Source organism: Xiphophorus hellerii, chromosome 22 (assembly GCF_003331165.1).
Source record: "Xiphophorus hellerii strain 12219 chromosome 22, Xiphophorus_hellerii-4.1, whole genome shotgun sequence".
NCBI classification, from domain to species: domain Eukaryota; kingdom Metazoa; phylum Chordata; class Actinopteri; order Cyprinodontiformes; family Poeciliidae; genus Xiphophorus; species Xiphophorus hellerii.
The window spans coordinates 1,938,559-2,010,406 of NC_045693.1; the positions used below are offsets into that span (position 1 = coordinate 1,938,559).

Here is a 71,848-nt window from a genome sequence, read left to right on the forward strand (position 1 = left end):
ACAGCGAGGACCCAACCAGGTTCTGAGAAGATGGCCTCAGCCGGCATCGGCAGGAATGTGTTTTTCATACGACGGTCCCTGCCTGCTTTTGATTCTGCTCAGTGTGAACACAACCAGGACCGGAGTACAACACGGCTAACGGCGGCCGAACCGTCCCGGGTCCTGAAGGGCTGAAGGACGTTTCCATGTAAAAGTCAGAGATCTCAAATTGGACTGGCAGAAACTTGACCCAAGTCCAAAAACAACTGTGGAGGTCTCTCTGAGACAAAGAGCTGAGACGTTTGATTACAATCAGGTTTAGAGAAGAACCGAATCTGAAATACCCTGCAGGTAACCAGCAGGTGAGTTCGTTCACAGCAGGAGAAGCTGCACAGGTAAGCAGGACGCTGAACGGAAATTTGAGGGAATCATCAGAAGTATATGTTGATGCTGAACTGGTTTCTTGATTAACCTGGAAATTGTCTTCCTATGCAACTCTGCTTGACTCTCAGTTCCCTTCGCTGCTCCGGTCCAAGTTTGTCCAACTGAGCTTTCCTCTCCAGTTGAATCTGAACAGAGTGAATCAGCAGACAGGAGGAGAAGTTCTGATTGATGACATTGAGGTTCAGGTTCTAGTTTACCAATAGCAGCGCAGGAAGCAAACAAAGCCCTTCAGTCAGTGTTGGTCATCCTTCCAAATACTGAGCAATTAAAGGAGGAAAGCTGAAGACATTTTTTGCTCTTTTATCAAAGTGATAGTTCACAGTGAGCCTGGAGGTGGAGCTTTACAAACTTTAGTGATTGGGAAAAATCAGAATCAGTCATTTCAGACTTCCACAGAATTCATGCCTTCCCAACAGCCGAGGGTCCAGAACCAGAGGGTCCAGAACCATTGGGTCCAGAACCAGAGCGTTCAGAACCAGAGGGTCCAGAACCAGAGGGTCCAGAACCACACGGTCCAGAACCAGAGGGTTCAGAACCACACGGTCCAGAACCATTGGGTCCAGAACCAGAGGGTCCACTGGATGAAACAAGGAGTCGGTTTTACCAGGATAAGTCAATTTCTTCTCATCTGAGGGGAACCATTCGGGTTTTCTTTCAGACACTGGATAAGTGGTGAAACGTCTTCAGAACTTGGACTGACCTGTGATACTAGAACAGATGATCTTGGAATACAGCTAATTAGAAAAGGGACAAAAACATTTTAAACTGTAAATTGTTCAGTTGATCTTCTCAGATCTTCACTAAGATCCTGGATTGTTGATCAGTCTAATGGCTTCTTCTTCTTTGGTGGCCCTGGTTCCTACAACCTACATGGAAAAACCTGATGAATGACAGAGGATCAAAGCGAGTCACAGAACCTGCTGGTGTACGAGTGGCGCTGCGCGCCGGGCTTGTGAGGTTCTTCCTCTGTGGATGAAATAAAAGCCGGTCTTGTTTGGCAGTGAAAAAAGGCTAATAGGGCTGACCCGCCGCTCACCCCACAGCAGAAGAAACAGAGTGGGAAAGAAAAACAGAGGGAGGAGGAGTGTATTCTTCTTGTGCACAAACGGGACGGGTGGACGAGGGAACGGGGCAGCACCGGGTGACGGATTAGTCCACGATGTGCGTCTCCGAACAATGAATGGATGGACGGGTCGGTGGATGGAGCCGCTGCTGAGAACAACATGTTGCAGATTGATGAGGAGAACAGAGAGACTCATGAAGTTTCTCAAATAAAAACAATTTGAGCTTTTATTTCAGATGGATAAACGTTGGAAAAAACAACTGAAGTGGTTCAGAATCTGAGCAGAAAAACTTTTTACATCCAAATAACAGACTCAGAGGGCAAGAGAAGCATGCCTCCATCTTGATGCTGATTTGATCTCTTTTAGGGGCTAAAGAACCAGAGAACTGCTATCAAAACCATCCAAGTGGATCCAAATCCTGATTTAATCTCTGTAGACGGATTCAGGATTCACTGACCACCTTCAAAGTCCAGCTGGGATCATTTTATCTGAGTTTGTTTGAAACGTTTCCGGTCCAAAATGATACGTTGAAGTGGTACCTTCTATGGAAACTCCATCAATGACTCAGTGTAAGGTCTGGGTCAGGAGAACCTTCTATGAGTAACAACACAAAAGAATCTACACCAAAGTTAATGGCACCAACAGCTGAAACTACGTTCACCATAAAACGGCACAAATTGAAATGATGAAAATAAATGTGATTAATGGAAACACGGCAGTTTTGTAAAAGTCGTTCTTCAATAAATGACGTGTTTTTTTAGTGGAACTGAAATTGGTTTAGTTTAAAAATCTGCAAAAGAAATTTTTTTTCCCGCATCACACGAGTTGTGATGAACAACCAGACGATGATGAAGATGACAGAAAATGAATGAATGAACAAACTGATTCACATGTGATTTAAATAGCTTTTCATGTGCAATGGAAACACAGCAATTGTGAAATTGTGTTTTTTCTTCATTAGTGGAAACGCAGCTAACGACCCCAACCAGGAAACGAAACATCTGTGTGAGAGAGGCAGAGAGCAGAATAGTAGTTTTGATGATGATGCTAAAGAAACAGATACGGAGTAAATCCTGTAAAAAACACGGCTGAATAAATCTAATAAAAACCTGCAGAAATATCAGCAGGAGAAAGTTTCTCCATGTGAAGCTGAGGACGAAGAGCAGATTTCCTTCCAGACGGTTCAGATCCGACTTCAGACCCAGAGGCTTCCAGCAGCTGTTGTCTGTTTGTTGTAGTTCTCGTTAACTCATCACGTCCCTGATTGGAGCCTGAGAGACTCGAACTCGTTGAGCTGCTGGATGTCAAAGAAGGAAGTGAAATGCTGCTGATGATCACTGATGTGTTGTGGAAACAAGCTGCAGCTCATCACGAAGCTGCAGCAGCACCAAACTCCTCAGCGCTGTCATCGCTCTGAGACAGAGGGACAGACGGGACAGGGGGACAGACGAGAGTCCTGCAGACGGAGCGGAGACACAACAGGAGAGAGACAAACTGAGAGAACCGGTGCTGCTGCAACCAAAGAAGAAAAAACAATTCACTTGTTCTTTCAGGATTTCAGAAATCTTTGACCAAATAGTTGCAATTTAAAATGATTGTTTGATTTGAATGATTTTCCTTTCCTACAGAACCACAGTCTGGTTCTTTATGAACAAACCTACATCCTACAAAAAACAACAAATCGTTTCTGCTTACAATCAAAGCAAGTCGTTCCACCATCAGGACCGTTCTGGATCAAAGGTCAGAGATTATTGTGAGATTCATCCTCTTTATGCAACAAACTGGAGCAGGAACTGAAGCTGCTGGACAAAAGCAAACAGTGAAGAAATGCACAGAAAACTGAGAAAAAAAACTCATTTAGATTTTGAAAAGCAGTGAGTGGTTTCAGCTCTGATGTCCAAACAGCTTCTGGAGAATTTACCTGCTGTGGTCCAACAACCAAACCCTTTGAGCAACTTGTTCCCCTCCTGGCCTGTGGGGGCGCTGTACCAAGAACCACTGAAGGAAACGACACAAAAACCTCTGAAGACACCGAGCGCAGCTTCCTTCTTCACCAAATGGAAACTGAAATGGAAACCTTAAACACTGTAGGATTTCTCTTTCGTCTTTGGTAAAAAAACAAAAACACGAGTCATTTCTCCTGCTAGCGCTAAGCTCCAGCTTTTGTTTTCATTGTATTTACCCAGAATGCCCTGTGTTGTAGTCCACTTCCTGCTTTTGAAGCAGTCTCCGGTCCACTTGGTATTCACATATGGATTCTAACAGAACCAGAGTTCACTTCAACCAAGCTGAACTAGAGTTTTCTTACTTGCTTCATCAGAGTTTTACACTTCATGAACTGAACCGGACTGTTAGGCAAACGGACTGGATTTGGATTAAAGCGGACTGAACTGGGCTGGAGGGAAAGATTAAAGGTCTATATGCTGTCAGGTAAACCACATAAAGGTGAAACTTCATTGAACACACACCCACACACACACACACACACACACACACACACACACACACGCCCACACACACACACACACACACACACACACACACACAGCCAGTTGGTGGCTACCAGCAAGGCTTACTGGTGCGGAACAGAGGACCAGTAAGGAGGTCTGAGATGCTAACTGATGGACTCTGGCAGGACGGAGGGGCCTGGATCTGTGTGTGTGTTGTCAGGCGGCGCTGCGTGAGCTTTGACCTCTCACACACTTCATGAGTTCATTAATGAAGCTCAGAGCTTCTGACCTGAGATCAGCCGCCGGGTCGAGACCAGCTCCTGGTTTCACTCTGATCCGTCTTGATGAAGCAGGTTGGCTGCTGCCATCATCACAGGTTTAACTTTGGTTTGGACCCAAAGACCAGAACCGTTCAGATCTAACAGGGTTTTCGTTGTGGTACCAGCAGAAACATTTGTTTCTTCAGAACCGTCATTCGAGCTGGATGTTGGACTGCTCCGCTTTTCTGAACGGATTCAGTTCACATTCAACTTCCTGCACCAGAAATACTCCAAATTCGGTTGCTTCAAATCAGGTTGAAGCTGTGGGAAAACCTAGAGCAGTTTGGATGTTGGCTCAGGGTTCTGTAAAATAATCTTTTATAACTTATTAAAAAAAACAAAACATGTTTTTTTACACATTTGTTAAAACTCTCACAATGTCTCGACAGTTTGAGAAAAGATCGATCTCCCTGAGCTACTACTGCCATTTGATGACATGCATCGCTCCTGACCAAAAACAACCAATCAGAGCCAGGAGGAGGGACTTAGCACTGTCAATAAACCTCATGTACTCACTGCTAAATGTGCTAAGGGTAAGAGAAACAACTTAGTGTTACAGGAAAACCATTTATCCACCGTCAATCATGGCCATGGTCGCTTGCCTTAGCATTCATGGCAGGCTCTGCTAGCTGCAGTGTAGCAATGACGGTGACAGGTCTTATCCTGCCACTCAGAGAGTGATTGACAGCGATAAGACCCTCCTCCTGGCTCTGATTGGTTCTTTCTAGTTAGCACTGGGAGAAGGCAGGGAAACTTGATTTTTTTCACAGATTTTCTGCCTCATAAACTCACAACATGGTGACAACAAACATGTAAAAAAATTATTTTTCATAGTGCATCTTTATAGCAGCTCTCAGGTGAGCCCCACCTGGCTGATGTGTGGCCCTTAAAGCGGCTCTCAGGTCGGAGCGTTTCCTCATTCCGTTGTGGTTCCGGGTCAGCCGCCTCCCAGTCTCCTGGTGACAGCTTTTGTCAGCTTTTGTCAGCTTTTGTCAGCTTAGCATTAATGTTTTGTATTAAAAAGGACTTAGCGGCATGCCGAGTCTTTCAGTCTGCAGAGCCATGGACACCGGCGCTGCGCCCCGCTGACTTCCACCCGCCTGGTGGCTGCAGGAACACCAGGATGAAGCTGCATGTGGAGAGGAAACTTTAGGGGTTTCTGCACTAATAAAATGTAATTTTCTACATTGCATAATGAAAAGAGAGGACAGATTTGCTCAGTGTGAACAGAATGAGTTAATAAATCAGTCAGGATGGAAGCATTGATCTAATCTGGTATTGATCTGATCTGATTGGACTGAATGATGTTGCATGAAGTCCTGACAGGTCAGGAATGTTCCACGTTGAAGGAATGAGCTTCAGGGGAGAGAAGCCGTCTGCAGCGAACGCCACAGATACAAGAAATAAATCTGTTTGTTGCTCAATAACTCCACTAATGACTGATGGCGGCTGCAGATATTAAACATATTAAACAATCCCTTTATCATCCCTCGAGCCCGAGGCAGATTCAGCACACAGTTTACAGAATCTGGAAAAAAAACGACACCAGAGATTAACGATGATCATTTCTTCTAAAGGCAGAGAGAAGCCAGGAGACAGAACAATCTCACACACTGAGGACAATTCAAAGAGAAAAACTAAACTAACAGACTGTTTCTGGACTGTGGGAGCTTGAATACCAAGGAGAGCAAATAATCTCCATTCAAAAAGACCTACAGGATGGGATTTGAACCCACAACCTTGTTGCTGAAAGGCAGCAGTGCTGTCAACTGTTTCACTGTACAGCAAAACCAAACAGTGTTCATCACATTCTCGGAAAACTGCAACGATTTTCTCTAGAAACCAAAATAAAGCTGTAAATAACATTTCCAGGGTTTATTGGAAACAAAAAGCTCAGAAAGTTGAAACAGGATCTGAACCTTTGATTCACTTTAACAATTCAAATTTTTAAGTTAAAAAAAAAATCTTTTTCTCTTGAAAATGAGATCCAGATCTCAACAGGGTTTACCTGGTTAAATAAAGGAAAAAAAAATAAAATAAACTGTTTTTAACTCATATTTTATTATCTTATTTAATTGAGTTAAATCTCTTGTTTTCTTGCTGTGTTTGTAATTTTTTGTTTGCTTTATAGAAACTCTTGGATCTCAAATAAAAGTGAAATAAATCCAAATATGTCTACTTCCAGATATTTTCCAGAAATATTCCAAAGAAAATGCAGTTTGAAAAACTTAAATATTTAACGGAGCAAAGAAGGCTGTAGATGCTAGCTTCTGTGGCTGAGACGGTTTCCACTGGACGTGTTAAATCATATGAAGGTATATTTGGTGTTTGAACTGTTGAAGTGTTTCTGTGGACGGTGACAGCTGGTTGGAAACGTGGGAACATGTGGGAACATGTGGGAACATGTGGGACGTTCCTCCTGGTGTCCATCAGGACCGAACCTTCGATCCGGACTGCAGGCCGTTGGGTCGTTCCCTCCTCTTCCTCAAACCTAAAATCTGTGCAGAAAGACGTTTTCCACAGTTTTTTAGCTTTACAGTAAAGTTTGATCTCTGATTGGAAGATGAGTTCAAGCATAAAGCAGGAAGAAGCAGCAGTTTGGTTTCTCTGAGAGGAGTCCAGAATCCTCCATGCCGTTTCTGCTTCCCTCAGTTTGCTCTGAAAGCTGCTTCTTGTCGCCACATCAGATCTGCGGACGCATGTTTGTGTCGGCGCTGATCTGTCAGCGGCGGACTTCTGTCCCCGGAGTCCTCGGGGATTTGATCCCAGGTCTGTTGACTGACCAGCAGGTCTCAGGCTTAAATCCTGCCGTGACCTCTGACCCCGACACTAATTGCATCTCGCCCGAGTGCTGACGGCTAGAACGCACCCCGGGGTGAGCAGAGAGAGTCGCCTTGAACCTTTAAGCCTGGACGGAGGGACGGAGGTGTTTCCTGGAGAATTCGGCTTTAATCCCACAGATAAATAAAGATGTCAGGAGCTGGAGGGGCGGCGCACCGTGGGGGGCCTGGGGTTTAACTCCCTCACTTATCATGAAGTTTTTCTCAAAAACTGAATTTCTGTGACCTATCGCCAATTCTGTGAGCAGTGAAACTGATGTTAGCTCATTTATCTGTGTAAACAAACAATAATTTGTGTTGCTGAGCTTTTATATCATATTTAATCACTGAATTCAAGTCTGAAACAAACTCTGCTTAATAAAATCATACTAATAATACAAGTCCGAATTTTCTGAAATTAAAGTCAGAATTAGAAAAATAAAGTAATGCGACAATGAAGCCATAATATGACTTTATTCTTGTAAAATTAATTTTTTAAACCTTCGTATTATTTTTTAAAGACTCCAGGATTTAAGAAAAACATAATATGTAGTTAAGCAAACAAATATGTTCACTTTTCATATTTCAGGTCCGACTTCTACATTTTTTGAGCCACTATGTGACGTGATCTCTTCCCAGTAAACTCACTCCACCACAGCTGCTGTGAAACTGGGAATGCTGGTGGAGCTGAGCAGAGCCACACGGCTCTGCAGGGCGTGACGGCAACAAGCTGGAACTGAGGCTCATCGGGAAACGATCCCAGGTGCTGGTGTCTGTTTTGACAGTGAGAAAAGCTTTTCAGATTTCTGTGGCTCAGAAAACCAACACAGACAGGCTGCGAACAGGGAGACGGCTCAGGGCGTGCAAAAATATAAATATCAATACTGGATTATTCCAGCACCACTTTCCTCTGCGACGACAGACGGAGCGCTCCGGTGACGAGGTCACGACCTCACAGAACCCAACCTGTTGGTTCATTCAGCGCCGACATTCACCGTTAAAACGTCTCTGCTCTGTGTGACCAGAGATTATACATCACTAACTACCTGTACAGGTGAGCAGACTCAGAGCAACACGGAGAGGTTTGGTGACGCATGTTTGAGATGTGATGGATGAAAAATTAAAACTAAATAAATAACCAGTGAAACCAGTAGAACAACAGAGCAGTTGCCATCAGGAGTCACTTCTTTTTCAGCAGCAACAGTTGTTTAAAGTCATACCAGATCAACTTAACTGGATTTATATACAGACTTTGACTAGGCCACTCTTAGAAAGCTTTGTTTTTTATCCATCAGATGTTACTTTTGTCCAGTAATTAAGAACATTTTCATTTAAAAGATGCTTTTTATTTATTCAGATTAACTTTGTATGATATGAAGATTTGTGTAAAGATCAGATACATTCACGTAGAATAAGAAACTGAAAGATCTGCTGGGATAAATCATAAATGTATTGTTTTTATGATTTCGTCAATAAAAATGGAAGGAAAAGGATAAAATGACAGACAAGCAGAACCAGCATAACGGGCCATAGCACTGGTCAGACTGGGATGGTTTCTGCTCCATCCTGATCCGTTGATGAATCTTAAAACATCCTGATGTTTATGTGTCAGAATTGAATCCTTGCTCAACAAGCTCTAACACAAAGGGAGGGAATCATTTACAAAGTTTGCAAAACTTAGAGATAAAATCTCTAAGTTAAAACGGCATGAAGAGACACAGACGTGTATTTCTGTGTGTTTGTTTGAGTTTCAGGTAACTGAAAGATTGACTCAGCTCATGTTTGTGGTTCATGTTTGACATTCAGAAACATTTCTGTTTACTAAACAGGTCAAGTTATTCGTCTGCAGTTGCTAGCAGGTAGCAACAGATCTGCAGCATTTGTTTCAACCACGGCGCAGAAATCGCTCACATTCTTCAGCCGTGACAAGGAAATCCTTCAGATCAGCTCCACCCTGATGGAGCCTGTTTGGACACAAATGCTACAGAAAACCTGGAGATGCTGAGACGACAACATGATGCTTGATTCAGAAGAACGCTGAAGAGAAACAGATCAACCTCACAGCTCACTTACTGCTGTCATCAGGTAAATACCAAACTCTGCAGGGATCCTCCGGCTTTTTCTGCTAACTTCTGATTACATGTGGTCTGTCTGGAACCAGAACCTGGAACCAGAACCTGGAACCAGAACCATCACATGACCCACCAGGAGGCCTGCAGGAACTCTGGAGTCATAAGAAATCTGCAAAGCATCGGGATTTCATTTAAATCAGTACATGTGGAAGTGGCAGCATCATGACCCAACAGAGAACAAACACACACCAAACCTTTCATGTTTGTATTTGGAAATAGAAACATTTATCATAACAACATAAGATTTAATGTGTTACAACGTTTCATGCAATTAATGCCAGATTTTTTATATACAAAAGTTCAGAGCGGAACCTTTGTGTTCAGGTGTTTCTGGTACAGCAGTAAATCTGATGCACAACCAACATCCGCTAACAACAGCGATGGACGACGAAGCTGCTTCTCTCAGCCCACTGACGGTTGAGTTCTGCTTTAAAAAACAATCTGATTGGACGCTGACTGTTGTGTTCAAGTTGTGCTAACAGCAGTTAGCGTATCAGTGAAACTATTCAAACCTAAAGTAGCCTCTCAATGCTAACATGTAGCGGCTAATGCTAATGTCAGCGTCCGCTGTCTACATTTCTAAAGAAGCTCTGGGCAGCTTAATGGAGAACAACACGTTGCTCCAATCTGATGGTTGAATAACAGATTAAAAACTATAAATATCTTTGCTGTTTAGCTCACATGTCTATTTATTTGGTAATTTAGCAGAAAAGTTGCTTCCATTGCACCAATAAGCACAACTTTGTTTTGGTTTTTCACATAAAATTTTAGTAAAATCCGTTAGAGTTTGAGCTCTGAACGTCTTTTCATTGGGTTATTCTCCTGGTTCTTTCTGTTCTTCTGGAGGAACCGATCCGTCTACACGGGTCCAGTTGGTGTGGTTCTGCTTCACCACAGGCTCAACCTAAACCAGTTGGTTTTATCTGCAGCCCAGTTCAGACAGCAGGCCTCCATTACTGCCATCAGCTCACTAACGGCTCTGCCACTGATAACAAACACATCTAATCCTGATGCTAATGAGAAAATAAAAAAGCTGGAAGCATTAAAACCCGGTTTCCCCCCACAGAACGAACGATGACCGGGTCAACATTTACATTCTGTCTCATTAAGCTGAAGCAGATTAGATTAGTGAGAGTGTTTACAGGATTAACCCCAAACTGCATAATTAGGATTGTGTAGCTGAAACCTGTGGATGACGGTTCCTCCTCTTCCAGCTCTTTGCTTTAAATTGATCTGTTTTGGAGTCGATTCATGTGGAAATGTTGAAATGTTATAAATCTAAAGAAAACAGTGAAAAAATTCACGTTTTGTTTATTGAGTCTCTGGAAATTATAATTCTTCTGATTCCTTTTGAATTGACGGTTGGAAAAACTCAGTAAAGTTAAATCATTGAATTGAACTGTTTCTGTTGGTTTTGGGTTTATGCTGAAATGTTTGGTAAAACCCAACAGGAGCGTCTTGGATGCATCGCTGTTGTTAGCGGATGTTGCTTGAGTCATGAAACGGTGAAGGTGGCGAGACAAACGCTGTAGACCCAGGTTGAGATGATTGATGGTTGTTTTAATGATAAATACTGATCCACAGTCCAGACAAAACCTAGTAGTTCACTGCCAGGCAGCACGACTGAGCAGAAAGCCAGGGCTCAACGTCGGTAGCACTGGAGCAACGAAGGACTAGGTAATCACAGCTAGACAGACTTGAGGCAAACAAACGACTGCGTAGACAAGGACCCGACAGAGACACAGAGACACAGAGACACACACGAGGTAATCAGAGAATGAGACACACCTGGGAACTAATCGAGGGAGACGGGACAACAGGGAAACTCAGAGACACAGAAACTCGAAATAAATACACAGAAAAACACAGAACATGACAGCTTGTGCGTCAGAATTACCGGCGTACCGGAAATACGTGAATACAAAGGTTCCGGTTAAAACCTTTGTATGTAAAAAAAAAGTGTTTAGTTGTGTTAAAAAGTTTAATGCATAATTAATTACCTGAAATGAACGCGTTAAAGTCTTGAGGGTTAACTAACTCACGCCTTCGCCTCAGTGAGCTTGAGGTGAAGCTCAGTGAGGTGAAGCTCATTGAGGTGAAGCTCATTGAGGTGACAGACATTTTGCTTCTTTACATGCTTGCAAAACCTAGCGAGTAGCTAGCGTTTAATTTTTTCATCATGTGTTAGTTATTGGGATGTAAACTTTTTAAAATCAAAGCAAACGTCATTCCAGGGAGGGAGGGTGAATCTAATCTGCCTGGTTGACTGGCAGGATGCTGCCTGCGTTTCCTAATGAACGACTTCACCATCATGAACGAGAATGAACTTGAGGTGAAGGCGTTAGCTTGTAGCATCATTCTGATGGATAAACTGTTTATGGCAGAGTTAGCTTTGGTTGAGTCGAGGTGAAGAACTGGTGCAGACGTCCTCCACCTTAAATCAGCAGCTGGGTGCTGGAAAAGCTCCAGTTGGGTCTTCAGGCAGGACGATGGAACCAAACTCTGAGTTTTTGGTGTTTTTGAGTAATTTTGCTCTCCTTGACTCTGTTTGTTTTCCAGGTTCTCTCCTTCCTGGACCCTCCAGGTCTAGAAGCTGAGCAGCAGGAGCCGCTGACCTTGGCTGACCCCGGCTGACCGGTTAACCGGCTGGCGGGCCCCGGCGGCGTCCAGCAGCACGGCTGACTGGAGGCCTGAACCCGCCACACCGCTGGGCTCCTAATCCTGTTACGGAGGAAAGAGACAATTACTCTGCTGCTCCACGGTTCAGCGCTCAGATCCGCTTCCAGCAGAGCAAAAGAAAAAACCTTTATCTCCACCAGGGAACAGACAAACATCACCTCAAACCTTCCAGGCTCCACAAACACCCAAAAAGTCACGCAGACCTCGACTTGTGGACACAAATCTCCTTGGAGACGGCCGGGTGGAGCCTGGAGACACAAACGCTGCTAATCACCACTTGTCCTGAGTGAGTTTGGCTTCCTAAGCTGCATGGTTCTCCGTGATCCCTGGCTCACCTCGTCTGGGCTCTTCAAAGGTGCGCTCCTCTGTGGGCGTTCGCCACGTTGAGCCAGGCGTGCAAGGCGTCGCCGCCCCACTTGTTCGTGTCTGTCAGGACAGCGGCTGAGTGTGTGTTTGTGTTGAGCAGCAGTGGAGCGTAGTCAGGCGTGGGTTTGCCTCTTTATTCCAGCATGTCTGCAGGTTACCTCTGCTGATGCCTCTCCTCCTGCTTTTATGTGCCAGACTTATTTTCTTGTTATTTCTGGGAAGCTTTGATCAGTTACATTCACGCTTTAATCACTTTTCTCTTCACGGTGTCAGAGCACATCCTCCAGTCGGGTCAAACCGCTGCAGAGAGAAAAGGAAGACAGCATGTTCTCACCTTTGTTCTGAATTTTCCCTCTAATTTGCCGCTGAATTAAGTCTGATGTTGTCGTCTCTAAAGGAGCGCTCCTTAAAAACATGTTTGTCTGTTTCACCGTCTGTGGGTGGAGATTCCTCCAGACGCTATTGTGAGAAAAATGAGGCCTTCAACGTATTTGGATCAGAATATGAAGGGAGTTGATGAATGGTTCTTAGCTGTTTTCACAAGAGGTCACACAAGATCCTCCTAGATTTTTGTCTGTCACAGAAAATCCTGATAAACGACATTGAAACCAGAATTTCTGGGGTCTCTAAAGTGGAGCAGTTTGGAGCTCGCCACAGGTAGCAGCCATTGTTCCAGCAATGGTTTTTGGAAGTATTGCATCAGAAAAGGTTGAGGGAAACGACAAAATTTAAAATAACTTCCTCGGTTTGGTTTTTTAGAGAGAGTTCATGTGCTAAAGAGGAGATGGACATTTACCAAATCAGTTCCGATATAGTGAATGCTCCTGTCCACGGTGGGCCTGTGCCTTACCAGAGGAACAAAACTCTCAGTTTTGTTTGTTTCTTTTTTACCAGGTTCTGTCCAGATTGGTTCATTTCCTCTTTGTGTCATTCACTGTACGTCTTTGCTATCAGGTTCTGCACAATGTGTCTCTTTTCCAGGATCCTAAACTTAAGGTGTTTTCCCACCTGATGGTCCGGTAGACTTGGTTCAAATTGGGATCAAAGTTGCATCATCTGCTCCAGCTCCAGCTGCTGTGGTTCTTTCTTGCTGCTCTGAGTCAAACCAACCTGTTCCCCTCCTGGCCTGTGAGGGCGCTGCACCGAAGCCACTGGAGACACTGAGCGCAACTTCCTTCTTCACCAAATGGAAACTAAAATGGAGGCGTCAGATTTTAGAGGTTGGCGGATTTCTCTTTCGTCTTTGGCTAAAAATCACAAGTCATTTGTCCTGCTAGTACCAGACTCACATGTTTGTTTTTATTGTATTAACCCAGAATGCCTTGCACCGTAGTCCATTTCCTGCCTTGGGAGCGGTCTGCTTGGTGTTCATATGTTCATTCAAACAGCACCAGAGTTCACTTCAACCAAACCCAGATCGAGGTTTGCAAACAGACTGGAGTTTGATTAAAATGAACTAAACAGGTCTGGTGGGAACGAACTCTAAGAGTTAACCAGAGTTTTGCTTTCAAACTGAGACCAAATGAATCTGCAGCATGTTTCTGATTAATAGTCTCTCTCCAGTGCCCCCTGGTGGTTGTAGTTTCTCCTGCAGCGTTTGTTCAGCCAGCTGGTCCAGCTTTCACATGAAACCTGTGGTTTAATACAGCAGGAAGTGATGCTTTGTCAGGCTGCGGTGTTGCAGAGCGAGGCTGGGTGGACCGGCCCCCTGCTGGGCTTTGTCCCAGTGATTGACAGCTGCAGGAGCCCAGCTGGTGTTGAAGGGCCGGCTGTGGGGGACCCGCTCCTGTCTGGACCTTTTGGCGCTGACGGGACGTCAATCAAAACTCAGACCGAAGCTTCCTTCTGATTCAAACTTTCTCAACATTAAATGAATGTGGCTGCAGAAGAACGTCTCCATAGCGGCTCGATGCTAATCAAATTAGCAGCTAGAAGTCATATTTCTCATTCGGATCGCGCCGGTTCTCCCCGAGCGGCCCATTAATCACGCTGAGTGACAGGCCGGCCCACGGTGAAACATTTTACCTTCTTCCCTCCCTCCTCTCTCTCTGTCTTTGAGAAGTTTTTATTTTCTCAAGCTCCAGCAGCGCCCTCCTCACCCCGCCGCAGCAGAAGAAAAGAAACGAGAGAAAGACAGAAGCTCAGGGGGAAGGAAGGAATGCATTGAGGCGGCGCGCCGTTGACCCCTCCACAGCATCTTTGGGCCTTTCAGAGGCCGCATGTGTCAGCAGAGCCGCTGCGACGACGCTGCACAAACCGCAGCGCTGCTTGTTTTTCTTCCTCTCACCTGAACTGAGTGCTGACCCGCTCTGCTGTCTGTTGAGTGAGGTCCATGACCCCATCAGAACCGCCGACCCCCCCAGGAGGATCTCAAGCTGAAGGAGCACTGGTGCAGGTTTTCTCCCTGGGAACCAGCCAGTTTCTGTTTTTGCTGCTTCATCTTTGGTGTTTTAAGTATCTATAAAGACATGAGATCAAACTCTTGAGTCTGACTTGAGGATTTATCCTCTTATGGCTTTTGCAGGAAGTTTCAGAGATCCGACCATCTGGACCTCAGCCAAGAAGGGAGCTAGATGCTGCCTGTGCAAGAAAATGTTGCCACCAAAAGAAAAAGTTCACAATCTTAATATTTCATTGGAACTCATTTAACTTTGATCATAGCATTTGCTGTGGCATTGCTTTGATAAGATTTTCTTTGATGAAGTGTCCGACCTCTGAGCGGCGTCTCCAGAACACCCCAAAGGTTCTTTGTGGGGTTCAGGTCCGGACTCTGAGGCCTCCTGACCCAGTTTCACAATCTGACTCAGATGAATCATTGCGTTGTCATCCTGGAATATCTCTGTGTCATCGGCAAAGAAACAATCCATTGCAGGAATCATCTCATCATTCAGCTGACCTCAGGAACTTGTTGAACTTTGACCTGTCCCCACAGACTGATACAGTAGACAATGGGAATGATGGGTGCATCACTTCATCTGCCTCTCTTCTTACCCTGAACGCCCGTCTCTCTGGAAGAGGGTAAATCTGGACTCATCGGATCACATGACCTCCTTCCATTCCTCCAGACTCCCATCTTTATCCTGCCTTGCTGAATAAAAAGCCTTTTTGTCCTGTCAGCCTCACTGATCAGTGGTTTTCTCATGGCTACAGCTGTTCAGTCCCAAACCCTTCAGTTCCTCTCATATTGGAAATGCTCCTACTTTCACTATTAAACACAACCAGCACTTCTACTGTTGTTTTTCTTCTATTTGATATCACAGTCATTCATTTCTTCCCCAAAGACGACAGTTCCTCTTTATGCTTCCTGTTTTTAATAACATGTTGGTCAGTTCTCAACCATACTTTAGTCTCGATGGCAATAATCTGACCCTTCTTAAGCAGACTGACATCTTTTCCACGACCACAGGATGTGTCTTTAAGAAACAAGGAGCTGCTTGTTGCATCACTTGGTGTTAAATAACTTGTTGCAGCTTTAAGACGTTGTAACTCTGCAATAGGAAGCTAATTTTCTGGAGATGGAAACTGTGAACATGCATAGAATAGTTTTTAGATGGAGAATAAATCAATCTAGACTCCAATAATGAGTCCATTGCTTTGCATTGTTGAGGTGAAGAATCATCTGATCCCTTAAGGCTTTGCTTGGTTTCGGTTCTTATTCAGATTATCTAATGACTAATGCTGGTGTGGACGGACCTAAACCTAAAGCTCGACTCCAGGAGCCATCGGATCTGATGACGACCTCATCGGATCTGATGACGACCTCATCGGATCTGATGACGACCTCATCGGACCTCATCAGATCCGATGAGGTCTGATGAGCGGTTAAACCCGGCAGATGGGTTGGATCCTGGTGGGAGGGATGGACTAAGACCTGGACTCCTGATGCTGATCGCTGTGGAAGGAAGACAAGTTTCATCTGACGGCAGCAGAATCCTTTGAGCAGGAGGTCAGGAGGAGTTTTCTTTCTGGCTTGACCTCTGACCTTTGTCTCCTCAGACAGCAGAGCCCACATGAGGCTGTGAACAAACAGAAACGGCAGATCAGCGATGTTGTTGTCTGGGACCTGAACCGACGATCTGCTGCTTTCTTTGTCCGGATCCTTCAGATGTTTCTCTCCTTTGTTTTCGCCAAACAAAGTTTGGACCTGAAAGTGTCGATCTTTGGCCCGTTTCCTGCCGCGTTCTGCCACACAGACCCGTTGGTCCTAATCAGGTTAAGTGTCTGAGAGTCCCAACACCTAATGCGTCTTTTAACTTCCTCTGACAGACGATTCATCAAGCCGCCTGGTAATCTGGTTAGAGCCGAGCCCGAGGCGAGGCGGAGCCGCCGACGCTCCAGAACGGCGGACCGTAATGGAGGCTTTTATCCCGACACATTCTGGTCCCGGAGCGGCTCCAGCCCAACTACAGGAGCCCCAGAGGGACTCAATTATGAAGCTGCTGTTCTGCACCGTTACCTCCATTAAACCGGGTCCGACTGCGTCTTCAGGCCGAGACGTTTCCCGTAAACCCAGAGCTACGGAGGAGTTTTGGTCTTTTTCCAACATTTCTTCAGTTCGTTAAAGTTTCTGCTCATTCCCACCACAGCAGTTCTATCAGGACTTTGATTAGGCCATCTTTTTCTCTGACTGGTTTGGGTCTGTTGATTTTATAGTCACTATTTAAACTTTTATTTTTGTAATCTGGACTCATCAGGTTTTTTGATTTTATCATTTTTATGATGAAAACATTAAATAACCTTTTTATCTGTTTTATGTTTCCTCGTTGATTCGAGCTTGGTGATTTATTTTGCTGCTTGTTGATCACAGATAAACACAGTGATAGTAATTTCATTAGTGAAAAACAGTTGTGTGCAACTAATGGTTACAATAAAATATCAGAATTTATTCAGATTTTTCCGTTTGTACTCCAGTGCCATTTTAAATGATATCTGTATATATTGTGTATCGTGTAGCAAACAAATAGGATTTTCATCAGATCTCCCAGCTGTAACTGCAAGACATTTTAAATATGCAAAATAAAACACAAAAACCAAAAGCAATAAATAAAACGGATATAAAAAATAACTTTCAAGCAAAACCATAATTTAAATGATTATAACGTCTCTTTATGCCAAATTTCCCTTCAGATAATATAATCAGAATATAAATTATTGAGCTCATTTTAAATGATCAGGGGATTAAGTGATTCATTTCTTGTGGTGACAGGATTATGTGTTGGTTGGATTTGTTGGTTTTATGGAGAAGGTTTAGTTTCTTCTAACCTTCCTGTTGTTGTTGTTCATCTTTCAGTAAATTTTAAATTCTGACCTGATTGAAAAAGTTTTTTGTAAAAGCAGTTGATTTGAATTTTGTGTTTAATTTAACTTTGCGTCTTAAGAAATACCTTTATGTCTTTTTGTTCCCATAATAAAGTTGATGTGGACTTCAGGATGTTTAAATAAAGAAATGACCTTTAACCTTTAACCTGCTACCTGAGGCCTGCAGAACCTGCTATGGATCTATTTCTGATCATTTCTCTGACGTTGGGCTCAATCTGCTGGAATATTAGCATCAGTTGAAATGTTTCCTCTGTGCAGAATGATGGACTTCAGGTAGTTAAAAATGACCTTATGACCTTTCCCAGGTTGTTGCTTTTCTCACCAGTCCTCCATGTTTTTTACGCCTGACTCGGATGAATGACTCGTTGGGACTCAGCAGAACTTGGTGACCCAGTGAATGAATGATAGATTCATTTGATTAAAGTTTCTTGAATCTGAAAACTTGAGGACTGAAGCTGGACTCTCCACTCTGAGGTCCTTGCTGATGTGATTCTGCTCTGGCGTTGTGATGATGATGATGATGATGATGGACGAACCACCAGATCTCTGGACCTCTCAGCTTCTTCAGTACATCAGGAGTCTTTCAGGCTCTTCCTTTCTCATTAAATCGGTTTTGTTCTGCTGGCCAAACTTCCTCCTTTCTCAGTGATGCCGGCCCTCCCTCTCCCAGCAGGCCGTCTCTCCTCTCTTTGTCCTCGCCGTTTCCCTGCAGCTCATCGGTTTGTGTGGGTCCCAGCTGACGCCGCCTCATACAGTTAATCCAACTATCCAGTTAATGTATTGATAATGCATCAGGCGGCTCCGCATGGAGGCTGTTTGAGGATTAAATCTCCTCTGCTGGAGGAGCATCGGGCAGAAAGCAGGATTCACGCTCTGCAGCGTTTAATGGCTTCTCTGTTATCGATCCGTCGGGTTCCGACCCATCAGCTGATCCTGTTGGTTTGTATCAAACACCTGGAATTTGGATTATTTAGGAAAATATTTGTTACTTTTTTTAGAGCCAGGATTTTAATTTTAGCTTGTTAAACATTTTAATTCAATTAGTTGCATTTTATTTCACCAGCTGGAACTTTTGTATTTGCGTGTTTCTGGTACAGCAGTAAATCTGACACACAAACAGCACCGATAAATAACAAAGACGCTTCTCTCAGCCCACTGGGTTAATGAGGCTGAAGTCAAATTTATTAGCAAAACATTTTGTGCATATGTGGAAGTAAAATTGACCTGTTTGTTAAAATCAAATCTTTCTACTGAATAAAATTGACTTAAACTTCGTCAAGTGGAAATTACAAAAATCTTCCTTGTGTAAAAATGTTCCCAGCTTTTTTTAAGTAAATGGTTCTTAATTTTTTTTCAGTTCCTTTTAACTGTAGAGGTGAATCTATAAACTGATTTACACATCATGAAAAATGTAAATAGAGGAAAAAAAACATGAATCATTGGACTGCGATTCCTGCCTGCAGGAGGATGTTTCTGCAAAAGCAAGCTGCAGGTATGCAGGATGACGCATCGACGACTGCAGAGGTGTTGGACCGCCTGCAGGGGCTCAGCCAGGTGTGTGTGTGTGTGTGGGTGTGTGGGTGTGTGTGTGTGTGTGTGTCAGGGGCAGCAGGTAAAGGTGAAGCCGGCTGAGCAGAGGTGTTCTGTTACATTCAAACACACCTTTCAGGTGTTTCTGCACTAGACCAAAATCACAGCTTCAGATCAGCTTCTGGTTGGTGAAGCTGCACTGTAAAAACACAAAATCTTACCAAGTATTTTAGTTTTTAGTGTAAATATTTTATTGCTCTTGAAATAAGTCAAAGCTGACTTACAAGTAACTTATGACCAAGATAGGAGCTTGTTTTAAGTTAAATAATCTTTAATATTGATTTAAAAAGCATTAGTTCCACTGGCTGATTATTATAACAGTCTTGCAGTAAATCAAATCTGTCTTCTGTTACTTTATCACGGCTCATTCCTGCAGGAGGAGGAGGATGTAAAAAGTGATGAGTCATTATGACGACTCCACAAATCAAAGTGGAGAAAAGGAATCTGATTTTTATGGTGCTGGGTGGAAAACTCCAGAGTTTCAGTTCATTTCTGCTCATTTATGAATATTTTTAGACACCTGTGCACTGATCATGATTCTAATCTGAAACCTGCAAAATCTACAAACTGGACGGACAGATTAGAGAAAACATCTGCAGATCTTCATTTGAGTGGCTTAAAAGATTCACCGATATTACCAGCTTGTCCTTTTAACAAACTGGAATAAAAAATAAAAATAAAATTAATGTTTTAATATTTTGTGTTCACTAAAGAAATGCTGATATTGACTTTCAGGCAATAAAATGTTTATTTTGTTTTTGTTTTTTGCATTTTTAATGTATTTTGCTATTAGTTACATGAAAAATCTGCAGAATGTGAAATTTATTTTTATCTGCTGCTTTTTATAACCAGTTACTGAAACAATCATTAGCTGCAGCCATAAAATTAACTGTAATATTTTCAGTTTAGATGTTTAGACCAGATCATTTTGGTCTGGATGAGTGTGTGATGTTGGTATGTGTGTCCAGGCTGGGGGTGGATGACTCTCAGCTGGTTTCCTACTGCATGATGAATGGATGAATGGATGAATGGATGAGGGAGGAGGACCCACTGCAGAGCCGCTCACTTCATTAACCCCATTAAGGTCCAACAAGCCGAGTTATTTACAGTAAGATAATCTGAGCAGCAGAGGAGGAAACGGGAGGATTCAGCAGACACAATGGAAAACTCACCTACAGAAGCTAACGCTAATGCTAACGCTAAGGTTCTGTTTATGTTCTGATAGAAGCAACATTTCTGCACAAACTTACATCTTGAGTTGTTTCTCTCATGTCTTCATTCTCACCGAGTTTAAATCTGGAAATTAAAAACTGATTTGTTAAAGATCGATGGAACCTGGTGGGATGAAGTTCTGTGAAACCAGTCAAAGGGTTTCAGACCAGAAACTGGATCAGAACCGGGCCGAGCTCACGTTGCTCCGGGACGTTGCTGGTTTCATCCAGAGAGTAAAAGTCTGACACACGTGGAGTTTTCTATATGCTACTGGGACTTTAACTGGAGCAGAGAAAACCAGCAACAGTCATAAATCTTTTCAGAAAATAATGATGAATATGTAAAAAAAACACCAGCCTGGTAAGTACGGTGGAGGATCAGTGATGCTGGGGGCCTGTCTGTCTTCCAGAAACAGTTGAAACTAAAATCCAGGGGATTCTGTCAGGAATATAAAACCCAAAACATCAAGAAATGAAATCAGAAACGGTTCAACAAAAAAACAAAATGCTTTCAGGCTCAGTTGAAAATTTTAAAATTTGAGAATTTTTAAACATGAAAAGTCAATGTTTTTTTTTTTTTCTAGAAAGTTTTTGAGATCAGTCCTAAAATGTTTTGGGTTTATTGGTGAAATCTACTCGTCCTGTAGCTTTGGTCTCTTTGGGTCGGTACCTTTGCTGCCATGGCGTTCCCACCCAAACCTGACTGCAGAGGTAAACTCTCGCCGTGTGGTTGAGTTAAGACGTCACCTCGGCTCCTGACCTCCGGCCGTACGGATCCTCTGGCCGACCAGAACCGCCGTAGCCTCAGGACGCTCCTGGGCCACCGGGACAGGTGGTCTGACTGCAGGGCTGGACGGACTCTTCCCTCACATAAAAGACACTTCCTCCCTCCTTTGTTGAGTCCGTCATCAGAGCGAACAAAGACGCGCTCTCAGGTAATAGAGCGGTCATTTCCCTCTGCCAGGTATGTCAGCCCTCGGGCCACAGCTGGGTTCTGGTGACACCGCCGGCGCTTGGTGGCGGCTGGACGTCGTCACAAAGGAAGACAAAGAGGACAAACCACACAGGAAGTGGTTCTGTCACACATCTGACCTGCAGCGTTTATGGTTATTGGACTACAAGGACTTTTTAGGTTGTTCTGGTTCTGGTTCTGACCCGGTTGGTGTGAGTGCAGCGTCGGACCGGCTGCCTCCCAGAGAACAGGCTTCACTTTTAAAGGCTTGAGTGGAGCAGAACAGTAGCGCCTTTCCCAGCCGGGGTCGCGACCCCCTCGCCTCGGCCCGAACCCGATACCCTGCCCTGCCGGCTCGGCGGAGCGCTCCGCCTGAAAGATAAGGAAGTGGACCACCGGTAGTCTTGGAGTTTCCCCTCACCCCCCGGTGAAGCCCTGGGGGTCAAACCCTGAACGCCTCCGCCAGCCTTCACACCCACACAGATCTGTGTCGCTGCGATTCCACCACAAACTGCATCAACATCCTGCTAATGTCGAAACAAATCTATTTCACAATCAGTGTTTCTGTTAAAGGATCAAGTAAAATGTATTTTTCTAAGGTTTACATCATGTTCTAATTTTGTTCCCTCATCAAAAACAGTGTTTGTGTTGCTTTCATTCTTTCATGCATATTTGGGAAATCCTTTAATCTCCATGGCAACCATTCAGCTGCAAAACGCCTGGGTGGACCTAGCCCCGCCTCCAAGGCGCAGCTCCTCCTCTGAGCTGTTTCCAAGGTTCTGGGAATCCACCTGACAGAGCAGCCCTCCCACTCAGCTCCTTCAGACTAGCTAGTAGCAATTAGCAAACAGCTAACTGCTGAGCTTCTTCTGACGTTAAAGGGTTAATAGAGGACGACTTCCTGAAGACGGCGTTTTAGAAAGAGCAGGAGGTTTTAAAAAGATAGAAGCTCCAATTTCAAGAAATAAAATTTCTACTAAGTCATATTTGATATATATAGCATTTTTATAACAACATAGTTACAACTTTTTATAACTTTAAAAAAGAAACACAACTAAATTCACATGAAAATAAATTTGTTCAAATGATAAGTTAACATGCTGCACCATCATCCTCCAACTACTTCCTGTCGTCTTCTTTGTGCTAAAAGCTTAAAGCTAAAGTTTAATCAGTAATACTTTTGTAACAAATTTATGTCAGATCATGATTTCTTGGTTAATGTCAAGTTGTCATAACAAAGACATTTTGAATAATGTCAACTTTGTATTAAAAGTGTCATGATTTATAAAGCGGTTATAAATATTCAGGAAGACTTCCTCATGTTCATGAGTCCAGGTGTTATGTCACGTTTATGACGATCTTATTCACAACCCGTCAAATTAAGTGTTACCAAATATTTCAGTTCACTTAAAAAAAAGACAAAACTAACTTAGAAGTAACTTTTCAGCAAGAAACAGCAGCTTGTTTTAAGTCAAACTTCCTTAACATTGATCCATTGGCAGATTATTTCACTTATAGGAAAACTGAAATAATCTGACAATTCAAATGGTAATTTTTCATCAGTATTAAGGAAGAATTGACTTAAACTTCTGTTTCTTGCTGAAAAGTTACTTGTAAGTTCGTTTTATTTTCAAGTGATCGAAGATCTCAGCAGCAGAAACTAGACAAACTCTATAGGACTTTGTGTTTGTTATGGTGTAACTTTTATCATGTCTGTTAATATTGTGTCTGTTTTTATGTTAATTTATGTAAGGTGACTTTGAATGCCAAGAAAGGCTCCTATAAATAAGATGTATTATTATTATGAATAAAATCTAATGTTTGTGTCTCCACCTCGTCATCGCCTGTCTCCTCCTCCGCCCTCATCCGTCTTCCTTCGCCTCCAGCGACGGGTGAAACTTTCCCTCCTGCTGCTTGTTGCCGTGTCGGTTTCCAGGAAGGAAGGTGTGAAATATCCGCTGCACAGAGACGGCCGCGCTCCTGACTGGCAACAGGAAGTCCAAAAGGAAACATCTTTAGTGACGGTTCTGCTGACAGACGGCAGCCTGTGAAGGTTCAGTCCAGTTCAGAAGAGCCAGGAGAACTTTCTGAAGAGAATAAAGAGCTAGCATGAAGCTAATGACAGCAACGACTTTATGATTCCTCAATCTGGAAAAACAGGTAAACACAAATACACTGAGAAAAATCAACTGAACCTACAGCTGATGGGAGAATCATCAACTCTGTCAGTCATTCCATCCATTAGGGTCAAAGGTTAACACTGAGCCAGGAGAACTTTCTGCTGTTTAACGCAGACACTCAATCTGTCACCACGACGACGAGTTCATCGTTTCAGTTCAAGACGTCAATTAATGCTGCAAGAATCAGAGCTGAACGATTGAAAGGAGACAACGTCCAAAGAAAATCTTCAGAACAAGTGTAGAACGGCGTGTGTGTGTGTGTGGGTGTGTGGGTGTGTGCGTGTGTGTGTGGGTGTGTGTGTGTGTGTGTCAGGTAGCATGAGGTGAAGCTGCAGCAGTGTAGCAGCTGTCAGACTCTCTTGGCATCAAACCTGAGGACACAGCTCTGACCCCAAGAGGAATTCACTTTGTCTAATTACACAAATTCACAGTCTAACACACACACACACACACACACACACCAACACACCCACACACACACCCACACACACCCACACACACACCTGAGATCAGCACACACTCCGGTTCGTTCCTGCACGTCCTCTCAGACGCAGATCAAAGCGAGGCCTTCAGACTGTCAGAGCAGCGCCGCCTCAGGCTGACAGCAGCTCATCCTGTGTTTACATTACAGCACTTTCTACTCTGCAAACACACACACCAACACACACTTCAGCAGCTGATCTGCAGCCTGATAAGATGGCTGCCGTCCTCACACACCTGAAGCGTGTGTTTCATCAGTGTGAGGTGGATCTGGTTGGGTTCTGTGGGTTTTTGTCTCAGATGTTTGGTTTAGCATCTGATGGAAATGGGTCGGAGGATTCCTCGGCGTGCCGCTGCACGCCTTCTTCTGTCTGCGTCGCTCCTCATATCAATAACACACACATCTCCACATGGACGAGGCCACGCCCCGTTTACAACCAGAGGAGCCTCCAGCTCTAATTCTTCATGCTCAGGTTTTATCAGATTTTTCTTTGTTCTGTTGTGAAGGAGTCGCTGATTTAGCTGCATGTCATAAAACATTTTACAGCTTCGCCTTCCTACACAATCCTGCTCAGTTCTCATCTCCTTCAGTTCTCCATCTGGGATTTCTCCCATTGAGCTCAATTTCTCTGGTGGAATTTCAACCGATCCAATCAGCGAACAGAAGGAGGAGTTTAGAACAAAGACCAGTTTACAAATAAATATGATCAGGTTGCATTTAATATCAATATGTTTTAGAAATCAGAAACCATAATGCTTAAGTCCCTCCTTCCTACATCAGCAACACTTAGATTAGTCAAACCTGGGCTGAATTATTCCACACAGAATCCAGATATTTAAAATCACTGCATATAAAAGTTTGATGCTTTAAATCAAAGATTTCACTGATTTGTTTGATGCCAAATTTTAAGTTACATTTTTATTGGTATGTTTGGAAAAAGTACAGAATTGGGTATTTTATGTCAGTAATGCTTTGATGCCGTGATCCTCCACTTATATCCACTCCTTTATCACTCAAGTAAATAAAAATATGTTAAACTTCAAAAGACTGTAGAGACGCATCCTGGATTAAATTCACCTTCTATGCAGATGATCTTCTTCTTTGTTTTTATCCCAGAAGTTTGATGAAAGTTTTCAGAGGAAATCTGATCCTCTGAGATCAGGTTGGTCAAAACATCAAGACGGGTTTAAACCCAGGCCCGTTCTTTTATTTTGAAGGAATCTGAAGGGATTTATTTGGGTTTGAGTCCATCTCCCTGGTGACGGAGGCTGAAACCGGAGCTCCGATCGGCCCGAGGCGCCGCAGGACGGACGTCTCTGTTACATAAGCTTTTAAAAGCTCCGGATCCGGATTAGCTGAAGTGTTTGAGCAGAACCCCCCATGGAGCGGTGCGGTGTGGATGGGAAAGAAAAGCTTCTGAGCAGATCTCTTCTCCTGGTTGATCCCCTAATCTGAGCCCTTTGGATCCCAGCTGATCACAGATCGAAGCTCTGATGCTTCCAGGGTTGATCCTGGAAATGTGTCAGATATGAAGAACAAACATCTGCATCTTTTTTTATCATAAAAAGGATAAGAAACGATCAAATAAAAGTAGCGTTTAGCTTCGGTTCGTTGACTTCCTGTTAGAAGCAGAACTGGTGTTGGATCTTGTTCCTCTCCACTGTCGCCCTGTGCTTGTTGAGGAGCAGCGACCAGCTGCTTTCTCCTTCTGAACTCAGAAGCTTTTTTTCTGGTTTGGTTCCACTTATAATCAAACTCAACTGAACCCGGAGGTTCGTTTTTTCGGGTCAGTCTGACTGCAGGAGTTCCAGCTTCGGTTCAGAACCAGACTAACGATGGATCCTGGAAACGATCTGCAGAAACGAGCTTCTTCTGACCTTAGAGGTAAAACTGATGAACTCTGTGGATCGACTGACCTTCTGGAAAAAACCTCGCGATCCAAGTGGAGATCAGAACCTGGATCTGTTGATGAGATTCCCTGGGATGGAAAATCCATCTGGGAAAACAGAAACAAAAACTTTCAACGAAACGTTTTGGGTTCAAAGAATGAAAATGTTTCAGAAAGTCTGAGCAGGAAGTGATGCTTCTACTGACGCCCTGCTTCAACATTCATGTAATAATAAATAACCCACTGATGGATGGATGGATGGATGGATGGATGAGTCACAAGTTAATAAAATGCTGGCAGCAGATTTTGGCTCCTTATGAAATGAGTTGATATGTTTGGATCGATCAGAACATCATCAGAGTCTGAATCACCTGATAGCATGAAGTCTGAGATGATTCCTTAAAAAACTCTCCCTGCTGATGATGATGATGATGATGAAGGATGGGCACTGAGGAAGAGGAGGAGGAGGAAGAGCAGGGGGAGGGGCAGGATGAGGCCGAGGAAGGTTTTTCTCTAAACGTCACAATAAACGAGATGGATTTTATTTTCATTTTGTGAATAATTTCCAAGCGGAGCAGCTGAAGGTTTGATGAAAGAGCAAAACTTTAATAATGACAATTAAAAAGAAAACAATAATCTCAACATTTTTATTCATGGTGGAAATGAAAACCGTCATTAAAACGATTCTGCAGCCAAACAAACGCGTTTATTTTAATGACTTTCTAAGAAATTAATATTTATTTTCCAGGACAGAAGAGAAAATTAGGAAAACGGATCATTTCAAAAATGTTTCTCAGGATAAACAAATAAAAAATAAAAGGTGAAAATAGAAAGAAAGCAGATAAAGATTATTTAACCAGTTTAAACGTTATATGTTGATTAAATGAAATACAAAAGAATTAAACGAATCTTTTGCTCATTTTGATTTAATTAATAAATTAGACAAAATATAAAAATAAACATTATGTTGTTCATGTGAATATATATAAAATAAATCAATATGTGATAAAAACACCATCTTTGAAATCTTTAAATCTCAAACCGTTTCAGTTCCGGTCTGATGCTCAAAAATCCTAATAATTAAAATAAATTATTACATATAAGAAATATGGAGCCATCTCCAGAGATATTCAGTTCATGTTAAAAACTGATGTGAAAGTTTTGGATGAAACCTGAGATGTTTGAGTGGCGGGAAAAAAATATGTTTATTACCGAGTTCAAGCAGGACGGACGGGAAAAAAACGGCTTATTGTTAATAATAAAAACTAAAATATATGTAATAATAATAAATATATATGTATAGTTTGTCATCTTGCGCTGCATGCAGGAATTTAATCATTTAAACTAAAAGGAAACGAATGAAAATATGAATTAAGTCTCACATTTACTATAAAAATATTTTAATAACCAATTTTAAAAGATCAGTTTGAATCGGAGCTGAGCAGCAGCGGCGGCTCTGGTTTCATTGGCTGCAGAGGAACTTAACATCAGAGCCTTATTATTATTATAATGACCATTATTATTATTATTTGAATTATTATCACAATGTGGAGATCGACAGTTTAATGTAGAAAACATTAAACAGTTTATTGTGATTTCAGAATAAACTTTGGATAAAAAAAGATCCAGATGATTTTTCTGGATTAAAATGTTCGATTCTATAAAATTATAAAATAAATGAATTTATACTCAAAAAGTAAGAAATTATTTTAAGGTTCAGCAAACTTTGCGCGGTGGGCTATCTACCACTGCGCAGTCCGCAGCGTTGCGCCGAACTGAAGCCGCAGAGCAAACTGAGAGCTGATCTGCGCTGATTGGTTACCTGAGCCTCTCGCGCGCACACGCACGCTGCGGATCTGCTCCTGTTTTCCCTCCTCTCTCTCTCTCTCTCTGAATGAACAGCCTGTTTAACATTCCTAGCAACGTCAGCAGCTGAAGGTGGACCGCTGCGCTGCGCCGCGACGCTGCGCCTATAAAGCCGCTGCAGCGCCGCGGCTGCAGGAACCTCCAGGCTGGAGCCGCAGCAGGAGAACCAGAGGATCTGAGGAGGATCTGAGGAGGATCTGGGTCTGCGGAGGAAACGCGTGTTGGAGGTAAGCTCTTTGGATCAGAACCCGACCCCAGCCAGAACTCTTTAGGACTTAATAGGAGCTTGTCTGAGGTGGCTCCCAGCCAGCAGCAGTCGCAGCTTTTAAAGCGGATTTATTGGCGCTGCTCCATAAACCCGGGCCGGTCCGCCCGGGCCCGGGGGCGGGGGCGGCCGAGCCCCCAAACTGTACCTATAAAGGCGCGCAGCGTTACGGACAAGCCGGCGCAGGCAGAGCCGTAAAAGTGTTTGGAATAGCTGACAGCTCCTGATGGAGGGTCGGTCCATCACAGGTGGGTGTTTTTATCAGAAAGATTCCTCTGTAATGGACCTGCAGCAGAACCAAACTGAGGATTTAATGACATTTTCTCGGAATAATTTCCTCTCCTGTCGGCTGAGCGGGAAACTTTCAGCAACATGTGCAGCTTGATTTCAGACAAAGTTTAAATCAACTTTTTCTTTCGTTTTTTATTTTTCCCTCATTAAATTTCTGATCTGATTCTGTTTCCTTCCAGCTCCAGTCTGACTGCGGACACAAAGCCGCTCCGAACCGCCGCCGGACTCCGTCTCTCCGCGCTGCCGCAGGTGGATGCTGGGAAGTGGACCCGCTCGGAGGAGATGTTCCCCCTGGCCCAGTTCGGGGCCCTGTCGGCCCTGGCCACCGCGCTCACCTCGGTGCTGTCGGCGCTGCTGCTGCTGGTTCTGACCCGGCAGCTGTGGAGCCTCCGCTGGAGCCTGACCCAGGACCCGGACAGCAGCCTGCCGCTGCCGCGGGGCTCCATGGGCTGGCCGCTGGTCGGAGAGACCTTCCACTGGCTCTTCCAGGTCAGAACCTCCTTCACTAAGCCCAGAACCGGGCGTCGAACCTCAGCCTTTATTTAAACATCATTCGAGCCGCTGGAAGCTGCTTGTCCAGGTTTTCTCTGCAACATGTGCGGACTTGACTTCAGTCTCTGGGGCAGCAAGAACTGGAAGTTTTCGGTTCGGTTCGGTTCGGTTCTTCTCTCTCTCCATCTCTCCATCCCTCCTTCCGTTCTGCGCAGAAAATGAAACCGATCCAGTCTCACTTTACGCGTCACTCTCATATTTCCAGTTTTTTCTCCCTTCATTAAATTTCTCCTGAATTTCCAGCTGCACCAAAGCGAAGCGCTGACAAGTTTCACTTGTTTTTCTGTCACTTCGGTTCTTTTCTCACTTTAATGCCGATGAACTGAAAGATCCGGAGTCTGAGGAGAATCCTAGATTTTATTTAATGCATTAATCCAGCAGTAGAAACAAAGATAATTGTCAAAAATTTAATGCATCCATCAATATCAGTTTTTTAATTCATGCGTTAAAGCTTGATGTGAAAATCTGGGAACATTTAGTTTCCATGGAGATTCGTTTATTCTTGGCCTTCAAACAAACAAAAAATACTTCAAAAAGTCTGAAAATAAAAATTACAATCCAAGACTTTCCAACCAGTCAGAGGAATAATTAAAGATCTGGACCTGAGATCGAAGAGGCTGGAAGGAAAAAAACAGAGACATTTTGGGGTCACCAGGTCTCCATGGCAACCAGCTGGTTAGAAAACATGTCAGGAAAAATTATTTTCCCTCCTACTGTCTCAAATGTAACATGTGGAGCTGATTAAACAGAACAGGGTCTCTGGTCAGACGGGTTATTTTAGGGTTTGTAATAAGTGATGCAGACATGTCTGAACACGGCGGAGGATCTGTGAGGCTGTGGGCCTTCAGAGGTGCAACAAAACCTCTGAAACCAGAACGTTTTCATTCAAGATCAGCAGAAAACCTGTAAGCTGAGCTGAAGAGTCCAGAGCTTCAGGATAAGAGGAGCAGAGAGGAAGATCTGGCAAGGAGAGGAAGAGAGAGGAGCTTAAACACTGAGGGAGCAAATGGCAAAAACACAAAGTACTGAGAAATACTGAGAAATACCTGGTCCAGTTTCTAGAGCAAATATTCCAGTAACTTTTCAGCAAGAAATAAAAGTTTGTTTTACGCCAATAATTTATTATTGTTGATTAAAAACGTTCTAGTTCCACTGACAGATTATTTTACTTAGAACATTTAAAAAACACAAAACTAAACTAGACAAAACACTCAGTAAGGTTTATTTTTCTGCAGCTGGAGGGGAGCAGGCAGAAGCAACCAAAGAAGTAAAAATCAGCTGGGATGGGGAGCCAAAGGTCAGCTGAGGGAAGAGGAAAGGAAACCTGAACAGTTTACTCTAACAAACCCAAAACACAAACGATGGCAACAACTCAACAAAACGGAAAATAACTGAAGCTAAAAGTCCAAACACAAACAAGATCAATTCTTTTTTAGTTTTCTGAGGTATTTTTCCTTTGTCCTGTTTCCCACTGCAGGGCTCCAACTTCCACATCTCTCGGCGGGAACGCCATGGCAACGTGTTTAAGACCCACCTGCTGGGGAAGCCCCTCATCCGGGTGACGGGCGCCGAAAACATCCGCAAGATCCTGCTGGGGGAGCACAACCTGGTGTGCACCCAGTGGCCCCAGAGCACGCGCATCATCCTGGGGCCAAACACACTCGTCAACTCTGTGGGAGACATCCACCGGAGGAAGAGGAAGGTGAGGCATCGGCGCAGGGCCGGACCTACGGGCAGCCTGGGGGGCAACTTTATATCCTTATTATCATACTTATGATAAATAAGCTAATTTTTTGTATTTAGCCTTTTAATTAAATATTATTAACCAAAAAATTATTCCAAAGACAGCGAGTTCAGTGAGTCAGTCGGACAGACGGGTAGATATGCAAAAAACTATTGTACTCCAGTAAAAATAGAAATACGTTGACATATTTCTACTGAAAGGAAAAAGTAGCCTAAGTTACTGAAGAGAAAAGTAAGTATTAGAAATAGAAGATTTAGAAATAATGTCAAACTGAGAAAAGCAGAAATCTGGTATTTTAAAGCCTAAAATCTGGAGCCGGATAATAAATCAATAATATATACCACAGTAAGTACATGAAACAATATGAACAGATAATACGTCTGATAGAATATTAAAATATTTCACTGAACCGCACTGCATTGTGGGGGATGTAGGCAGAGGAAAGACTAAACCTCTCGTTGTCAGCTATGCTAAGTTGGTGACATCAACTGACTCACTCACTCTTCGGTTACCTAGCAACAACCTGCTGGGGAACAAGCAGCTCCAAGTTCCCCCAACTTTGGTTACCTAGCAACAGCCTACTTATTAACTTACGCAGCAGCAGTTTAAGGTTTCAACATTTTGACTCAGAACTGCTTAAAAACAGAAAAACGACGTGAAGTAAAAACTTTGGATAAAACAGGAAACGTCATGTTTGAGATATTTAAACAAAAATCTAATCGATAATTATCAATATTGACTGATTATATTGTGATGTGTTTTTTAGCCATATTGCTCATACACACATTACACACATTACAAAATATCCAGCTGAACTTTGACCCCTCTCGGTGTTTAGATCCTGGCCAAGGTGTTCAGCCGGGGGGCGCTGGAGTCCTACCTGCCGCGTCTGCAGGACGTCATCAAGGCGGAGATCGCCAAGTGGGTCTCTGAGCCGGGGTCCATCGACGTGTACGGCGCAGCCAAGTCGCTGACGTTCCGCATCGCCGTGCGGGTTCTGCTGGGCCTGCAGATGGAGGAGGAGCGGATCGTCTACCTGGCCAAGACCTTCGAGCAGCTCATGAACAACCTGTTCTCGCTCCCCATCGACACGCCGTTCAGCGGCCTGCGCAAGGTACCGAACCTCGGCCGCACCCCGACGTTCCTGGGAACCGGGCGGGTTCTGATGGATTTCTCTCTGCAGGGCATCAAGGCCAGAGAAATCCTTCACGCCAACATGGCGAAAATCATCGAGGAGAAGATGGAGCGGCAGCAGCTGGACGACGACTACCAGGACGCCTTCGACCTCATGCTGTCCGGTGCCAAGGAGCAAGGCCAGGAGCTCAGCATCCAGGAGCTCAAGGTACCAGGAAGATCAGGCTGGACTGCGGCGCAAGAGGAGACGTGGAGTTTAACCAGGTTTAAGGCTGAGCTTCATCTGGAGGGTTCAGAGGGAAGGGAACCTGGTTAACTAACTCACCAATTAGGAAGTAAAGCCGAGGAAAAATGGAGGAAACTCACACCTGTTGCCGTGGTGATGTACTGATTGTGGCAGGATCTGCAGGATAATTGGTGTAGCGCTCTGGATCAGCTTGGTTGTGGTTTAGTAGTAGGAGATGACAGACGACTGATCTGATCTGTGTGGACGCAGCCTCAGAAACTGAGATTCCTCAGTCATGATGATTTAAACTCCAAATTCAATCCTTTTCTTCCAGGAAACGGCCGTGGAGCTGATCTTCGCTGCCCACTCCACCACAGCCAGCGCCTCCACCTCCCTGGTTCTGCAGCTGCTGCGCCACCCGGCCGTGGTGGACAAGGCCAGAGAGGAGCTGGAGGCCGAGGGTCTGGGATTTCAGCCGGAGCGGAGCTGCGACCCGGCCGGCGGCGAGGTGGAGAACGAGCCGGAGACCGCAGAGACGGAGACGACCCGCCTGCTGAGCGGTCGGCCGGACGGCGGCTCTCCTCGGCCTCATGTCCCATACCTGAGTCTGGAGAAGCTCAGCCAGCTCCGCTACATCGACTGTGTGGTGAAGGAGGTGCTCCGCTTCCTGCCGCCGGTCTCCGGGGGATACCGGACCGCCCTGCGGACCTTCGAACTAGACGTAAGTCAGTTCAGTGGAAGGATCTCCAGATTCTTCTTTCTGGATCCATTTAGAACCAACAGTTAGCAACCCTCTATAAGAAAAACACTCAGTTTAATGTTCATTAAGCTTCAAAACAGACAAAGTCCAAAGAAACGGTTTGAAGATTTGATGAAAGACTTTCAGGAAGTCAGGAGAGCTGCTGACTGAGATCATTAAAACCATATCAGGAAGAATCAGGAGGAAAACGTAAAGACATGAGGAAGGTTGGCATCCTGGCAAAAACTGACCTGAATCTTCCTTTTCCTCTGACTCAAAGATCAAGAATCTGTCTTTGCAGAACCGGATCCGTTTACTGCAGGACTGATCTCAGATGTGATTTCTAGATAACTGTTACTCGTCTTTAAACCTTCTGCACCGATGCAAGGCTTCGTTTCACCCACATCCACAGAGACACCAAGCTCTGCTCTGATTCCTCTCTGACCTGCAGTCGTTTCCACTTAAAGAGACGAAAATGAAGAAAAGACTAAATTATTCCCCATTTTAAATGTTGTTTTAATTTATGAGTTAAATTATTTTTTTCCACAAGTCTTTTTAAACTCCATTGTTTTCCAATGCAAACATTTAGGGTAGCTAAAGCTTTGAGATCCAAATTTTCTTCTTAGTTGTACAATTAGATAAAAAAATGAAATTAATTCCTCTCATATAAATCTGCCACTTTATTTTGGTTGCATTACAATTTTATTCAGATGTGAAGAATAAATCTGCCTCAGTCTAATTTTTCCAACCAATCAATCAATTTTCCTTTTTTTCTCTTAAAGCGAGCTCTCATAGAAATCCTAGTTCTAGACTGAATCTTGCCTTTTGTTGCTCCACCTGCTGAGTTTTTCATGCAGGATTAGAGATTAGATTAGATTAGAGTCCTCCTCAGTCCTTACATCCCCTCTCCTTGACCTCAACATGCCCCCAATTTTCTGCCCCATTGCCAAAAGGATAATTGTCATTTCTGCACCTTTTCCTGCAGTAATAAAGCCGAGAGGCTGAGAAGCAGCTGAGCTGCTGAAATCTCAGAGATTTGGCTGAGAAATCTCCGATCTGAAGGCGCGGCTCTGGTTAGAGAGGATAATAAAGGTTCATTCTGCTGTTCAGTGTCGGATAATTAAAGAAACCAAACGAAACTAAACCTTCAATGGAAGCAGCAAAGCATATTATTATTATTATTTTAATGCAGCTCTGTGTGACAGACTGAGAATAATCCACTTCTTATCACATTTCACATAAAAAATTCTTGTTTTCTGCTTTTAAGTCAAATTCTTGTTATGTTATTAGCTTTGAATTTGTCTCCAAACTGGAAAAGGTGGTTGAATTTTCAACATAAAGAACTTCAGACCCAGTTAGATTTACCTCTGGGTCACCAGAAGGTTCTGACTGGTTTACAGTTTCTCACTGGTTCTCTCACTGGTTCTCTCACTGGTTCTCTCACTGGCTGCGTTTCCATTACAAACGTGTGAAAAACTCTCATGATTCTGCTAATGTCGTAAAAACACAGTTTCACAAACACGGTGCTTCCATTAAATATGAAACAATTAAAATATTATGTGAATAAGTTTGTTTACATGGTGAGTCATTAACAACATGCTGCATCATAAACTACTTCCTGTCTTCTTCATGGTTTCTGCCAGTGGTAACAGCTGGTTGTTGATCATGTGACTCATGACTAAAAAAAGTGTTTCCATCTCTTTTTTAGGAAATAAAATAATTTTGCTATGACCAAAAATATTACGTCATCCTAACAGAAAAACTTTTAATCAAAAAACAAGAGTTTTTTTAAGTTGGCGTGTTTATATAATATGTAACATTTCATGAACCTTTTGAAAGTAGAGATGTGTGGTTCCAGGTTAGAGCAACAAAAAGCTAAATTCCCCCTACAGTCCCTGAACAGGTTGATGTAATCCTGATTTAATAGATCATGAATTGGTGAAAAGCCTCTATAATGGTTAATAAAGGCAGCAAATCAAACTACAAACCAACAAACAATCATTAAATAATTCCTTTCCCTTCATCAATAATGAGATCAAATCTGGTTTAAAAACCATATTTCACCCTCAGACCTGCACAAGTCCATAAAGATCAGCCCTGATTTTCCTCTTTGCAGATTTAAATGGTTCTGTTAACCAATGATGGTCCTCAGAGATCCAGAAAAACAAGAACTGATTAAATGAAGAAGTTCATCTTTCAAATCTCAGTTTGTTCCAAAAGGTCCAAAACTCCCAGAACACAGACCCAACACGTTTAGTCTCTGTTTTAACGGCTGGTTCTGTTTCTACCACAGGGTTACCAGATCCCTAAAGGCTGGAGTGTGATGTACAGCATCCGGGACACCCATGAGACGGCGGCGGTCTTCCAGAGTCCGGAGCAGTTCGATCCGGAGCGGTTCGGCCCAGAGCGGGACGAGTGGCGCTCGTCTCGGTTCAGCTACGTTCCGTTCGGCGGCGGCGTGCGCAGCTGCGTCGGGAAGGAACTGGCGCACATCATCCTGAAGACTCTGGCCGTGGAGCTCATCGGGACGTGCAAATGGACCCTTGCTTCAGAGGAGTTCCCCAAAATGCAAACGGTACCGATCGTGCACCCGGTGAACGGGTTGCACGTACGATTCTCCTACAGCAACCCGCTGTAGACGCAACAGAACTGAGACTTTACACTACAAACTGAGCAAAGGATCAGAACCTCACCAGCCAGGCCATCCTGCAGCACTTCAGCATCATCATCATCTCTAAATGCATCTTAATTTATTTATGTCGCCTTTATCCGGCAGACGTCGCTTCGTTGGACTGAAAGCACATAAGCTAAGGTTTCTGTTCAGAGCTGTACAGAAACGAACAGATCTCTCCGTCTTGTTCCCTTTCTACTGTCTGTAAATGAGATTTAAGTTATTTCATATCAAAAAAAGCCATCAGAGCAGAAGTTCTGCTGCTTCTCTAACTTCTACATCACTGTGAACCAGGTCATCTGAACCTTCAGAGTATTTAACCTCAGACTTTAGCTCGGTTCTGGTTTTGGGTGAGTTTTCTTCTTCTGCTTCATCTGGTTCGATGTGCAGGTGTTGGATCTGGAGGATCAGATCTGAACAGGAGTCAGTTCTCATCAGAGCCTGAAAGGTTCAGAAAAACTGCAGAGTTTTTAGAGACATTCTCCAGATTCAGGAGGCGCTTCAGCTCTGGAAGCTGCTGCTGGAGTCAGAAACGAAACTTCAGAAAACGTGTACATTCAAAATGTCCTCTTCTTTTTTATATGGATGTTTCATAGATCTGTTTCTCTGTGTGTGCTTTAAATGAAGTAGTGTTCTGAATAAGCTGTATTTAAACGCAGATGGGCCTCATCTGCTGTAGAGACAGTAACCTGTAATGTAAGCCTGTTTTCTCCTTTAGGATCTTTGTACTTAGTCTGTTGGTTCTGATGTTATCGTTGGAGGACCGTTAGCATGCTAGCGGCGCTGTGAAATGTTAGCTACAGATAGGTTTATGGAAGAAGATAGCACTTTCTCCACTTTAAGGAGTCTGTATATACTGTTGTTCTGGTTGTTCACTGAGACTATCAGATGTAGCTGCTGTACAGTCGATTTAAATTAGAAGATACCAAACAAAGTTCTGGGAGTTTTTATTTATCTTGAGAATACACCAGGCAGGGTCGGGTCGGGTCGGGCTGGGTCAGGTCCGGTTTACTAGAGCGTCTATCATGTTAAGTATAGATGCAACTCTTGTACATCAAACCTAAATCAGACAAATGTCTTGTTGCCAGGCCTCTGCAGAGATGAATTTGATTGACTTGGCGTCTCCTTAAAGATGCATTCAGAACAAAACCGTTTAGTCCGTTTTGATCCAGTCCGTTTGCCTAGAATGTCCAGTTCGTTTGAGGAGATGTGGAAGCGTAACCGACCAAAAAAATCAAACTCTGGTATTATAAATCTCAGGATCAGTTTGGTTGAAGTGAACTCTGGTGCGGTTAGAATGCATACGTGAACACCAAGTGGACTGGATACCGCTCCAAAAGCAAGGAAATGGACTACTGAGCAGGGCATTCTGGGTAAATTCAACAAAAACCAAGACGTGTCTACCACTAGTAGCTAAATACTAACTTCTCGTTAAGCTACTCAGAGGCTTCCCTCACCTCAGCATGCTGGATGCTTGAAACTCAAAGTTATGTCATGACTTACTGATTATTTCTGCTCATAAATATCTGACCACTTGGGGGCGCACAGAGCACTGAAGTTTTATTCCCAGGAATATGAAATAAACAGAGTGAAGGTGACGCCACAGTAAAGTAAACGCACCTCGTCCTGAACTCCACACCTCTGATCCCAGTAAATGATCCCTATTCACAGGATCACATCTAAAGCAACACATACTGAGATGCTACTTGATGCTGCACAAAATCCTTTTCATTTCCTCATGTTTACACCCACCCAACATGTTTTCAATGCAGTGGTGAATCCACAGAATTGAAGCCGCTCTGCAGCTTACAGTGTGACCCAAGGCAAGGCAATTCTAACTTCTTTCTGGTTTCTTGAAGACATTTATTCCTCTGGAAGAATTGTTCAGTTCTCGTCGTGCATTGGGGATTTAGAGCTCATCAATCGCTTTAAACAAAAAAGGAAGTCCGGTGGCCTTTCTGTCAAATGTACGTTTCTACACTCACTTTCAAAGAAAGCTTTAAAACAATTTTTAAAAATACATTTTTGGAAAAGAAGTGCAACATTCAGAAACCAGGTAAGTTTCATTTCTGCACAACACATTTCTAAAATTTCATTTTTCTGTAGTTTCATGCATTAACACACAAGTTGAGGAACAAGGTCAACACAAACTTTCAGTGGTAAAAATATGTAAAATGCACAGAACTAAAACACTGAGTTACACTCTTAATGGTCTTATTTAATGTGATGCTGTAAAAAACGCTCCGTGTTCCCTCCCTCAGACACTAAAACATTCATTTCCTCGTCTAAAACCTATTACTGGAAGCACAGATTAACTGGGCCTGCTGAACTTTGAGCAGGTGTTTCTAAATATTCTCACTGGAACAAGGAGTTCCCAGCAGCTATTTGTACTAATTTGATGGCGTTAAACTGGTTTCATAACACCGACTGTTGCCACCTCGGAAGCGCCTGTCAGGGAGTTGAAAACTTCTGGAAACTCCCTTCCCGTCACCTGAGGGGCTGATTTTACTCACACCCAGGCGCTGCTCCAGCTCCTGCTCAGCAGTAGCCAGAATCTGAGGGATGCTGGATATTAGCTGATCCCAAAACTGATTAAAACCACAATTATGCAGTAATTATGGTCTTAAGGTGCCAAGTTATTGAAGTTATTGTAAACTCTTATTGAGAAGAAACCAGTTTCTTTCACAGGCTTAAACTGATGTGTAAACCCACAAAATGAGCTCAGTTCCCTAGAATCAGTTCAAAACAAACTAAATATGGAAGATAATGAAGATAATCTTTGGGAAGAAGAAACAAAGCAGCAGCTGGATTGAAGTGCAGAAACCTTCAACATGACAGAAATGATGATGTGGTTAAACTCGTTTCTCATTTTCTGCCAAAGCCTCAACTTTACCACAACGGCTCAGAAACTTTACAAGCTGAAAATACATTTATTTTTAAATATGAGGAAATAATAACATTACCTTTGTTTGATTAAAAGTAAGTATTCTTTTAATAGACTTCAAGCAAACAGATGGTGAGAGTCCTGAAGTAAACAGATTATGGTTTTGCGTTTTAATAAAAATAAACAAACTCTTTTGCAGATGAACATTTTCTGACCAAATATTTTTTAAAATTATGCTGAACAAATCATGTCAAAGATATTTTGGAAACAGACGATTCACAAAGTCATGAGTGACTGAATAGTTTGTTCATTTTTAGTAAAACATTGGGATCTAAAATGCTGGTTGATCAGAATGATTAATGAACAACAAAAAAAAAAATTTCTGGATAAAAATATGAAACATTGTGAGAACATAGGAGATCGCATAGTCCTAAAATATTGTACCTAGTATTTTTAGGTTCTAGCCAACATATTTTCATAAAATAAGAGACATATGGAGCCAAGGTTTCAGACTGAAACCTTCAGGAAAGAGGCGCCGACTGGGTTTCTCACAATATTTGAAAAAATAAATACATTTATGATTCTGTTGTGTTTTTGTTAATGAATATATGAATACATATTTCATTGCAAAGTAATATTTCATAAAGCTGTCCTGTTAGCCTGCTAGAACTGAAAATAAATGTTTTGTGAGGAAGCATTTAACAAAGACTGAAGTTTGAGATTTTTGTGGCAAAAATAAGTTTCAGATTTGACTTGGACTTGAAACTTGACTTGGACTTGAGACTTGATTTGGACTCAAGTCTTAGTAACAATGTTTATCTGATGTAATGGGAAATTAAAGTTAGATGTTGTTGAGTTAGACTGCAGCTGCTGAATGTTTTACTGTAACAGGATGACACTGATTATTAGCCAGTGACATTGGTGGATTATTATGGGATGTTAATGGCTCCCAATCTGTTCATATGAACTATAGCTTTATAAAAATGACCACATGAATAATTATTGCAGCTTTTGACACTGTTGACCAAGACATGTTACTGAATCGACTGGAGAGTTGGGTCGGACTCTCCGGTCCAATGCTTAACTGGTTTGAATCCTACATAAAGAGCAGGGATTTCTTTGTTTCAATTGGAAACTTTTCATTAAAGAGGTCAAAGGTCACATGTGGGGTACCCCAAGGTTCAACCCTAGGACCCCTTTTATTCAATATTTATATGCTCCCACTAGCTCAGGTTATAACAGGAAATAATATTAGCTACCATAACTATGCAGATGACACACATCTCTACATTATGATGTCACCAGGTGACCTTTGACCCCATCCAATCACTGAACAGATGCTTAGAACAGATAAATGTGTGGATGTGCCAAAACTTTCTCCAGCTGAACAGAAACAAAACTGAAGTTATTATTTTTGGACCTAAAGAGGAACGATCTAGAGTTATAAATCTAGAGTTATAGATCTAGAGTTATAGATCTAGAGTTATAGATCTAGAGTCAATGCACAGCTTCAGTTATTACAACTAAAACCAGCGATCAGCCTGAAACCTGGGAGTAGTGATGGACTCTGACCTGAACCTCCAGAGCCACATAAAGACAGTTACAAAGTCGGCCTTCTATCACCTGAAGAACATTTCCAGGATTAAAGGACTAATGTCTCAGCCAGATCTAGAGAAACTCATCCATGCCTTCATCTTCAGTCGTATTGATTATTGCAACAGCGTCTTCACAGGTCTGTCCAACAAATCAATCAAACAGCTGCAGCTGATCCAGAATGCTGCTGCTGGCGTTCTGACTAAAACCAGGAAGATAGAGCACATAACACCAGTTTTAAAGTCCCTCCACTGGCTCCCTGTAGCTCAGAGAATAGACTTTAAAATACTGTTGTTAGTTTATAAATCACTGAACGGCTTAGAACCACAATACATTAAAAATCTGCTGTTGTTGTATCAACCTTCCAGACCTCTCAGGTTCTGGTTCTGGGGATGCAGAGCAGAACCAGAACCAGAACCAAACGAGGAGAAGCAGCTTTCAGCATCTATGCACCACAAATCTGGAACAAACTTCCAGAAAACTGTAAAACAGCTGAAACACTGACTTCTTTTAAATCTCAACTAAAAACCCACCTGTTTAGGATTGTATTTGAAATGTAATCAATTACAAATTTATTGATCGAACTTGACTTAATGCTGCGTTTTGATTATTGATTCTATGTTGCTTTGTGTTTCTGTGTTTGTAATGATGTAAAGCACTTTGAAATGCCTTGCTGCTGAAATGTGTTATGAATAAAATTTGATTGATTGATTGATTGATTGATTGATTATCTCTCCAGATTAACGTTGCATTAAATGACTTTGGCTCATTTAGGAAACTAAATAAATGTAACTAACTTCTGACATTCTCTCACTGCTAAGCTAGCTGCAACACTTCCTGCTGGAAACGTCAAAATAAACTTCCCGTTCCACTCAGTACTCTTTTCTTTACTTACCACAGCCTCATTCATCATGTTGCAACTTAACTTTGAAAATCTTTACTGTTTACTCACAAACTTGTCTTGACTTAAACTTACCCCTCAAAGACGCTTCTTTCACTTTAGAAATGATTTGTGAAAATCTGTTGTTCTCTTTCCTAAAGAAGACAAAGATTTGGACATTAAAGTAGAAAATAAATCCAGATGTTTAGTTATCAGCCAAAACATTATAACCACCCAGGAAAGAGAGAAAAGTTGCATGTTATGACTCTTGTGAAATGTTTTACTTTAACACAGAACTGAACAAAGTATCTACGTTGTTGGCAGTGTCTTTTATTTTGAAATCTCCTTATTTTCCTCACTTTATAATGAAATATATAATCTGTGTTGTATTTACCCGACAGTGAGGTCTCTGTGGAGGGGGAGGGTCTCCTCTGAGTTAAAGACCGAGGGTCTCGTTAAGATCACCGAGCGTCTCCAGCCTCCACCTGACCGCCCTAATTGACCGGCAGAGAATAGTTTGAAGCTATGTGGCAGAAAATTAATGGGACACACACAGTCTGGCCTATTTATGTCCTCTGTGGGGCCCCGTAGCTCTGCCAAGGTCTTTATCTGATGAACACTCAGCTGCTGTGAACTTGGCGATGTTTTTTCCCAGAGTTCACTGCGGTGTCACTGGCCGCTCAGGTCAGTGACTGGTCAGCTGAGGGCGGGTGCATGGGAACCAGAGAGGAAATATTAAACAAATCTGTGAAAATACAAATTAAACAAATCTGTAAAAATACAAATTAAATTAAACAAATCTGTAAAAATACAAATTAAACAAATCTGTAAAAATACAAATTAAACAAATCTGTGAAAATACAAATTAAACAAATCTGTGAAAATACAAATTAAACAAATCTGTAAAAATACAAATTAAACAAATCTGTAAAAATACAAATTAAACAAATCTGTAAAAATACAAATTAAATTAAACAAATCTGTAAAAATACAAATTAAACAAATCTGTAAAAATACAAATTAAACAAATCTGTAAAAATACAAATTAAACAAATCTGTAAAAATACAAATTAAATTAAACAAATCTGTAAAAATACACAGATCCATGAGACACATCAGCAGAAGCAGGGAACCAAAAAATTACTCTCAACATGTTTTTGCTTTTTTATCTGTCCAAAAAAGTTGTTGGTAAAAAGTATTAAGTAACTGATCAAATTATCAATCATTTAATATTTAAAATTTACATCATTAGATGGAATAAAATATAAAATTTAGAGTAAATTTTTTGCAAATATAAAATCAGGCAAAATAAAAAGTTTCCAAATAAGTTTCTTCCAATAAAAACTTATAAAACTTTAACAGAAACTGCAGGTGTCTGGTGAATTTTTGGTTGAAATATGTTTTTTCTTCATTCAGTGGGTAAAAAAATACAGAAACTTTATTCAACCAAGAGTAAAAATACTTCATAATGAAATTACTCAAGTGAAGCAAAAAATACGACGTAGTAAAAATACTCCTAAAAGTAAAATTTTTTAAAAATGTTACTCAAGTAAAAGTAACTGAGTAAATGTAAGAAGTTACTCACTGACTGCATTTCTTTGAGTTTAATATTCCAGGATTTTGGGTTTTTTCAGCTCAAGTCATTAATTTACTAAGTTTAAGCCCCTCAGATTTGAACGTTAAATTTGGACGGAAATTTTTCTATTTTTGGAAACTGGAGTCTCTGATGGATTCAAACGACTTTTAATGGCTGTTGTGACGCTGTGAGTTCTGGTGGATCCGGCTCCTGGTCCAAGGAAACCAGTGGCTATGAATGGGCGCGTTGCTGCTGGTTAAACTGGTGTGATAAAAAAACATACGTTTCCAATAGAGTTTTGCAAATTACACCAATTTAATTATGATACAACCAAAAACCAGATCATCCTGGAGCAAAAACGTTTTGTAACTTTTTCCATTACTAATGACTACATGACTAATGGTGATGCAGAAGATGCCCAGCAGCTCCTGTGGTAAGTTTTTATGGTTGAGTTTCTTTCCTAAAGACTCCTTGATGACCTCAGATCAAACCTGCTTTAATCCGTCCAATAAGATCAGGATTTTCCTCAAACTCAGAGCTATAAAAGTCCTCCCAGGATTCGCAGAGTCTCCGCCTGCCTCCTCTTATTTCTGTGTGTTCTGGGTCAAAGGCAGTTCTGCTACGATAAGAGACACCCATTTTCCAAATGAGGGAGAAAACGGGGTCAGATGGTGCCGGGGATAGAGCGATCCGGGGCCAACATCAGCTCCCAGGGGCCGCGCAGATATTTTACCTCCATTGTGAGTTTTCCTTCAGTTTATTTTAATCGCCGCTGCCTTCCCAGGAGAAGCCACAACGCTGCAATCTTGGTGGTTCCTTGGAAGTTCACACTGACATTTATGTGCTGAGTCACTTTCAGGAAGTTGCCAGCTTCTATTGTGAGACTTTAAGTGGACTGAAATAAACCCTGGCAGCTGTGGCGTGCCACCAGGAGTCCGTCCAGCCTCGCTCTGCTATAAATGTCCCCTGCCTCGACTTTACCGGCAAATAAAAATAGCTCATTTTGGAGAAACGAGAAATGTTTTCATCCTTAAATTAAACTTCAGAACAGCTGTTTTCATCCTGTAGGTCGTCCTTATGACAGGGAACAGAGAGAGAAAGCCTTGATACATATGCAAGACATACAGCTAAAGCTAAACTTCTACAAAACGTTCAACACGATTCAAATGCTAAAAAGGCAAAAATAAACTGTGTTTTCCCATCCGATAGTCTGGTGACCTCCAGCTGCTGTGGTTCTGAGTCAAACCAACCTGTTCCCCTCCTGGCCTGTGGGGGCACTGCACCAAAAACCTCTGAAGACACTGAGAGCAACTTCCTTCTTCACTAAATGGAAACATAAATGGAGGCGTCAGATTTTAATGTTGGAGGATTTCTCTCTAGTCTTTGGCTAAAGACCAGGAGCCATTTCTGCTGCTAGCGCTATGCTAACACATTTGTTTTGGTTGAATTTACCCAAAACAAATGGTTATTATGTTTTGGCTGATAACTAAACATCTGGATTTATTTTGCAGTGCAGGGCATTCGGACTACGAATGCCCTGCACTGCAGTCCGCTTCCTGCCTTTAGAGCGGTCTCCGGTCCGCTTGGCGTTCACATTCAAACTGAACCAGAGTTCACTTCAACTGAACCCAGACCAGAGCTTACTGTTTTGTTCCACATCAGAATTTGATTACAAATTCACACTTTATTAAACGAACTGGACTTCCCTGGATTGAACTGCAGTGGGCTGGTGGGACTGTAGCTTAAAAACACACAAAAATAAAACTCAAGCACAGTAAATGTGTTATTGACCTTCAAAGTAAAAGCATGCATTGGATCTTCTTGAGGCATTATTCAGCAATAAACAATTAGGACATGTAAAAACAAGCCGTCTGCTTCACCTAAACAAAATTCCATGTTAAAGCTCAAAATACGGCTTAAAATCAAACAACAGAATAAAGCTCAGTTTTGTAAACTGTACATCGTCGTAGACAGCCAGACTGACTGCAAGCTCTTTCTTTAAGACAAGAAACTAGTTGGATAATTTAACGCAAAATTCACCTAAACTTTTTCTGCCTCTATTTTTATGAAGATCATCAAAAGTTTAGCGGTTTGTTTTCAGTTTCTAGAAAAGCTGCGATTTTAGATGGAAGGTGTTGAAATGCAGAAGTGACTGCTGTTCTACAAGCATGAGGAAACAGTGATGGTAAACCAGCCTGAGGACGCAGAGGAGGAGGAGGAAGAGCGGGTACGGACACACAGCCGTACAGCTCATAATTACTGGCTTTGTCAGACGACATCTGTTATGTCAACATTCCAGCCGTCAGCCTGGAGCAGGATTCCTCAGGACAGGAAGAAACAGGGTCAGATTCAGGGAAACGAGTTTAGAGTTCAGCTCAGAGTTCAGCTGGACAGACTTCAAGTTCAAATCCTTCACCAGGACAGACCGTGACCTTTGACCTCCCTGCAGTCAGTGTTCTCCTGCGTTCAGACGAGCTTCTCCACACAAACCAAACCGAGCGGCAGCCGTTTAATCACGTGGTGGTTTAGCCCTGATAGCTAGCTGCAGGTGTCTGAGGAATGAGGAACCGCCGCTAACCGGGAACATTACAAGAAACCGCCTCAACATGAAAATGTATGTTGTTGCTACTGTTTTTAATGAACGCATTTACAGTAAATTTCAAAAATCAGATAGTATTTATGTGCATTCCTTCTTCTACATCTACAAGCTTTAGGAACCGGACAGGAGGGTTCAGCCACAATCCAAACAAGAGCTGCACTTAATCTACAGCAGAGGGTTAGAAATGACTGCATGCTGGTGAAAAGTCAGGCTGAGGGAAATTTCATGAGCAGAAGTTGTTTTAACCTGGAAGACGGATCTGCAGAGCCTTCCAGGTGGGAAGAGGGAGAGGAGGTGATGAGAGAAATGTGAAGATGTCAGACGGTGTGAAGGAGGAAAGGTGCGTCCCAACTCTTCCTGGAATGTTTTTATGGCTCTCTGGAATGTCCTGTATAATCTCAATCCACGCAGTTAGCAAAGCACCCATCTTTTTATTGCTGGTAAAAAAAATAAATAAGAGAAACACCTTATTATCTCCGTCACTTTAAACGTTTAGTAACGCTGATCTTCTGCTCAAGCTCAAAACATGAACTGGTTAACGTGTTTTTGTTCTGCCAATATTAAATCTAAAATGATAAGTTAGCTTCTTTCTCTGAATTTACTGTCAAAATGAAAGGAGTAGTGTTTTTTTATGAAGCACAAGCTAAATTAAGAACAGATTGTTAATCTGGAAATATTGAGTTCTGGAAACTAAAACTAACTTTCAAGTTTTTGAAACTTATTAGTAAAGTTCTATGAAAGTATTCCTCAGAAACAACCAATAGTTTCTAAAAGTTCCCTAAAGGCAGCACTGTGTTAGTTCCAGAAATGCTGTTTATTAGTTCTGATAACATATTTAAACTCCAGGAATGTAAAACATAAGTTCCTGGAAAGAAACAGATATATTCTGGAAAAGTAAGTAAAACTTATGCAGAACCTGTGGAAGCTAACCTGAAAGTTTCAGGAAAGAAATTCTTCTAAGAAAGCAACCTGTAAATTTCAGAAGTACCAAAAGTATTTCAAAAGTATAAAGACATGTATCTCTAATTCACAAAGTTCCGTAAACATCTGGAAGCGAGCCTCACAGTTTCAGAAAAGTAAAGTTGCAGCAATGTGAGTTATGGAGAAATAACAGAAGTTCCAGTGAAGGAATCAGTAAATTTAATCTGAAATGGTACTCAGGAATATCAGGTGTAACATTCTGGAGAGGAACCTTTACGTTTCAGAAATGCAACTGTAGATTGAAGTGATGTGACCTGAAGTTATGACAAAGAAACGCTCAACATCCAGTAATTTAAACTCCACAGTCATGCAAAAACTTACCTGGAATGTAACTCGTAAATGTCTGGTAAGTTCAGAAAACGTATGGAGGCAAACTGGAACGTTTCAGGAAAGTAACTTAAATACTGTGGTCATAACACCTGGAAATTATGGAAACATAACATACAGGTTTCAAGAAACTGGGAATTCTGGGAAAGTAATCTGGAAATTTCATGTCATTTGTAAAGTTCTGGTAAGTAACCTTTAGGTTTCATGGTGTTATCTGGAAGTTATGGGAAAGTAAAGTTCAAGTTTCAGTAAGTTGTAAATTTCGCTAAAGATATCTAGTAGTATTACAAACACTTTTTAAAATAATCTGTAATCCAGTGAAAGTGTTCGCTGCAAACACTGATTAAATTTCAGGGTCTGCTGAAGAACCTGAAGTTCACGGATCTCAGTTTTTCAGTATTTTAACGTCTGGACTGATGAGAAATGTTATTTACAGACAACCTGGAAGAGCAGTTGGTTGGCATCTTTCAGTTGTGACAATATATTAGAGTGAAAATGCTGAACTTTGACCTTTTCGTCCAGTTTCTGATGTGAATGGGCTCAGTTCAGTCTAACGCTGACATGGAGGATCTCTTTAAAATCGCAGCCAGAGCAGACGTGAGAGTTTAGACGGCGAGGGGTGCATGAATGTTCCCGTTTCGTTTGTCTGGCTGACTTTCTGCCTGCCACATTCCAGAGTACAGTTCAAGAGTTCAGTTAATTCATGAACCCTGTTGAGGCGCCACACCCAGCCGGCGGCACGTTGAAACCCTTCTCACCAGTTCCAGTTGCCTTACCGCTCCGTCCGCATGCATGTGCTCAGTTGTCTCTACATGAATCTGGGTCGGAGGCTCTCACACAGGTGCTTTCACTTATTCAGCCCGATTGGACTTCAGTGTGGGTGGGGTGACACTGACTGACAGTTCAGGGACTTTGGTTCATTATGAAGTGAAGCTCCTGAAGTGGAACAAACAAAACGAGCCGCCGTGTCACGCAAAGAACCTTCACACAAATCAGAACCAAAGAAAAAACATCTACTGGCTGGATTTAACCGGTTTCAATGACTTTCACCTTTTATTTACATACCAGTTTCCCTTTAAGCTTCTGTAAAAGTAAAAATATGGCAGATTCTAAAGACTGAACACATCAATGGTTCATATATGAGGCCTTTGAGAATCTGGTTATGGCTTAGTGGAGAAGTCCTGAACCTCTCCTACATGTTTTAATTGTTTGTCCACACACCTGACCTTTATGAATGGGTGATTACAGCTGCACCAGTCGATGTCATGCAGAGGACGCTGTGCTGGAGCAGGGAGGCATCTAAAACAAAGGACAGGGGGCGCTAAGGACCAGGGATGGGGATAACTGGCTTTGCAGATTTCCTCCACTGCATGAGTCCAGCTCAAGTCTTCAGGAGTCGTTGTCTTGGTTCATTCCTGTCAGTCCAGTTCAGAAAGCTTCCTAGACCACAGCTGTCAAACTCCAGTCCTCAATAAACTTGAAATATATCCCTGTGTGTATTTAATGTATATTTAGTAGAAGTGAGTGACTCAATGCAATACTTTGAATAATTAGATGAACATATTCTACTGGAATGTGTGATTGCCAGTGTGTTTTGCTTTATTTCAAGCGTACAAAGATACTTACATTAAAAAGTAAAAATACTTGGTAAAATCTTGTGTTTTTGCAGTGTAGGGAGGAAAACAATTGTGAATTTTTATTTCTACAAAAACTGAACCAGAAGATGCTTAATAAGCAGAATGATCAGACATACTGGAAGAATTTCAGAACAGGAAGGAGAATTAAAACCGCAGCAATCTGGTCGTGAAGAACTCGATCTACATCACGCATGAAAATGGTTAATAACACATAAACAGCTGATCTTTAGCAAACCCTCCAAGTGAACCAGGGCAGAAAAGAAATGAGTCAACGCAGAAGAGGAACTGAAAGGAGGAAAAGAATCCAAACTCGAAACCTAATTTCACATAAGCTAAGAGGAGCGAACTGAACGTCTAAAATGAAGGAAAAAGGTTAAAAAATGAAAAAGTTGAAAAAGTCTCAAAGCAAAATCAAACTAAAACATCTAATGGAAAAATAACTCAAGAACCAAATTACTGGATCTCTGATCCGATTCCTCCTCATGTCAACACTGCTAAAGAACCCTGGTACCAATGCACAACACAGCCCGCACTTTTCAGAACCTGAAACTCAGTACTATAGAATTAACCAGTTGCTTTCCATAACATTTCTGGAATATACCAAGTTCTGGGAATTTAACTTTTCAGGTATTTACTGGTTACTTTCCAATAAGTTTCTAGTAATTTCAATGAAAATATTTAGTAAGTTGTACATTTTTTAATTTTTTTAATGAACAAACCCAGTCGCATGCTCCTTTGGACCAGAGTACGCCATTTTAATAAATGCACCATATTTATGTTGACCGTATTTTATTATTCATTGTGTTATTTATTCTATTTGCTACTGGATTTCCTGCCTCTTTTCTCTGCGTGGAGCAATAAAGGAATTATTAAAAGAAAAATACCTGAATGTGTCAAAAATATTCTAAAATAAAACCTGCAGGTTCTGTGAAATGATGTATTAAGTTACGCCAGCAGAACCATCGAAACGTTGGCGCTCCTGCAGGAGGAGAATGTTTTTCATCTCCTGGATTTGTAAAAAAAATACTTTATTGATCCCCAAGGGAAATGAAATAGTTCATGTCTCTCTATGTTCTGTGTTGGTGGTTCTGACAGAAGTTGGACCATCTGCTGCATCCAGAACCTCCTGTTGGGTCTTACAGCTGCAGCACATCTTTGTTTCAGTCCTGGTCAACAAAAAATGTCTTTATCTGAACTAACAACCCATAAAGAGAAAGAGTTGTGTACTGCAATGTTTAATCATGATTATGATTTTAAACATGTTTTATAAATGAGGCTCATACATGTGAAACGGGAAATGAAAATGGACTTATTTCCAGATTTATTCATCTATACCTATTTTATATTAGGGGGTTTTACTGTTTTGTTTGCTGCAGCAAGTTGCTGAGTTTCAACCTAACAAAGGTTAAATAATCACAGCAGCAGGATTTTAATTAACCAACAGGCTGCGGTTAAAAACTCGACGACGGCCTCTTGGAACAGAACAGGAAGGTTTGAAAGACCACAGAGCAGATGGTTCTCATGAGGAACTTCTGTCTTTAGTTTCATCATCTCCTCTGTCTGCAGAGCCACTGATCTTTGTTCAACATGAAGACAGAATCCACGGATCTGACTGGGACTCATAAACCCAATGTTTACCGGTCTAAAGGTGAGATTTTATGTATTATTCTATGAAGGGTTTTACTTTTATGATATTGATTAATGATGCTGCCAAGAAAAATCCTAACAGATGGATCCAAAGTAAGGGTCGTTTTAGCTGCTATAGCACAGCAATAAAAGCCTTTTGCAGCTTTAGTTAACAGACTGTTACATATAACAATCATATAACAATCTGTTGTTTGATCGTTATATATATATATATATATACTACTGTAAACAGGACTTTAACAAAATATACAGTAAAATTGTCATGTCACAGTACTTACTTTTCTCACATTTTATTACACTATAGCCATATTACAAATTGTAATGAATAAATATCTTTCTTCAATATTCTACACACAAATACCCATGATGGGAATGTTGAATAAAGGTTTTGAGTGAACTGCAAATTTATTAAAGGTTAAAAAAAAGAAAACTTTACATAAGTATTCACTGCCTTTGCTTAATACTTTGTTGATGAAACTCACAGTTGAGTTTTTTCCACTGATCCTTGAGTTTCTACAGTTACGGTGGAGTCTAGATGTGGTCAATTCAGCTGACTGGACTTTATTTAGAAAGGCAAACTGTCTATATAAGATCTCACAGTTATCAGGTCAGAGGTCAAACTTGATGTTTGACCTGTTGAAGGAACTGTCTGTAGACCTCAGGCAGGATTGTCTTGAGGAACAAACCTGGGGAAGGATCCAGAAACATTTCTGCTGCTCTGAGGTCCAGTGAACTCAGCGCCTCCATCATTGGTCAATGGAGGAAGTTTGGAGCCTGGACTCTTCCTAAAGCTGCCTGGCCGTTTGAACAGAGGGATCGGGGGAGAAGCGAGGCGACCCCCATGGCCAATCTGTCAGAGAACCAGCATTCCTCTGTGCAGAGAGGAGAACCTTCCAGAAGGTCGGCCATCTCTGCAGAAATCCACCAATCAGGATAGAGCAGCCATATGAGAGCCTCTCCTCAATAAACGGCTCAAAGTCTGGAGTTACCACAAGGCAGCAGAGGGACTCAGACCAGTATGAGGTATTTGTGTGTACTGTAGAATTTTGAAGAAAGACATTAATGTATTGCAATCTGTAATAAAGACTGAAGCATAAAAGAAAAAGCACATAAGGAAATAGTTCTGTAATGGTTATTCAGTATTTGGTATTATTTTTCCACTTAGGTGGCAGGACTCTATCCAGCAAACGGTGTCTGACCGCAGTAGCAATCTGCTGGGTGATACTGGTAATAATCACTGGTCTGCGCATCTATTGTGAGTATAAATTATGCCATCCTTATACAAATGAATAAATATTCAAGTTTGAAAACAACATAGAAAGATGAATATGTGCACTCCTGGGATCATTTGTAACTCCTGGTCTAACATGGAGACAAAAACAAGACTTTCCCCTCCAACACCTAACAGCTGTAAGATTAGATTAAATTATTTAAAGTTCTTCTCTCGTTTTCTGAAGCCTTTTCAAGGCTCAACGTACTGTAGATTGCTATGTACTTCACTGGCTGAAGTGTTGAAATCATTGTCAGATGAGTAGATATAATGGATCTGGTTGGATCAGGAGAAAGGATGGATTGATAATTTAAATATTTGTCAATCAGAGAAGCTGGTGGAACTTGGTTGAATGGTGTTAAGTATTTTTGTTAGTGAAAACTAAGGTGAGTTAATTGTGATGGATTTATTGACTCCAAAGAATCTCAGCTTCCTTAAAACTGAGGTGCGTAACTTTTATGAAAATCATTTTTTTATATATTTGATAAAACTGTCACTCTTTCCTCTCCTGACGGTATGGCATGAGACAAATCATTTGTGAAAAGATCAAGCTCCTTCACTTCCTCCCAGTGCTACTGTTGCCATCTGAAGAAGTGCACCACCCCCAGTCAAAATCAACCAATCATAGCCAGGAGGATGGTCTTGGTGGTGTCAATCAACCTCGTGTATCCGGTGCTCGATGTGCTAATGGTGGAGAAAACTGTTTATCCGCTGTCATCGGTGGCCTCCTGGCTCTAATTGGTCGATTCTGTCTGAGCTGTGTATTTCTGTAGTTAGTATGGGGAGTATGAAGAGGAACTTGATTTTTTTCACAGATTATCTGTCATACTGTTACGACACCAGTGACAAATTTAACAAATATATAAGTTACATACCCCAGCTTTAAAAAGATATTGACTCTGGCTGCATTTCTGGAGAATCTCCTCTGTATTAGAAGCTGTCAGAGACAATGCCCCAGTACCTCTATTCCACCTACAATCATCACAAGTTTCCCTTGGAAGGTTGCAGCTTCTGCCAACCATGGCACCTGCTGGAGAATGTCACCAGAACCTCTTTGGTCTTCCTGGAGTTTGGGTGAAGACCAGCTGCATCACACCAGGTAACAAACCTGGTGTGATTGCAGCCATGATGCAAGGTAGAGCTGGAGAGCAGAGAGATCAGGATTGTGCCATTGGTATACTTCACCAGACGTTTGGGAAGAGCGCAAATAACTGAGTTTATTACATTAAGTCTATTGAAACAGATAATGTTTATAGATGTAGACTACAACACGACAGAAATTAACCGTCTATGATTGAATAATGGATTTTTGACTTGGGTTTCTATTACCGTGTAAAACAAATGTCCCTTGGAAGTAACAGTGGCACAGGGGTGGAGCGTACAAACCATGAACCAAGACCGGAGCCAGTCTTGGTTCTCGGCACGGCCGTCATGGGTTTGAGTCCTGGCCTGTTGACCTTTGTCGCCTGCCTCTTTCATTGCCCACTTTCCTGTCTGTCAGCTGTTGAATGAAGGTCATGAACAATGCACCAAAGCTATTACTGATACTTAACTAAACCTCTCTTCAAAATATCTATATTGCCCTTTTAATTTTCTAATTGATTCTAGTCTCACAGTCACATTTGGTGCAACAGATGGTGATCATTCTGCATTTACAAGGCAGTGAAGTAACCAAAAGGTTAAGTACAGCACTAACTGGAGAGTGGATCTCTTTAGCTGAATTGGATGATTGATAGATCCATCCTTGTCAGTGTGGGGTTGCAGGAGAGATGGCAACTAGCTCCAGAGATCATTGCTGTTGCCAACAAAGACACCTTCCATTAAGACCTGAAGTCATGGTTATTAGTTTATTGTTACACAAGGATATTCAGTTTTACCCTTATGTGGAACAGAAATAATACTGGAATGTATTTTACGTCTGTGAAAGGCAACCAAAATTAATCAAAATTATTTTTTGACATTTTAGATACTTTTCTCTTTCTGCTAAGTTGAAGGACTCCGAGGATGTAAATCAGCATCTTAATGAAAAAGTCCAGATACAACAATCCGATTTATGGCGACTGCAAAAGCAAGAAGCTGCTACAAAGGACTGGAGACAACCACGCATTGAGTGGACCAAAACAACAATGCCTGAAGCACAACCTTACGACACCACACCACATCCATACTATGGCAGACGTCCATACTACTACGCCACACTGACTCCCTACTATGGCAGACGTCCATACTACTACGCCACACCAACTCCCTACTATGGCAGACGTCCCTATTACTACGCCACACCACATCCTTACTATAGGAGACCACATTCCTTATACTACACCACACCAAGTCCTACTACAAAAGACCACGTCCATACTACTACGCCACACCGACTCCCTACTATGGCAGACGTCCATACTACTATGCCACACCGACTCCCTACTATGGCAGACATCCATACTACTACGCCACACGACTCCCTACTACGGCAGACGTCCCTATTACTACGCCACACCACATCCATATTATGGCAGACGTCCATACCACTACGCCACACCAACTCCTTACTATGGCAGACGTTCATACTACTACGCCACACCACGTCCTTACTACAAAAGACCACGTCCCTACTACTACGCCACACCACATCCATATTATGGCAGACGTCCATACCACTATGCCACACCAACTCCCTACTATGGCAGACGTCCACACTACTACGCCACACCACGTCCCTACTACTACGCCACACCGACTCCCTACTATGGCAGACGTCCCTATTACTACGCCACACCACATCCTTACTATAGGAGACCACATTCCTTCTACTACACCACACCAAGTCCTTACTACAAAAGACCACGTCCATACTACTACGCCACACCGACTCCCTACTATGGCAGACGTCCATACTACTACGCCACACCACGTCCATATTATGGCAGACGTCCATACCACTATGCCACACCAACTCCCTACTATGGTAGACGTTCATACTACTACGCCACACCACGTCCCTACTACTACGCCACACCGACTCCCTACTATGGCAGACGTCCATACCACTACGCCACACCAACTCCCTACTATGGCAGACGTTCATACTACTACGCCACACCACGTCCTTACTACAAAAGACCACGTCCCTACTACTACGCCACACCGACTCCCTACTATGGCAGACGTCCCTACTACTACGCCACACCACATCCTTACTATAGGAGACCACATTCCTTCTACTACACCACACCAAGTCCTTACTACAAAAGACCACGTCCATACTACTACGCAACACCGACTCCCCTACCTATGGCAGACGTCCATACTACTACGCCACACCACGTCCATATTATGGCAGACGTCCATACCACTATGCCCACACCAACTCCCTACTATGGTAGACGTTTCCTACTACTACGGCCACACCACGTCCCCTACTACTACGCCACACCGACTCCCTACTATGGCAGACGTCCATACACCACTACGCCCACACCAACTCCCTACTATGCAGACGTCATACTACTACGCCACACCACGTCCTTACTACAAAAGACCACGTCCCTAACTACTACGCCACACCCACATCCATATTATGGCAGACGTCAACCACTACGCCACACCAACTCCTACTATGGCAGACGTCCATACTACTACGCACACCACGTCCCTACTACTAACGGCACACCGACCTCCCTACGTATGGCAGACGGTCCCTATTACTACGCCACACCACATCCTTACTATAGGAGACCACATTCTTCTACTACACCACACCAAGTCCTTACTACAAAAGACCACGTCCATACTACTACGCCACACCGACTCCTACTAATGGCAGACGTCCATACTACTACGCCACACCACGTCATAGTATGGCCAGACGTCCATACCACTATGCCACACCAACCTCCCTACTATGGTAGACGTTCATACTACTACCGCCACACCACGTCCCTACTACTACGCCACACCGACTCCCTACTATGGCAGACGTTCCATACCACTACGCCACACCAACGCCCTACTATGGCAGACCGTTCATACTACTAACGCCACACCACGTCCTTACTACAAAAGACCACGTCCCTAACTACTACGCCACACCAACATCCATATTAATGGCAGACGTCCATACCAACTACGCCACACCACTCCCTACTATGGCAGACGTCCATTACTAACTACGCCACAACCACGTCCCTACATACGACCACACCGACTCCCTACTATGGCAGAACGTCCATAGCCACTATGCCACACCAACTCCCTACTATGGCAAGACGTCCATTACTACTACGCCACACCACGTCCATATTATGGCAGACGTCCATACCACTATGCCACACCAACTCCCTACTATGGTAGACGTTCATACTACTACGCCACACCACGTCCCTACTACTACGCCACACCGACTCCCTACTATGGCAGACGTCCATACTACTACACCACACCGACTCCCTACTATGGCAGACGTCCATACTACTATGCCACACCACGTCCATATTATGGCAGACGTCCATACCACTACACCACACCAACTCCCTATTATGGCAGACGTTCATACTACTACGCCACACCGACTCCCTACTATGGCAGACGTCCATACTACTACACCACACCAACTCCCTATTATGGCAGACGTCCATACCACTACGCCACACCAACTCCCTATTATGGCAGACGTTCATACTACTACGCCACACCACGTCCTTACTACAAAAGACCACGTCCCTACTACTACGCCACACCACATCCATATTATGGCAGACGTCCATACCACTACGCCACACCAACTCCCTACTATGGCAGACGTCCATACTACTACGCCACACCACATCCTTACTATAGGAGACCACATTCCTTCTACTACACCACACCAAGTCCTTACTACAAAAGACCACGTCCATACTACTACGCCACACCGACTCCCTACTATGGCAGGCGTCCATACTACTACGCCACACCACATCCTTACTATAGGAGACCACATTCCTTCTACTACACCACACCAAGTCCTTACTACAAAAGACCACGTCCATACCACTATGCCACACCAACTCCCTACTATGGTAGACGTTCATACTACTACGCCACACCGACTCCCTACTATGGCAGACGTCCCTACTACTACGCCACACCACGTCCCTACTACTACGCCACACCGACTCCCTACTATGGCAGACATCCATACTATACCACACCACGTCCATACTATGCTACACCTCCATACTCCAATACCACTAGTGACACCACAACATATTCCAATAACAGCACATTGCAGCAAACCTAAGAAGTTCTTCTACTTCTCTGCCTTTGATTCCCTGTTTTATTCTTTTTGGGTCACCAAACTAATTTAGGAGGAAACATTGTGGTTTGGAAATGTCTTAAGGTAGAACTGTAAACTGGTCACCCATAACATTTTGACCAACAGAATGTTATTGTTGCAACTGTCAGCGGGTGGGAGTCATCCATGTTGTTTTGAAGGACCAGTACTGATTGTCAGGTGGTCATCATGTCATTCCTGATTAGTTATGGTGAAGTTCCAGTTTCTCTTTCTCATCAACAGACTCAACACTTTAGTTCTGACTTCCTTCAAACACAATTCAAGTCATTCCAGATGCTTTTTTAATTTTCTGGCCAACGTTCTGCTTTGTTCCAGTTTCACATAAACAAGAAATGAAGACAAACAGGATAATCTATTATTAATCTCTTACTTTTATAAGAAGCAGCAATTATTTGTGTCCATTAAGCTCTTTTGTATAAAAATTGAGAACTGATTCCTTATCCATTAAAGATTTTTTCATATTTGATGTTAGAGACTTGTTTATAACATTATCCTATAAACAGCTTATGTTTTCATTTATTTCAATGACTTTCTACTTCTACCCATCTGACTAAATGGTTTGATTTGTCTTAACTGGATTTTAGGTGGATGTTTCTGTTTACCCAATACATCATGGTGGACTTTGCTTTTACAGCTCTGAAATATTACTGTAAATGAATAAAATTTGATTTTTGAAATACTTATTTTAAAGTGGATGTATTTTTGTTCTGTTCATAACCAAATCCCTTCGGTAATATTTTGAAGTGAAAGCCAACAAATGTAAATTACTTGTGTTTGGTGAACTGAATAAAGATGCATTCAGATATTAATAATAACAAAAATCTAGCCACAAATAGTTAGCACCTGTTAGCATAAAACAGTGGTGTCCATAGTCCATTATCAAGTCAGCTAACTATTAGTATTTTAACTGTGATAATATAATTAGCAAGCAGATACCGATGAATACAACAAACCTACCATCATGTATTTAAATACTGAAACTTTTCTCTCAGGGAAGGAGCAGCTGGTTCGCCCAGCAGGTTAAACTCGTCTCAAAGCCACTAGCAGAGCTGAAGTGACTGAACTCTCAGTGAACTGCTATACTGGTGGCAGTTTGTGGTGGAACTTCTCATTAAAACTTGCTAACAGGTTTACACATGTTGAGAAGATCGTTGCTTGGTCCACTTACAAGAATGAAAATGTAAAATTGTTGGTTCACTCATTCTCAAAATCTTTGAGAGAGAAGGGAAAGTGTATCTACCGAAACATTAAATTAAATATCTGAAACTCTTTCTCTCTGGTAAAACCTTACTGCATATGCTTGGGCTGTTTTTTCCTCAGTGTGTTCCCAAATGTTTTGAAGACGTTTTCAAGGTAATAATAATTTGACATCTGACAACAGAGAAGTTTTAGCACTTGTATATGTATATACAAGTGCATGTATTTCTAATTGTGCTTCGTTAATGTTGCAAGATACCAATGCAAACTTGCCAATTCCTTTAAATTTTAAGTTAAAACTATTTAAAATCTGCTGAATTTATCTCTGCTGAAAGCATCAAATCAAATGTAATATTATTATTTTAATTAGAAAGCAGATATGAACTAAATCCAGGGATCTACTGGAGGTTCCCGCTGATTTAGAGGAGCCTAAGCAGCAGTTTACTTTGACTATACCTCAGGCCGGCTCAAGAATCTGGAACGGTGGAATCACAGAAAAATCCTCCATCAGTTTAGATCTGTTCCTAAGATAAAAGTTTTATGTTGTAAAATCTTCCCACGGTGGAAAAAGCTAAAAAGTTAAATTTGAGATCTGTTACCAGATTAATATTCCAGAATATTCTAAATGTAAGAAAATGAACTCTTCAGTGGGGTTTAAATGTAGAAGTTTTGTGTTTACTTCCAGAGAAAAGCTGCTGACCTTCCTTCTGTGAGTGGAGCTGGAGTCAGTTGTGTTTGGCTGAAGGTTCATGTTGGGGTCCGTGTCCTAGTCAAAGGGCCGCGGCTGCATTCCTGTTCGGAGCTTTGACCCGGTTCTGCAGTCTGGACCCCCGGCCTGTGAATCCAAAACAGAAGGGTCACGACCTCGCCGTGTTTGTTTGAGGTCGTGCTAGGTGTCACAGCGGCCGAACAGCGGCGGCCATGACGGGCTCCGGAATGACAACAGGTTCAGCCGGAGCGTTTCCGCCTAATTTGTTGGTGTTTTTCTTTCCCAAAGCCGGAGCTTAGCCGACAGCGCAGGCCGTTTAACTCCATCAGTGTTCTGCTTTATTTTCGAGCCGCTGTTGTTCCCCTGAACCCAGACCGCGACCCGGTTCTGTTTGAACAGCCCTCCACAGGCTTTAAACTGTTATGATTGGGTTTGATAATTTAGCAGCAAATCCCTGAAACAAAGAGCAGAGAACTAGACAAACACGGAAGTTCACAGGTTTGCAAGGAGTCATTCTGCGACATCTTGATGTTTTCTGAGGAGAAAAACTTCACCAGACTTTGATTGGACATTTCCACCTGCTAAACTTCAGCTAACAAATATCCGAATGCTTTAGCTTATGGTTGCATCACTTTAGGTTTAAATGAAGAAAACTGGTGCTAACTTGAGTAAATGTTGCAGGAACCAAAGCAGAAACTTATCTTGTGTATTCTCAGGAGAGCTGCTCTAATTGGCTGGACCTGTGATAGATCAGCCAATCAGCTTTTCTGATTGGCTGCTCAGGAAGGCTGCATGGTGGTGGAGCCGTTAGCACTGCTAGCTAACAGCTAGCTAACAGCCAGAAGTTAGCCTGGGTTCCTGAGTCTGCATGCAGTCTGCATGTTCTCTCCCTGTGCGTTTCTGGTTCTCCCTGGGTACTCCGGCTTCCTCCCACCTTCCAGATACATGCAGACTAAAGCTGAAGAGGAAAAGGAGCAATTTTTTTTTTTTAGAAAACATGGAAGTTTTTAAAAGTAAAAAGTTTAGATTTTTTTAATAGAAAATTTCTGAGTTAATCTAAAATTTTTATCTCAGAAATATTTTAGCAAATTTTCAACTTTTCAAACTCAGAAGTGTCCTTGTGTTTTTAACTTTTCAGAGTTTATTGGTTCAGTTACAGTTCAGATCTTTGTGCTCCGTTCTAATTTTTTTTTCTGCTGCCATCCTAGCAGGAAGTCATGGTTGTTTTGAAGCAATCTGATTGGCTGACAGGTTTTAGTTTTATGCTGCACTGCCCCCTGTAGGTTTGGCATGTTTAGATCAACACTCAGGGAATTTATGTGAGTTCATGTGGATGAAAACCTTTCTGAAACAGATCCTGTTTTTCTGATATTATGTGGTATAGATATTGATTTTTAGAAAGACTCAGCTACTCCTCACAAAGCTGGTTGCCATAACTACCAGTGACTCAGCATTTTCCGATCAGCTTCTCCTGTTTTACATTTATCATGAACCAAGAAAGCCTCCGTTTCTTAACCCAGCAGCATGCAGTGTGGTTTATGTTGTTTTGTGCATTTCTTTCCCCTTTCAGGATCATTCCTACAGTTTTACTTGATTCTTGTAAAATGTCTTTGAGTGTTTTGCCAAATTAAATATATTATTAATATGTTATTATTATAATCTCTCCAGGCATTAGTGGCTGTAATGTGTTGAGTTTTTCTCAAGACTCTGTTTCTTGTGCCTTTCTGTTGAGAAATGTACCTTTGATGAGACTTGAGCCCAGATTTGTCTCCAATCCAGAGTATTTTTGTATTTTTCCTGTTCATGTTTGTCACCTTAGAGGAGTTTGGAGGTTTTATTGGGAAACCAGAAGGATCAGATCAGCAGCGGTTCAGTCAAAGCCTCCCGGTGCAGAAAGTGTCTGAGCTGAAAACATGTCTGACCTGCTGGTGACCTCCTGCTGGAGGCGACCGCAGCTTGCATGACTGGATCAGACGGCCATTTTTTACAGTGTATCCGTCTGTCCCTGCTGTAAAAGCAGAGCAGGCCGTCTGTGTGTCTGTGTGAGTGTTGTTGCTGAGTGCAGTGACCTGAGGTTACACTCTCCCTGTCCCCGTTAGCGTAAATATCCCTCTATTAGCAACAAGTGATCTGAAAGCTCCGATCTGTCAGAGCCGCTGGAAGCTTTTAGACAGACAACAGAGGAAAACCAGCGCTGTCTCTTTAACCCTTCCACTGGCCGCTTCAGCTGCAGCGCAGGAACCTCCTGCTGCAGCGCAGGAACGTTCTGCTGCAGCGCAGGAACGTCCTGCTGCAGCGCAGGAAGCTCCTGCTGCAGCGCAGGAAGCTCCTGCTGCAGCCGGGACTACCAGACAGGAAGTGGATCGTCTTTCTGAGGTTTGAGACGTTCATCAGAGGCATATTTTGACCCAAACCGGGTCAAAATATGACCAAGAGCATTTCAGTTCTCTAAACCAGCACCTGCAGGCCTTTCCTCACTGTACAGGAGAAATGAAAGAACAAGTTTTATGTCAAAAACTTACTGAAACCTGAAGAAGTCTAGAAACCTTTTACAGCCACAAAGTTTCACGTTTTATTTTTTTATGTGATGCTATCAGAAAAAAAAAAATGCATAATTTTGAAATGAAAACAAAATGTTACATGTTTTTACGTTGCAAAAAATCTTAAAAGTGTGGCATGCATCTGAAGTCCTCCTCCTGAGTCAGAACTATTTCTTTATCCCGTTTTGACACTCAGAATAAAATCTTTGCAGATTTATCTGTTCAACACGTTTCAACCTCTGGGAGCATCAGCCTTCTTGCCACAGATTCTCAGCTGGATTTAGGCCTGGACTTTGACTGGGCCATTGTAACTCATCAATCATTCATTTAAATTTCATTTAAACCACTGGTGTCCAAACGTTTTTGCGCTCGGGGGGGGAAGCCGGCAAAGTCAAACTGGCAAAACGGGTCACAAACTTAATTAAATTAAGAATGCAAATATAACTTTGTTGAATTTTTTTGATTAGTTTTTTTTTAATCAAAAATTTAATTTTTTTATGCAATCTGTAAATCATTAAACATCCAAAACAAAAAATAGGGTTTGGAGTGTCGCCTTATTAAAAGAAAAACATTTTTGGGATCATCAATTGTTTTCCATTTTGTTGACCAGATTTTTCACCGTTCTTAACTTTGGGGCCGAACAAAATCATTTCAAGAGCCACAAATGGCCCCCAGGCCACATTTTGGACGTCACTGATATAAAACATCCCATAATATCTGGCTGCTTATTCATGATGCTGACTGTTCTCTAAAGACCCTCAGAGGCCAGAACCAGAACCTCTGCAGCTGGACTCAGATTAACTTCTGCAGGAACTTTAGGAGATTTTTAGGATTTTATTTTTAAACGTGCCCTTTTCTGTATTACTGCATTATTAAATCATAATGAAACACATTTACATTAATGCAGAGTAATGCAGGAATGCTGGAGGGTTATGAATACTTTCAGTTTTCAGATTCATCTTCCTGCTTCTTTAAACAGAGCTTATCTCTGCTCTCCTCCTCTGACCCAACATGGCTTCCGTCTGCTCCCACTGTAAATATTTATGAACGTGTGAGGTGCTCAGAGGTTCACAGTCGCATCTAAAAGGCTTTCTGCCCGAACGCTGTAATCAGTCAGGGGTTCAGGTGTCGGTCCTGCTTTGTGATCTGCAGCTTCAGAATTACACTAAAGGACAGCAGAGAAAAACAGTTCAGAAAGACGAGTGTTTCTTTCTTTAAAACGTTTTTTCTTCTGCTAATTCCTGCAATTCTTTAAATCTAACCTCAACAATGTCAGTTCCTATCAAACAAAAATAGAGCTAAAGTGGAAAAACCTGATGCAGGTGCATCAAACATATCAGCACTGACCTCAGAGAAGCAACTGTTGCTGCCCATCAACCTGGGAAGGGTTCAAAGGTCATCTCCAAACCATCTGAAGTCTGCAGAGAGGAAGATTATTCTCAAGAGGAAAACATGTCAGAGTCTCAGCAGATTCAGAGCGGGACGCTCAGAGAAACAACCAGAAACATCAAGAGCCTGTCGGTTAGCCTGCCTTTAACCTACAGGCAGGTTAAAGGTTAAAGGTCATGAAAAGGTTAGAAAAAGACTGTTAGGAAGCGTTGAAGTAGGCCATAAGGCCTCCTTCCACCTGTCCAGCACGGTGGTGGAGGGATGATGATGTGGGCTCGTTTAGCTGCTCCAGAACCTGGAAACCTTCAGTGAACCAGAGGTTTTCTGTAACAGGGAGAGTTTTATAAAATAAAACTTTATTTTATAATCATTGTGATTATAAAATAAAGTTATTAATGTGGATCTGAAGGATGGAGAATCTTTTCTTCCTGTGGAGTTTAATTTCAAACTAACTGCTCATCTTTTACCCGATGTGATGATTTGTTAGATTCTTGTGTTTCTGCCAGCAGCAGCGCGTCTCGATGGCCAGTTTCTAATCCTCCTTCTTCTCCTGCAGGTTAAAGTAGAGCTGGAGAAAAATCTATTCTATTGATTGATCACATTTTGGGTTTGTGGAAGATTTAATTATTTAAAGAGTTACATTTTTCCCACCAATGCTTGACGCCAGTACTCCAGGGCGGCCATCTTGTTTGAGAAGCGTTGTTTTACAGCTTCTGTTTATTTAGACTTTGAATTCATATCAACTGTAACAAAATATACAGAGTTCAGGCTAAGTTTTGTTTTTCCAAGAATGAAGTCATAATGTTAAAAGATTACAGTCAAAGTAATAGAAGAATAATCATATGGCAATAAAATCTAAATAATATCAGAATAAAGTCTTAATGTTACCAGAATAAAGTGTTAATTTTAGGAGAATAAAGTAATAATTTTATGAAAACTCCAACATGAAAATAACAAAAAAGCTTTTTTCTCATTAAGCAACTTTTTCTTGTAATTTTAAGACATTCTTCTGGTAAAATTGCCTTTTTGATCTGTTAATATTATGACTTTATTCTCATATTTACTCTGCTGTACAACTCAAAACTGATGATTGAAATAAAAGTCACTTGTAAAAATATTGTTTGACATTTGTAATTTCTTTTCTTGAAAATAAAACAAAAAATGCTTAAAATTGGAAATTTGATCTAGTGTGAAATTATTTTCTTTATTTTATTTTAAAGCCATATTTTAAATTCAGCTATTAAGGCCAAATTTCTTCACACAATCAATAAAATGAGTACAACTAATACAATTTGATAGAAACAACGTGAGCTTAATGAGACCATAGAATATAAAACAGGAAATAATAAAATGTCTTCACAGAACAGAACTAAACCCAGAGTGGATCCGAACATCTAAAACTATTTTAAACCACAGGATTGGGAATCAGGCTTTAGATCAGAAATAAGGAGCTTCAGATCTTATTCTCAATACAGCCATTGTTCTCTGAGCTGTGAAAACTGAAATGTTTATCCTTAAATCCAGCTCTGGTGGGTCGCTGACGTTTCAGGGAATGATGGGAGATAAACTGAGGAGAGCGGATTTACTGATGAACATCATCAGGATTCAAGAGGATCAGCTGAACAAAGAGGGAAAACCTTCACTCTCTCTGACTTCAGGAGGAAAACCTGAAATCCCAAAGCTCAGCTAGAAATATCTCCCAGTCCGGCGAAGACCAACACGGCTGATAAAAACCAGTAAAGCTTCCAAACCCTGAAGAAAGGATGTAAAGGAAGCAGAAACGCTCTGAGGATCGTTCCTCCGCTGGTCAGTCACTTTAAACACCAACCTGCTTCAAGTTGGTCTTTTATTCAACAAGATCCTTCAAAATAAAACCCTGTAATTAAGTCGACTTTACCTTCACTCTTAGATTTACAAAACAGAGGATGTAAAGTGTGATTCCTGTGAGCTCCACAACAAACCGACCCGTTCTCACCGTCAGACGTTTGTTTTTCACACAGGACTGCAGCAGCGGGTTGGAGGTTGAAATCCCGTGTTGTTTTGGGGGAAGGTTTCTAAATCCAGATACAAACCGAGTCAATCGGAAAGGACCACCGTGTTTAGACTCACCTACGGTCCACTGGCTCAGCAGCTGCAGCAATCTGAGTCTGACAACAATCTGATTACATTCATACAACAACAATAAATAAATGATTCTGTTGCTTCAGACTCCTGTAGTTCAGGTTAAGCCTCTTTATGTTGAGGATTCCTCTCCACTTGATTTTAATTTCTGCCCATCAGTCAGGGAAGTTTTACAAAGCCTAACATTCATTATTCTGAAGAATAAACAATTATTTACTAGAGGAAAACATCTCAGACAGACGTGAATGTTCCCAATAATGATCAATGAAAACATCTCAGACTAAGGTCAGAGCATGAAGATCAGAAAAACGATGGAAAACTGATGAGCTCCACCTGCAGGCCTCAGTTAGCTGATTAAAGGTTAAAGGTCAGGAAAAGGTTTTAAAAAGTGTTTCGTTGAAATCGTGAAGGGAAGCAGAGCACCAAAGTCAGCAGAAACATGTCACTGCAGTTATCAGGCATGGTGGTGGTGGGTGGTGATGTGGGCACAGGAACTGGAAACATTTCAGTCATTTCAATCTGGTTTCCACTGAGCAGGAAGGATTGACTCCACCGGCAAAGGACTAACTGGACAAGCAGGATTTGACCCAAACGCAGCGCGAGGCGTTAAGGTGACGCACCAAAAAAAACAAACAAACAAACACGATTTCAGCAAAAAACTGAATTTGAGCATCAAGACTTTGTGTGATCGTAACCTTAGTCGAGTTTTCTGCTGTTTCTGTTTCACTGACGTTTGGTTACCTTAGATAGTTTCTTTAAAGCAATGAAATGAAATAGTTTTTAAAGTCAGATGGAAAGAAATGTTTGGTTCTGGTTGGAACTGAAGCCAGAATGTTAGGAATGAGCATTTTAACCACTGGTTCAGTCAGTAGGGAAACCATTAAACCCAGTCGGCCTGTGAGTCACGGCGTCATGTTAAATCCTGCGATCCATTTCACAAAGCGGTGGAGTTTAGACAGACTGAACCAGGTTTACTGCGGCTTCTTTTCAGCGATCAGGAAGACGGAGCCGCTCCCTCCAAACCGCAGAGCTTTGTTTACTGCCGTTGGCCTGCAGGACGCAGCAGGCTGACACACTTCTCCATCATTTCACAGCCATTTGCCTGATTTCACAAATGCATCAGAGCATGCATCAACAAGAGCTGCAACTTACAACTGTTTGCAGGCAAGAAGCCGTCCTCCACAGACACAGCATGCAGCTCCCAGCCCCAACAGCTCAACCAAAACAGTGATTAAGGTTTCAACTCTTCACCTCAACGTCAGAACTGCCGGCGGATCCGCCACCAGGTGTAATTACAGGTGAGGAGACGGGCGGCGGTCCAGCTCAATCTACCTGCTTGCGTCAAAGATGACTCTGCCTTAACCTCGCAGCGAGGTGTGCTCCGACACACGCGAGCGTTCAAAGAGCAAACGTAAAAACAGTGAACAGGAGCAGCCGCTGCAGATTAGAGGCTGTAAACAGCAGCAGAGGAAACACAAGGTTCAGACGAGGCAGGAATGAACTGTTCACTGTCTCACTGCACTTTCTGAACTGGTTCATTTCATTCCTCCTGAAGCAAAGAGCTGCTCACATGGAGATGCTGTTTTCCTCTGAATTCTTATTCTAAAAAAATGCATCAATATTGTTCTTCTTACTGTCTTTCACGCAATAAATAAATACAACTGTTAAAACAAGAACAAAATAGCATAACACTATGAGAAAGTTCAATGCTAAATTCACATTTAAATTTGCTCCTTAAATTTGGAATAATTTCCAAAAACAGAGACTGAGTTATATCTGACATGAGATTTAAAACTAAGACAGAAACTGATGACACATCGTGGAAAATATCACAAACCGATTCATTACATTTTTGTTTCCAGAAATATTTTCAACACGTTACGACAAGCCAACAGGTTCCGATGCTCACATCCTTACAAACTACACAACCAAGATAATGTTTCTAAAACCTTACAAACAAAGTATGAAGCTGAAAACTCCTGGTAAGACTGGAGTTACTGAAGGTGTTTTAGTTTAATAGAATCATATGAAGATTCACAGTTTATCTTCAGTTTGCTAATAAACAAAGAAAACTGAACTTTGGTAAAGGATTTTACAATCTAACTGGTTACCATGGTAACTTTGATAACAAAACAACACAAAAATGTCAAATTAAACAATTTTTATGAACTTAAATAAAATATTCTGTTTCTAAACCAAAACCTTCCTAAACATTTTGAAAACAAGTTTCACCACAACATGGAGCCAAAGTCATAAACGGTACAACAGATTTACATAAATACACTGTTGTATTTAAAATACTTTTATTTTATGATGATTTATTTCCTCCCAGACCAACGAGAAAGAAAATGACCTGAAAACAACCAATAAAAACTCTGTGCGAGAAGAAAAGTGGCGCCACCTTGTGGATAAATCTATCATCACGGCTTACAAAAGCAACAATTTTTGTATAATAATAATTCTGCTGCTTACGTTCAGTCTTCAATTTATGTGCAGTTAAAAGAAATTTATCAGAATTTGGCTGAAGAAGAGCAAAAAAAAATTAAATTGAACAGCTTGACTCATTTTTAACTTTATTATTCATTTATGAAATATAAAAATCTTTCCCTCTGAACAGATTCCTCAAAAATAAAACTAATTTGGAGAAATTTAATGAATTAATTCTTTCGTGATTTAATATTTTCACCCAATAATTTATTGTTAAAATAATAAACAATCATCATTTGATTTATAAAAATGATTCTGTCCCTTTGAGGTTTAACTCTACAAAATGTCACAAAACACCTTCACAGCTGATTCAATACATTAACCATGCAGGATAAAATTAATTTATGAACATGATTATAACCAGAAGCAAAACGTTTCTAAACTTTCCTGGAATTAACTGAATTCAGCCAGCAGAGGGCGCTGCAGAATGAAAAGAGTCACCTGCTTTTTTAATATTTAGAATATAACATATTTAAAAGACACAACGAACAGAGGTTAATCATTGTATTAAATATAAAAATCAATAATCAGTGGACCGGAGGATGAGGATCAGTTTATGTTATTTCTGCACAGACGATTTTACTGATAATAATGAGATCAATAATATATTCTGTTAAAAAGCTGCAACCTTCATGATTGAGCAGCAAATCCAGAGACCAAACAAAAATAACAACATTAAGGATTAATCTGAGGAAAAACCACGAGCATCTCATTTTCAGTGCATCAAAAACAGAAAAGAGGAAAAACCGGGAAAAGAAAAATGTTTTTTCAGAAGCTGCCTGTGATCGATCTATGAAACAAGACTGATCATTTCTAAACAACATAGAAATATGAATAATTTGAAAATAAAATAAATTCTGATCTATTGCAACATACAGAATGAGGAATAAAATAAAGAAATTAATGTAAATAATAAAATCAGGATGACCAAAATAAAAGATAAAATCAGATAAATGTATTAAAACGCTGACATAAAATAAAGACAAATGGAATAAAATTTTATTTAAATCAGTTAAAATATTAAGAGAAAATAATGACTCGTTTTTTACATTTTGTTTTTGGTTCGTTTTAATATTTTCTTTTATTAAAAGTGATTGGAAAATCAAAGCTGAAGCAACAAGCTGGAAAGAATCTACAGATAGAAATGATAGAAATGTTTTAATTGTCTAATGAATAGTTTTTATTAAAATCCTGTCGGAACCGTTTCCTCTGCGCGCCGTCAGAACAGGAACGGGGAGGATGATGATGCTGCTGCAGCAGCTGCTGCAGCAGCGGGAACCGCTGGGTGACAGGAATCTGTTACCTGCAGCGGACAGAGCGCAGAGCGGAGGTGAGTCCACTGTGACTCAGTCTGCCACCAAACACGGAACCAACCGGTTTCCCTCGAACCCGAACCTCCGGACTCAGCAGCGGTCACTTGTTTCTGTCCTCTGAGGTTTTTCCTGCTTCTTTGGACCGAATTGTCTCTGATTCTGGGAGACAAACGGAGGAAATCTGCAGATTTTCTGGTTTATTTCAGAGGATGGAGAGAAGCGAGTTTCAGAGAGGAGTTTAAATTCTTAGATCTGCTTCTCTTTGCTGGTTAAATGGAAAACTACACGGTGTGGAGTAATTTCAGCCAAGTTCTCTCCGAACTGGACGGGATGGGTGGTGAGGAAGAGGAGGAAGGCGTCAGTGGGAACGGACTGCGCGTCCTGATTGGCTGCATCCTCTTCCTGCTCATCGTGTCCACGCTGCTCGGGAACACGCTGGTCTGCGCCGCCGTCATCAAGTTCCGCCACCTGCGGTCCAAAGTCACCAACTTCTTCGTGATCTCGCTGGCCGTGTCCGACCTGTTCGTGGCCGTGCTGGTGATGCCGTGGGAGGCCGTGACCGAGGTGACCGACAGCTGGCTGTTCGGAGGCTTCTGCGACGTGTGGATCACCTTCGACATCATGTGCTCCACGGCCTCCATCCTCAACCTGTGCATCATCAGCGTGGACCGATACTGGGCCATCGCCAGCCCCTTCAAGTACGAGCGGAAAATGACGCACCGCGTGGCGTTCGTGATGATCGGGGTGGCGTGGACGCTGTCCATCCTCATCTCCCTGATTCCGGTGCAGATGAACTGGCACAGGGCTCTGGAGGAGGACGGCGCGGTGATGGCGGAAGTGGCGGCCATCTTGGACAGGAACTGGACAAACTCCACCAACCTGACCGGAAGCGCCTCGGCCTCCATGAGCTGCGTGGCCAACCTGAACAAAACCTACGCCATCTCCTCGTCCCTCATCAGCTTCTACATCCCGGTTCTGATCATGATCGCCACTTACACCCGGATCTACCGGATCGCTCAGACCCAAATCCGCAGAATCGCGTCTTTGGAGCGGGCGGCGGAGCAGGCTCAGAACCAGGGCCACGGCGTGACCAGGAACCAGCAGCAGCACCGGGCCGCCGACGAGGCGTCGCTCAAGTCTTCGTTCAAGAAGGAAACCAAAGTTCTGAAGACTCTGTCGATCATCATGGGGGTTTTCGTCTTCTGCTGGTTGCCGTTCTTCGTCCTGAACTGCACCGTCCCGTTCTGCGACCCGCCGTGCGTCAGCGACACCACCTTCACCGTGTTCGTCTGGTTCGGCTGGGCCAACTCCTCCCTCAACCCGGTCATCTACGCCTTCAACGCGGACTTCCGCCGGGCCTTCGCCACCATCCTGGGCTGCAACCGCATCTGCTCCAACAACGCGGTGGAAGCTGTGAACTTCAGCAACGAGCTCGTCTCCTACCACCACGACACCACCTTCCACAAGGAGGCGCTGGTTCCCGCGCAGCCGCAGCAGCGGCCCCGCAACCTGAGCATGACCTTGGACGACCGCCTGGAGGACATGAGCGCCCGGTTCGACGAGGAGTCCAACATCTCCAACGGCTCTTCGAGCCGCGACAGGCTGCTGCTGCTGCCGGCCGCCGTCCAGCTGGAGGACAACGCGGAGATTTCTCTGGAAACCATCACACCCATGACGTCAGCAGCAGAACTGGACAACGAGATTTTCATACCAGGACAAGTCCATCAGGACGGATAGGACCAGGCAGAACTCATCGGTCCAGGGTAGCATTGATGGGCTTAAAACTAGAAACTCTGATTTGTTTCATACCAGATCTGATTCCTGATTTTAACAGATTCTTTTCTTATTTTCTTTTCTCCAGAAGAAATTGTAAATGACAAAGTATTTTCAAACTGTGGCTTTTATGTCGGTCGTCCCTCCTGTGACGGAGAATATAATCATAAAATTAGCAGGATAGACACAATTTTACCAGAGAAAAAGTCATTTTATGAGAAAAAGCTTGGATTATGATCTGATGTGAGCAAATCTGTTCATCTGGTTGTTTCTTGTTTGGTCGATCATGTAAAACTCTGGATAATAATTTCATGCTAATGTGTTAAAATGTGTCTATTAAATATTAAACATTCCTCATTTTTTATGTTGGAGTTCTCATATAATTACTACTTTATCCTCACATTATTTTACCCTCTATTGCCATATGAGTGAATTCTTGTAATATTATAATTTTATTCTCTTAATAAAAAACAGAAATCTTAGTCTGACCCTAATATTCAGAGTTTACCTAACTCAAAGCTGTAAACCAAGATGGCCGCCGCAGGCGAGCTGACATCTCTGAAGTATGGAAACCCGAGGAGAACAAAAAGGGTTAGGGTCACTTAGAGGGTACAGGGATGTGTACATGAATGACCAATCAGTAGCTGTTGTGTGTCATTTTGGTTGCTAACTTTCTGTCACAGATTGTTTTGTTTGTCACTATGTCAAAATAAACTAAATCTATTTGAAATTTCTAAATCTCCATTAAGGATTTTAAATGAAAAATTTACTCTTGAACATGAATTCAGATCCTTCATTTGGGGACAAATCAGGCATCCAGATCTTTACATGACCGTTAATGTTCAGTCAGTTTATTTTCCTTAATAGAAGCTAACTTTAGCAGTGACCTTAGCATTGACCTCAGTCAACCTTCATTTTTTATCTATGGGTCAGTCAATCAACCTTTGCTTTGATCAATGAATCCTCACTTTTATATTTTTTGTTTCTCTTCTTATTCTCGCTGTTCTACATCACAGCTTAGTGTAATTTATCGGACTTATTTTGACCTTTTCCTAACAAACTACTAATTGACCTGTAAGACTATTTCTTTTTGTTTTTTCCTGTTAAATGAAGCTAAGAGGATAGAACATGAAATAGTAATAGTTACTTTTATAGTAATATAAAACAAAGTAGGAATAATAAATTGTTCAGTAAAACAGATTCTTCATTTTCAACACGATCAGATGTAATCCTGGAACGTTTTATAGATGAATGGAAGTGAACAGGCTCAGGTCTGTAAGGCGGTTTTGTTGTCTGAGTGTTTTTACAGCGAGTCTCTGGTTGTTCTTTCATCTTCAGTCGGTGTTGAGTTGAAACGGAGCGAAGCTCTCAGGGCGCCGCACCGTGACCTCCGGCCGCACCGTGACCTCCAGCTGGGCTTTACCGCAGGCTGAGGCTTCACATCTGATTCATACCAGAATATTCTGATAATCCCTGAATAAAAATTATATTAAGTTCTCAGAAACAAGTAATTTCAATGAAAGAAAATCAATTAACTCGAAAAATTCTGTTGGATTAGATTTTGGGATGAAACCAGATTTTGGGATGAAACCAGATTTTGGGATGAAACCAGCCTGTTCAGGTCGGGATGTTTAAAAAGGAAAAATAATTTTTATTTTTCCTCTGAACTTTCAGTCTATGTGAGCCGAGCAGCTTTACTTCCTCTGATCTCTGACTGCACGTCTGTGTGACTCCAGCCATCAAGCCTCCTGCTAGAATATTTACGACGTAATGAGAATTTTCTTTTCTTTGACACATTGGAGATGAAAGCTGATGCAGCCTGAGGCCATTTCTGATCCGATCCGCTGCAGATTCACCTCATTCCTTCTTTGTTTTAGTTTTGTTGCTATAAAATTTTAATTCTCTATCTTATTTTGTTCTTTGGTGTTAAGTGAAATAAAAGAATCATTATCAGTAAAGACTGAAGCACATTCATTACATTCTTCATATTATTTTGTTTCTTGTTTGTTCCAGAAAGCTGCAGGAACTTTTCTGCAGCCGAACAGGAATCATTGCTATTAAACAATAAATCAAAACTGCATGTAAAGATTACATGGTGCAGAATAATGTTTCCCCTGTAGACTCGCTGAGATTTTGGCTAAAACAGAAAGATAAACCAGTTTATATGCATTTGACGTTGATATATTTTAAGATTTTCATTCATTCATATTTTAATAATAACAATAAACACT

At 42.0% G+C, this 71,848-nt stretch overlaps 3 protein-coding genes and 2 long non-coding RNA genes across 7 annotated transcripts; 4 read left to right on the forward strand and 1 right to left on the reverse strand.

The window, feature by feature from the left end:
• The first annotated feature begins 7,870 nt into the window (after positions 1-7,870).
• On the forward strand, positions 7,871-17,717 carry LOC116712605 (uncharacterized). Of its 3 annotated transcripts, none has more exons than XR_004337587.1 (4): positions 7,871-8,130; positions 8,906-9,161; positions 11,768-13,473; positions 16,520-17,717. It is a non-coding gene; the product is annotated as an uncharacterized LOC116712605 (long non-coding RNA). The 3 variants fall into 3 exon arrangements; XR_004337586.1 differs by having other exon boundaries at positions 11,768-12,173; positions 13,235-17,717; XR_004337585.1 differs by having other exon boundaries at positions 11,768-17,717.
• On the reverse strand, positions 9,515-12,149 carry LOC116712606 (uncharacterized). The gene is made up of 2 exons (XR_004337588.1): positions 12,046-12,149; positions 9,515-11,929 (listed from the first exon to the last, which is right to left on the reverse strand). It is a non-coding gene; the product is annotated as an uncharacterized LOC116712606 (long non-coding RNA).
• A 10,078-nt stretch (positions 17,718-27,795) lies between the features above and the next one.
• cyp26c1 (cytochrome P450, family 26, subfamily C, polypeptide 1) lies at positions 27,796-36,911 on the forward strand. Its single transcript, XM_032553945.1, has 7 exons — positions 27,796-27,967; positions 28,476-28,785; positions 30,326-30,550; positions 31,431-31,706; positions 31,776-31,934; positions 32,287-32,673; positions 34,985-36,911. The coding sequence occupies exons 2-7, from the start codon at positions 28,579-28,581 to the stop codon at positions 35,327-35,329; spliced, it is 1,599 nt and encodes a 532-aa protein (XP_032409836.1). The 5' UTR covers positions 27,796-27,967; positions 28,476-28,578; the 3' UTR covers positions 35,330-36,911.
• A 12,420-nt stretch (positions 36,912-49,331) lies between these two features.
• Positions 49,332-56,771, forward strand: LOC116713384 (extensin-2-like). Its single transcript, XM_032553527.1, has 7 exons — positions 49,332-49,487; positions 50,652-50,741; positions 52,723-53,077; positions 53,289-54,611; positions 54,665-54,904; positions 54,988-55,579; positions 55,646-56,771. Exons 3-7 carry the CDS (start codon positions 52,883-52,885, stop codon positions 56,032-56,034), a joined length of 2,739 nt encoding a protein of 912 aa, XP_032409418.1. The 5' UTR covers positions 49,332-49,487; positions 50,652-50,741; positions 52,723-52,882; the 3' UTR covers positions 56,035-56,771.
• A 10,978-nt stretch (positions 56,772-67,749) lies between these two features.
• On the forward strand, positions 67,750-70,082 carry LOC116712838 (D(1)-like dopamine receptor). Its single transcript, XM_032552679.1, has one exon. It carries the CDS (start codon positions 68,118-68,120, stop codon positions 69,579-69,581), a length of 1,464 nt encoding a protein of 487 aa, XP_032408570.1. The 5' UTR covers positions 67,750-68,117; the 3' UTR covers positions 69,582-70,082.
• Positions 70,083-71,848: the final 1,766 nt, after the last annotated feature.

Coding starts and splice junctions, on each gene's coding strand:
- LOC116712838 (XM_032552679.1), top strand. CDS start 68,118: ATGGAAAACTACACGGTGTGGAGTAATTTCAGCCAAGTTCTCTCCGAA.
- LOC116713384 (XM_032553527.1), top strand. CDS start 52,883: ATGCCTGAAGCACAACCTTACGACACCACACCACATCCATACTATGGC. Junction 53,078..53,288: donor GACCACATTCCTTATACTAC/ACCACACCAAGT, acceptor CCATACCACTAC/GCCACACCAACTCCTTACTA. Junction 54,905..54,987: donor CCACACCACTCCCTACTATG/GCAGACGTCCAT, acceptor GAACGTCCATAG/CCACTATGCCACACCAACTC.
- cyp26c1 (XM_032553945.1), top strand. CDS start 28,579: ATGTTCCCCCTGGCCCAGTTCGGGGCCCTGTCGGCCCTGGCCACCGCG. Junction 31,935..32,286: donor TCAGCATCCAGGAGCTCAAG/GTACCAGGAAGA, acceptor CTTTTCTTCCAG/GAAACGGCCGTGGAGCTGAT. Junction 32,674..34,984: donor TGCGGACCTTCGAACTAGAC/GTAAGTCAGTTC, acceptor TTTCTACCACAG/GGTTACCAGATCCCTAAAGG.